Source organism: Nicotiana sylvestris, chromosome 2, assembly GCF_000393655.2.
Source record: "Nicotiana sylvestris chromosome 2, ASM39365v2, whole genome shotgun sequence".
Classification (NCBI taxonomy): domain Eukaryota; kingdom Viridiplantae; phylum Streptophyta; class Magnoliopsida; order Solanales; family Solanaceae; genus Nicotiana; species Nicotiana sylvestris.
The window spans coordinates 96847453-96919541 of record NC_091058.1 but is presented as its reverse complement, the minus strand read 5'-3'; the positions used below and the strand labels follow the sequence as shown (position 1 = coordinate 96919541).

Sequence of the window (72089 nt, the reverse complement as noted above, 5' to 3'; positions counted from 1 at the left end):
TAGGTCGCAAGCTATTGTATGGTGAAGCGACAAGGTTCTAGAAGATAGGCGTAAGGATAAGAACGAGCGAGTGAGGAGGTAACGAAAATGGATATGTCCTCAGGATTAAACCCATGAAAACAAAAAGAGCAGATGGTTTCTCTAAGTTATACAAAGCTCACTATAGCCTGAATGAACTCAAAGGAGTCTAAGACTAATAGCATTTGGAAGAGATAAAATGCTACTCTGGTAATAGAATAAGGGTGTAATTGTGATAGATAAAGGATGACGTTTGGGCCTTCGATTTAGTAATGATCTGACGAAGAAAAGAAAGGGATCTCATGAATTGGATAGGATTAAAATATCCACGCAAGGTGAATCATATTGGGATGCTGTGAGATATGGTTATGAAAGCATAGTATCGCCCCAGGTAGATCATACTAATCATTTCAGATGTTCCCCGATGAAACGTGAACCCTAGCGGCAGTGCATAAAAGGTTAAGTTATCAAGGGTAGATTATAGATCAATATTGGAGTATATCAATAATGGATGGATAAAAGTTATAAAGTATGAGATGAGATTAGGCCGTCATTCTTAAGATGAACAATAGTGTGGAAGCATTGCTTAATTGGATAAGCAATTAAAGTAACCTGGAATCTGGTAGCAGACCTCAGAAATGAGAAATCGAGGTAAGAGGTATGGTACAGTATGACCTACTTAGATGCAGTAAAGTCATATTAATGGATAACTGGGTCTATGAAATAAGATATAGCAACATTCGTAAGTTCTACAAAATACCGAGCGAAAAACTTCAGTAATGGCTAGAAATCAGAGGAAAAAGGAAAGTGCACTTACAAGGTTCGAGTCGTACATGATGCATGATAGAAGGTAGCAACAGTTATGAGACTGGAAGGACTCTGACCATAAATCGTGGTGTGAGAAAGAGGCCTATAGGGGAATACCTTGGCTTTTGAATTTATTCACAGAACAGTTGCTTAGATGGAAAGGAGAGCAATAAAGTATTCAGAAGACATAGACTATGAAAATGATAAGTACACCAGTCAACATTCAAGGACGAATGTTCCAAAAGGGAGGAATGATGTTACACTCCATGTTTTCGTACGTGAAAGTATGCCATAAGTAAATTGATGAAAGCTCGAAAATGAGATGTTACATCTCGCATTTTTCGTACATTAAAGTTTTGTCATAAGTTAATCGACGTAAGCTCGAGAATGATTTTTTTTTAAGATTATAAGCATTTTATGTTATTTCAAACAAGTAATGAGTAAATTCGTGAAGGTGAGAAGGTACGCAAATCAAAGAAAATGAGTTTCGTCAAAGTTTGACATTTTGGGATAAAATACGGTCCGAGCTATAATACCCGATATTTATGGATAGTACCATACAAGGTACCATATGACCGTGATAGTATAATGTATAAAGTATATTAAAAATGATTAATATTTTAGGTAATTTGAGATAATTCTTAATTATATGGGTAATTGGTCAATTATCGGATAATGGGACATTCCTAATTAATTAATAAATCATAAGATAAAATTAAACTCCCCTCGCTCCCAAACATGGCAGCAAGCCACTTTTCCAACAAATGACTCTTAGTCATTTTTGGATTAGATGGCAACCTAATTAATAATTAAAATCTCATTTTCACATTTTGAATAACAAAGACTTGTAAAAGTAATTTGAATACAAGGACTTCATATTAGAACTTAGCAACACTTAATTTTTTTGAATACAACACTTCATAAACAGAACAGTAGCAATTCTTACAATTCAAATTCCTACAAAACAGTAGCAATGTGATTCTTCAACCAATTACTACACCAAATAATTCCAACGAGAATTTTTAGCACATTAGCAACGTGAGATTTTGCGATTGTAATTGAGTACGGTGCAACCTTTTCCAGAAATATCATACGGATTTTCCCTACTCCAAGTATGTTAAGGCTATCCTTTATTTCTTTTAGCATGATCTATACGGCACAAACAAAACGAGCAAATGCGCAATTTCTATAAATGACTCTATTCATAGAAATACTAGAGATGCTTATGTTCTTGATTCCCCATGTGTCATATTATTCTATCATCTGTTCATGGATCTCAAAAATACGTAAGTTGGTAAAGTTTATTTCATGATATTAATCAGAAGCATAATGGTCTTATGACGTACCGAGAGATTTTATTAATGTATTTCATATGCATTTCATGCATTTATACATGCACATTGACCCATGACCAGATGACATTATATACGCGTATATATATGTATATGGGATATGGAAAAGGTTATGGCGTTATGTACGCACCACCACCTGATCAACTAGTATACGTTGATGATTTTTCCACAGTGGCCGAGATGATATGATGGGATGCCCTCAGAGGCTTGATGATATTATGAATGCATATACCCATGCATGGTATGAATTTTATACGCATATGCATGACATTTTAAATATTAAAAAATTCATAAAGTTGTTCAGACTTACATGTCGAGTCTTTTACTCGATGTTTCTCTCATGTCTATTATTTACTAATTTTCATTCCCTACATACTCAGTACACTATTCGTACTGATGCCCCTTTTGCTTGGGGACATTGCGTTCCATGCCCGTAGGTCCCGATAGATAGGTCGAGAGCCCTCCAAGTAGGCTATCAGCTCAGCGGAAGATGTTGGTGCGCTCCATTGGCTTCGGAGGTGCTTGTTTGGTTAGTGTGATTTAGACATGTATTGTTTGGTATGGCGGGACTCTGTCCCGACCTTTATGAAAATTATGTATTCTTAGAGGTTTGTAGACACATGTCATGTACGTAAATGATTGTATGGCCTAGTCGGCCTATGTTCAGTATACGAGTGGTTATTTTGGTTTTATAGGCCCATATGTCTTATGTATAAGTTGGTATCACATGTTGTATTCTACTTATCTCACGGCAGCCTTCCTGCTCAGTTATCTATGATAGTATGACATGAAAAGATACATTATGTTGGTACTCGGTGAGTACGGTACCGGATTCCCGTCGCGACCCATCGGTTTGGGTCATGATAGATTAATATATTATGTTTGTTTACCTCCAAAATTGGATAACAATTAAATTTGTATGGGATTTTAAGAATATATGATTTAATCCAACACGAACAATTACGAATAACAAATAAACGAGTTAGAAATGAAATAAAAGTTCAAACCAGTTTCAATGGTATGGCCAAGCCTAAAATTAGACTGATTAATGACCTCGTTCTCGGTTGGACCCTCGATTCAAACCCAGTCGTGAATGAAGAATAGAACAAATGAGCAAAACTTTAACAATAGCTAAAAGGTAAAAAATAAACTTGTATTGCTTTGATTTGCGTGTTACAATATGTCTTACAAAAGAAGAACTTCTCATTTAAGTTGGAGAGTTTCACCCCTAGTATAAGTTTAAAAAGGATAAAAATCTTTCTTTTCCGGTAATTACTGATCCATAATCGACATCAAGCGAGATCCGCGCCATGATATCCGGTTGAATGCGAATGTCATGGCCCTCTATCTGTTATGTGTAATTGTTTACCGTGTTTCCCCGGGTTTTAGAACTCATTCTTGGCCCAGGGCATACCACTTTACCATACCCAGTGACAAGCATATCGTTTACTCTTCCTGGATCTCGATATGAAGGGTTTCTAACCTCGATTACAATCTCGTGTATCCGTGCCCTTCCTCCATTTTCTCATTAGGAAATCGGGGTAAACATTACCCCTGATTTTACCCGTACATGAATAGTCCCTTCCTTTTCTGGAGAGTAGATTTACTGAAATGATGGGAAGCGATAGACGAACCCTGGTTCCTTCCTTCATACGTTACAACCGAGATGATAAGTCAATCAAAACGTCCCATCAGTCGCGTTGTTTTGACTTCGAACACGTGTCAGCCGTTGGTTGATTGTCCTTGAATGCAAAACGTTGCACATTGATTGTTCTTCCTCTATAAAAGCGCCGACCTTTTTTCACTTCTTCCACTTTTGGATTCCAGAATTTACCCTCGAACTCTGTAATTGCTTTTAACTCCTCCAAATCTTCATACATTGCTCCTTAAACCTTCATATCTTCATCTTCAATCCTCATACATTTTCTTTGGATCTTCAACCCAGAGCTTCATACATACCATCTTCAAATCTTCATATTTTTCTTCAAACCTTCATATTTCCCATATTACGATGGCAAAAACCTCCAAGTTAGTACCTCAACAGACTGCTCCTTCATAGCCATTCTCTAGGTGGCTTAGGAGCCCCTCAAGAAGAGCTTCGGACCTGGGGGCTGCTCTATCGGGAATGACTTCAAAGCCGAGAAGGCCTCTAGTCAATAGGACCAAGGCGAGGGAGTGTGGAGATACATATGCTCTGTTACTAAGGAAACACTACCAATAGTCCGAATGGACTATAACTGGGAGGGTAAGGAGGTGGTTGTCCCCGAGCCCAATGACGACATCAATACTCACATGGAGGGGTACTTAAGTGTTTACATTTACCCTTCACGCTCGCCCCGGCGGACCTCACAGTCTTTTCCTTCTGCAAAAGGTATGAGGTGTGTCTTGGGATAATCCACCTATCCCTTTGGAGGATCATGATCCTTTTACTACATTTCGTGAATAATACTGAAGCCCCTCTGTTCACCCTCGACCATCTACTTCACCTATACAGTCCCCGAATCATCCCGGGGGAGGGCTGATCAAGCTCGTTTTCCGAGCAAGCAAGGCTCTGTTCTCGAGCATCAATGAAGACCGAGATCGAGGATGGGAGGGAAGGTTCATTTGGGTGAAAACCTAAGACCTCATCCCTTTCGAGTTTCTACCATTCTCCGAGAAGTGGAACATATCCCATAAGTATTTTCCTTCTCGAATATTTGTCATTTCCTTTTGTTCTTTCTCTTGTTGCCTATGTTTGTCGCCGTGCAAATGTTGCCCAAGTTCCCAATGCAGTTCCCTGCTTCAAGGAGTGGATCGAGGGGATCTGCAAATAGATGCCATACTCCGAGCGCGCATGGCGCAAGCTCGCGAAGGGCAAATGGGAGGCTTGTTACCATGGTAAACTCCTTTCCCGAATATTTACTTTCGTACTCTTAGCTTACACATTGCTAAGTTTTCTTCCTTTCTTACAGGTTTTCCTAAAACCACCAAACTCAGACCGTTAGATGAGGACAAAGATCCCTCCTTGCTTACCGAACCCTCTACTTCGGGATAGCCCGGGGCCACCGTAAAGGAGGGGAAAAATAAGAAGAAAAGAAAGTCCTTGGCTCTCCGGATCCCGAGGTGAAGAAGAAGTCCGGAAGAGCAAAAAGAGTACCAAGTCTAGGGTACTGGACTCTGACTCCCTCTACCGGCTTAGGGATTATCCTGAGGAGTACGACCTTGCATTTGTTGCTCATGGGTCGACCCTCAATGAGGGGGAGCAAGCGACGACCGGGAAAGAGGACCATGAGGTCGATCCCCCTCTAGCTCGGGAACCATAGGGAGGGAGGGAGGCTGCGCCCCCTTGGGAAGCTGCTCCTATCCCAAAGGAGGCAAATAGTGTCATTGACATCGTGGAGACACCCTCCTATACTGAGTCCATGCTCGAAGAGGCCCAAGCGGGCAAGGTGAAATAAAGTGAAATGGTGTCGGGCCCAGATGATGCCCTCAACACATTCTTCATGGCATGGATATGATCGCGCTAGAGGACTTTTCCGGTCTTGGTCACGTGGAGGTCCCGAAAAAAGATGTGCCATTGGGAGTGGGTGAGTCGGGCTCGAGCGCGAAATTAGTTAAGCAATTCCCCACCCCGAGCATGGACCCCGAGTGCAAGAGAATGGTTGTTCTTACAATCTTGGTAGACGCTAGGGTCCTGTCTGCTCCAGAGGGCATAACTATCTACCTTTGATGCCTGGCGACCGAGGAGGACCAGGGAAAGATGAACAAAGTGGGCACATCGAGCCTCTTCAACGAGGCGCAATAGGCGCTGAACAGGTTAAGGCATCTGCCCTTTGCACCCCTTTGTGAATCTTACTTGGTTTATGATGTGCCCTAATGACTTCATCATTTTCTTAGGCTTCAGTGTTTCATCGTGAAAGCTTCCTCCGATCCTGCTTGGAGATCAACCAGCTCGAGCTCGAACTCAAAGAGTAGGTCCAGAAAAAGGACATGTACATGGTTCTTAGTGAGCAGTAGTAAGAGGCCTTCAAAGACCTCCCGATTCTTCGGGCTGAGCTAGAAAAAGCCCAGAAAGAGGCCTCGAACTTGAAACGGGAACACGCCGACCTAGCTAAGAAGGTAAAGATATTTGAGGAAAAAAACGAGCAGCTAGTCGTGGTGACTAACAACACTTCGCATGTCCAAGAGAAGATAGACTTGATCGACCAACTTCTCGCTGATATGGATGAGGTCAAGGCCACGACTGAGGCATGGAAGGGCGGGATGGACCTGCTAGCTTCGGAGAAAGAAGCTACAGAAGTGGAGCTGGCATCAGCTGAGAACCAACTCTGGGTGGCAAAGGACAAAGCCGATAAGTGGTCTCGGCTAAATGATGACCTCCAGGCATAGCTAAGCTCGACTGGCACGGAACAGGATGCCCTTGGACAAGAATATGCCGCTCTGAGGTCCAAACTAGATGTAACCTCTTCTGACATCGAGGAAATGTTGGCCCAGTATAAGGCTGATGTAGTGATAGTGGAGGCCCGCTTAAAGACAAAGACCGAGTACATAAAGCGGATGTCCCGGAGAGAAACCCTCGAAGAGATCCATGCCCGAGATTTTGATCTGTCGGCCGAGATTGAGGAAGCCAAGAAACTTGAGGCCGAGGCAAAGGAACTCTACAAGCCTAAGGGTCCCGAATGCTCCGAGGGTTCCGATGGTAAATGCCTTAGTTCTTTTTTCTTAGTTTTCCCTTATGTATTTTTTTTTATTTTGAGGTTGTTTTGTCGTGCCTTTTTAAATATTTTTTGGAATATATAAATTTTTCTTTTTCGGAAATACCTTGTCTTCACTTTTACATCATCTACTTGCAATTTTCTATTTGCGTATTATTTTTAATGCCTTAGCATAAAATCAGATTTAGTCTAAAGCATCCGTGTTTCGGAGGTCCGAACGGAGCCCTACTTTGATGCAACTTCGAATTACTTGTGGCTTCGAATCTTCGGTAAAAACGAAGTCCTTTAAGATGCTTAAGTGTCTTAGACGATGTTTTTGCCGAGGGTAACCTTTTAATAGGTTTTGATTTTTCGTAAGGGCCTTACTTTCTAAGTATGGATTTCGGACATATCTGAGCCGTTTTTAGGGTGGTTGTAGACTTTCGTGTTTGGGTCTGCCAAATAGGATTGGTGCCTCCAGGATTCGATAGCCCGAGTTGTCTGAATTTTTATCAGTTGACAGTCCCCGAGTAGGGGTAGCTCGTAGGCTTTAGGATCTAGGATCGAAGAAATAAAATGCGCAATAATAAAGTGTAAGGGAAGTAAAAATTTCTTTCATCACTTAATATGCAAGGTACATGATCGGTGGTGCATAGACCTTGTGCCGTTGCTAGAGTGGACTATGTGGGTATGGTTCGTATGACCGGTTTACCCTTACAATGAATCCTAACCACCAAGCCTTAGCTTTTGGCACATAAAATTTTCTTTTCCCTTGCTAAAGATATTAATCTAGGGGTGATGACCACTAGTATTCGAGGCCGAACTTGTGAGGGTTCGGATACTGTTGATCTGATGCAAACAGTCATCGCTTCCAGTTTAAGGCCGATCTTCAAGTTTAAGGTAGCACCTTTTACTATTGCCTCATAAAAACCTTGCCCAAAAATCCACTTTTGGACAAAACCGGTTCAAGGGAAAAAGAGTGCAACACGTGCTTTTGTACCTAATAGCCACATCCGCCTTGGGCCGGGTACCTGCATACGTTAGTCCGCAATATAACTAAAAGAAATTAAGTTCATACCTTAACAGTAGTACTGCTTTAAGTGTGCCACGTTCCAATTGTTTGGGAGTTGTACACTACTTAACGCTTCAAGTTTATATGAGCCGTTGCTGCATATTTCGATAATTTGATATGGTCCTTCCCAATTCGAGCCCAGTTTTCCTTCGTTTGGGTTCCTGGTGTGTAGCATTATTTTTCTCAATACCAAGTTCCTAACTTGAAAATGTCGGAGGCTGGCTCTTCGGTTGTAGTACCTCCTTACTCACTACTTCTAGGCGGCCAACCGGACCATGGCGGCTTCTCGCCTTTCGTCCAACAGTTCTAGGCTCGTGGTCATGGCCCTACTATTTGATTCTCGGTAGCATACTAGAACCTAAGGCTCGGTTCCCCCACCTCGATAGGTATTAAGGCTTTAGCTCCATAGGCCAAAGAAAATAAGGTGGCCTCGGTGCTAGATTTCGAAGTCGTGCGATATGCCCACAAGACTTCGGGTAAGATTTCCTTCCATTTTCCTTTCGAACTGGTCAACCTCTTTTTCAGGTTATGTAGTATAGTTTTGTTTGTTGATTCCGCCTGCCCATTCCCACTAGGGTTATAAGGCATTGATAGTATCTTTTTTATCTTGCGATCTTCGAAAAACTTACTCACCTTGCTACCGACGAATGCTTTCCTGTTATCGCAAAAAATCTTGGCTGGTATCCTGAATCGACATATTATGTGATCCAAGATGAAGTCAATGACTTCCTTATCTCGGACCTTATCGAACACCTGATCCTCGACATATTTGGAAAAATAATTGGTCATGAATAATATGAATTGAGCTTTAACAGGTGCCCATGGCAGGGACTGACGATGTTCATTCCTCACTTCATAAATAGCCACAGAGATAAGACCGAGTGGAGCATTTCTCCTGGTTGGTGGATCATCGGGGCATGTCGTTGGCACTCATCGCATTTTTGCACGAAGTCTTTCGCATCCTTTTTCCATTTTGGTCCAGTAGTAGCCGGCTCTGATTAGCTTCCGAACCAAGGATTCTTCCCCGGAATGGTTCCCGCAAGTGCCTTTGTGAACTTATCTCATGGCGTATTCGGTATCTCTCAGTCCTAAGCACCTGACTAATGGGCCAAAGAAAGACCTTCTAAATAATGCCCCTTCGACCAAGCTAAATCTGGCAGCTCTGGTGCGCAGGGCTCTCGATTCTTTGGGATCCGAAGGTAATTTTCCCGTCTTCAAGCTGTCTATGCATTTGTTTCTCCAATACCAAGTTAAACTTGTTGAGTTCACTTTGGCATGACCTACTTCTATCACCGAATTAATTAGTTGCTCCACTTCTCTTGAGCTGAATTCATCATATCGACCGACGACCCCAAGTTAGCCAGTGCATCGACCTCACTGTTTTGATCTGGGGGTACATGCTGCAAGGTCCATTCCTTGAAATAGTGCAGGGTTACCTGCTATTTTTCCAAGTACCTCTGCATCCATTCCTCTTTTACTTCGAACATTCCGTTGACTTTATTTACCACGAGGAGTGAGTCGTACTTGGCTTCGATCACTTTGGCCCGAGACTCTTAGCCAATTCTAGACCTACAATCATGTCCTCATACTAGGCCTCATTGTTAGTCAATTTCACAGTTCTAATAGACTGCCTAATTATATTTCCCGTAGGTGGGTTTAATACGATACCGATCCCGAACCCCTTCGTGTTGGAGGAACCATCCATAATGAGGGTCCAGATTTTTCAAGTAGTCCCCGAGGTGAGCGGTAGTTCCCTTTCGACTTCGGATATTAAGGTCCGCGTAAAGTCGGCCATGAAGTCTGCCAAAATATGAGATTTTATGTGGGTTGGGGTCGGCACTCGATATTGTACCCGCTAATTTCCACATCCCATTTGGCCAACTGGCCTGAGAGCTCGGGCTTATGCATGATATTCCTTAGCGGGTAAGAGGTTACGACATATATAGGGTGGCATTAAAAGTATGACTTTAGCTTCCTAGAAGCGCTTAGCAAAGTGAGCGCTAATTTTTCCAGGTGGGAATACCTTGATTCGGCCTCGCCTAGAGTTCTATTGAAATAGTAAATAGGAAATTACGTACCTTCTTCCTCCCGGACTAAGACGCCACTTACCGCCACCTTGAAAACTACCAAGTAGAGGTACATCTATTCGTCTGCCTTCAGAGTGTGCAGTAGGGGGGATCGATATGCACCATTTGAGTTCTTCCAAAGCTTGCTGGTATTCCGAGGTTCAAGAAAATTTATTCTTCTTCTTTAATAGTGAGAAGAATCGATGGCTCTTGTTTGAGGACCTCGAGATGAACCGATCCAAGACGGCTATACGCCCGGTCAGTCTTTGAAAGGCCTTGACATTTTCCACCATGGTGATGTCCTCTATGGCCTTTATTTTATCGGAGTTGATCTCGATCCCCCAATTGGATACCATGAACCCGAGGAATTTGCTCGATCCGACCCTGAATGCGTATTTCTCCGGGTTTAGCTTCATGTTGTATTTCTTTAATATGTCGAAGGTTTCCTGCAAATATTTCCAATGGTCCTCTGCTCGCTGGGACTTGACCAATATATCGTCAATATAAACTTCCATTGATTTTCATATTTGTTCTTCGAACATCCGACTTACTAGGCATTGGTAGGTGGCACTGGCATTCTTTAATCCAAATATCATTACGTTATAATAATAGGTACCGAATTTGGTAATGAAAGAAGTATTTTCTTGATCGTCCGGGTCCATCCGAATTTGGTTGTACCCGGAGTAGGCGTTGAGAAAGCTGAGTATCTTGTGCCCGGCCATTGCGTAGATCATTCGATCGATGTTAGGCAAAAGGAAAGAATACTTAGGGCATGCTTTTATTAGGTCTTTGTAATCCATATACATTCTTACTTTATTTCCTTTTTTAGGCACTACCACTATATTAGCTGGCAAGTCCGGGTATTTAACTTCCCGAATGGATCCTATTTTAAGAAGTTTAGATACCTTATTCGTGATGAACGCATTTTTACCTCAGACTGTGACCTCCTCTTCTATTTAACCGGATGGAGCTTCGGGTCCAAACTCAGCTTATGAGTGGATACCTCCGGTGGGATCCCTGTCATGTCAAGATGGGACCAAGTGAAATAATCGATGTTAGCTTTAAGAAAATCAATAAATTTTTTCTTGAGCTCAGGGGGTGAACCTTATGCCTTGGTATACCTTTCGATCCGACAGGTGTTCGATTAATATGACTTGCTCCAACTCTTCAACCGTCGATTTGGTGGTGTCGGTGTAATTAGGAGTTATGAATAATCTCGGGACACCGTAATCGTCCTCCTCATCTGCTCCTCGTTCCTCTTGTTTCTCCAGTTCGGCCAAGGCCAGTATTAATGATTGCTATTTAATCTCTTACTTTCTGGTCGGTTTCGCATTCCTTGGTGTTGATATTGCGGGCATCATGGTTACCTCGTCGACAATGAACATCTCCTTTATGGTCGGCTATTCTTCATAGACCATTTAACTCCCCCCAGTGTGGGAAATTTCAACGCCTGGTATAAGGTCGAGGGTGTTTCCCTCATGTTGTGAACCCATGACCTTCCGGATAGAGCGTTATACCTCATGTCCCCCTCGATCACGTAGAACTTTGTTTCTTGGATTGTCCCGGTAGTGTTTCCTAGTAAGGTTATCTCTTTTTTAGTGGTCTCACATGCCATGTTAAACCCGTTCAATACTCGAACTGCTGGCACGATTTGGTCCTGTAACCCCAATTGCTCTATGACCCTTCATATGATGATGTTGGCTGAGCTACTGGATCAATCAACACACATTTAACTCGATATTTATTGATAAATACATATATTACCAGTGCATCATATCGAGGTTGTACAATGCCTTTGGCATCTTCTTCGCTGAAAGAAATGGCTCCCTCCGGAACATAATCCCAGTTGCGTTTTTCCCTCGTGGTAGATACTTTAGTGCATTTAATCATTGGTCTTTGGGGGACATCGACTCCTCCAATGATCATGTTGATCACGTGCTGAGGCTCCTCCTTTTCGACCTGTTTGTTGGCATCCCTATTCCTGAAGTGGTTTTTGGTCGATCACTCTCGGAGGTGCCCGTTGTTGAATAACTGGGCAAATTCTTCTCTTAACTGTAGGCAATCTTCGGTCTTGTGACCATGAGTGCCGTGATATTTACACATCAAATTGGGTTCTCTCTGGGTAGGATCAAACTGCAAAGGTCGGGGCCACCTGGTCTCTTTAATGCGTCCTACGGCTGACACGATGTTGGAGACGTCCATGTTGAAGTTGTATTCTGACAATCTCGGTGCTTCCTTGCTCTCAAGTGGCCTATTGAACCAATTTTTACTCATCAGGCCATGGCCACCAGGCCCTCGATCGCTTCTCTTCTCGTTCCTTGCGGGATGATGCCCGGACCTGTTTCCTATTCGATCTGTACTGTATGGTTGATAACGATCTCGGACCGGTCTTGTCTCTTGGTCAATGGCCCTTTTAGATCTATCATCGGCCCTAATAGGGTAAACAGATCCAGAAGGGGCCCCGAGTTGGTCTTCCTTGACCCAGATTTTTGACTGGTACCTATTGTGGACGTCATCCCAAGTTACTGCTGGGTACTCCACCAAATTTTGTTTTAGCTGCTGAGAGGCCAAGGAACTTCGGGGGTTGAGCCCCTGAGTGAATGCCTGAACGACCCATGCAACCATAGGTAGGTCCATCCATTCCATCTGGAACCTTGACACGAACTCCCTGAGCATCTCGTTGTACTTCGTTTGACCTTGAAAAGGTCTGACTTTCTGGTCTCAACCTTGATGGCCTCGGCATAGGACTTTACGAAAGCATCTGCAAGCATATCAAACGAATCAATGTAATTTGGGGGCAAGTTGTGATACCATATCATTGCTCTCTTGGACAAAGTCTCCCCAAACTTCTTCAGTAACACCGACTTATTCTCATCGTCTTCCAGATCGTTCCCCTTGATTGCGCATGTGTAGGAGGTCATATGATCATTTGGATCCGTGGTCCCATTGTGTTTGGGGGTGTCGGGCATATCAAACCTCTTTGGGATCAGCTTTGGTGCCGCCCTTGAAGGAAAAGGTTTCTGGATAAATTTTTTGGAGTCCAGTTCTTTTAGTATCAGGGGTGCACCCCCGATCTGATTGACCCTGGAGTTGTATGTTTCCATCTTCTTGTCATTAGCCTCATTCTTTTTCTCACCCGACTCCACTCGTTTTGTCAACTCTTCGAGCAGCTTCATCACCTCGGGATTTATCCCGAGCTCGGCTTCACCCGGTCTCTCGATAATTTGTTCATCTTTTCGAGTGCTTTCCCGGGATCGTTTGGGCTCGACCCTATTAGGGGCGTGACTTTGATTCTACAGATGCGCTATTGTCGCCAATTGAGCCTGCAACATTTTGAAAATTAGTCGCAGGCTCACCACATTATCTTCGCCTTCATGTGCTTCTCGAGCTATTGGTCGGGGTTATCCGCGAACACTATTTTTGGGATCAGTTGGCAAATTCATGTTGATGGACACCTGCGAGTTAGCATCGACCGGATCGGCAGCTAGGACATTGTTGGGATCTGTAGGAGGCATATTGTTACTGGGCACCAAATTATTATTTTCGTCATGATGGCCCGACTCAGTGTCAATGTTTAAGTAAGCAAACTGAGAGTTTGACAATTTTGGGCTGACTTAAAATTAAGACTTCAAAGAACAAGCGTAAAATAGGGTGTATTATGGAGATTCATATCAAATCACCACTATTATCTTCAGCCCCACGATGGGCGCCAAGCTGTTTACACCCAAAATTGGTTAATAATTAAATTTGTATGCGATTTTAAGGATATGTGATTTAATCCAATACGAACAATTATGGATATCAAATAAACGAGTTAGAAATGAAATAAACGTTCAAACCAGTTGAAATGTTATGGCCAAACCTGAAATTAGACTGATTAATGACCTCGTCCTCGGTTGGACCCTCAATTCATACCCAGTCGTGAATGAAGAACAGAACAAATGAGCAAAACTTTAACAATAGCTAAAAGGCAGAAAACAAAAATTGCTTTGATTTGCGTGTTACGATGTGTCTTACAAAAGAAGAACTTCCCCTTTATATAGTAGGAGAGTTTCACCCCAAGTATAAATCTAAAAAAGGTAAAAATCTTCCTTTTCTGGTAATTACTGATCCATAATCGACATCGAGCGAGATCCATGCCATGATATCCGGTTGAGTGCGAATGTTATGGCCCTCTATCTGTCATATATAACCGTTTACCATATTTCCCGAGGTTTTAGAGCTCATTCTTGGCCCGGGGCGCGTCGTTTTACCATACCCGATGACAAGCACATCGTTTACTCTTCCTAGATCTCGATACGAAGGGTCTCTAACCTCGATTACAATCTCGTGCATCCGTGCCCTTCCTCCATTTTCTCATCAGAAAATCGGGGTAAACATTACCCCCGATTTTACTCGTACACAATGTCCTTAATTTATCACTTGACGATGATAAATCATTGCAATTTATTATTAAAAAAATATTGATTGAGTAAGTATTTTCCAGTACAACCACTGGCTCCCAGATAGTTGTGCGTTGAGCATTTGTGCCTCGGATATTTAATTAAAAAAATAGAAGATGATCTATCTCTGCTATTAACACAACAAAGAAACAAATTAGTTTTCGAATTTACTTATGGAATGAATCTAGACATTTATTAGTAATTTAAAAAATGAAACTATAAATCTCAATGACATAGCAAACAAAAACGAATTACCATGCAGTATTTTCAAAGTATAGAAGCCTAAGAGTGTGTTTGGTATGAAGGATAATGTTTTCCTAGAAAATATTTTCATAGAAAATGAGTGATTTTATCGCTTAATTTTTCTCGTTTGGTTGGTGAGCGGAAAATTTTTTCTGGAAAATATTTTCTAGTGTTTGGCTAGAGAGTAGAAAATATTTTTTTATGCTACTCTCCTCCCTCACCCCCCCTCCTCCACAAATAGCCAACATTTTCAGGACTCTATTTCCTTCAAGAATTTAATCATTCTTTTAAAAATTCACACAAACCCAAAGGAACTAATGTACTACTTTACTTTTTTACGCAAAAATAACATTGAAATTTGTGCTCCATAACTAAAAAGAAAATACTCTTTTTTTGGTTGAAAAAGAAAGTACTCTTTCTACAACATGAAAATAAAGTACTCATTTTATTGAAATAAAAGAAAATGCTCATTTTGTTGAAATGAAAAAAAATGCTCATTTTGTTGAAATGAAAAAAAAAAAAATTTATATCATGAAAAGAAAGTGCTTTTTTGTTGAAATGAAAGTAAATATTTTTTCTACATGAAAAGAAAATATTTTTTTGTTAAAATGAAAAAAGTACTTTTTTATATCATGAAAAAAAACTTATTTGTTGAAATGAAAAAAAAATCTATCTTTAACATGAAAAGAAAGTACTATTAATAATATTTTTATTTAGAGTATGGGTGGGGTGGGGTGGGGGTTGGGGTGTGAGTGGGTTGGTGGGGATGGGAAATATGGTGGGGAAGGTTGAAGGAGAGACTAGAAAATAAGGAAAAAACAAACTTATCCTGGTAGAATATTTACTTAGAAAATTTATAGATTCTTTAAGGTTGTTTGTATATGGGACAAAATCTAACCAAGCAAGAATCTGCGTGAAGAGAGACGGCAGTGTCATTTGGGCCGAAGCCGTATTCGTACCATGCTATAGCGACGAGCACCTTGGCTAAGGCCGAGGTCGCGTACTCAGAATACTTGTACAGTGAATTGGATATTACGGCGTTTCAGGGGGTCAATCTGTCAAACAGTTAAATGACTTAGGTACTCTGGCTAATGGCCGGTGTGTAAAAGAGAATACCTAGTATATATACTAGGTGAGAGAACGAAAGAAGGAGGGGGACACATACAGACATTTTTCTCAGAAAGAAAGGAGGATCTTCATCACTTTCTCCTTGCTAAGGAGAAAGGAGAAAGGAAGCTCAAAATCTCAACATACATCTTTAGTCTCATCATATCAAATGTACGGGAGTCAACCTCGTTCAAGAATGGTGACCCTTTTAATCTATGTATTCTTTATTATCATTCGATGTTATGAAAATCACCATCCTTTTCTTGCATTACGGGATTCAATTATTGCTATGGTTAAAATTCATGTTTAGCTATGGTTGTTTGTTCTTATCTCATATATCAGATCTAGGATAAATTTTCTTTGGCTAGGATTACCTCAAATCTTCCTATTTAATTAGTTTATAAAAAAAATTAACACTTTTTTAGTCAAACAATTTGGCGCGGTCTGTGGGGATTTTCTAGCCAAAATTTTAGTTTCCTCTAGATCTGAAGTCAGCCAGAGTTTCACTTCCCGGTTGTCGTAGCCTCACCCTCTCAATATAAACACCAACTTGAGAAAGTTGTAGGAAAGCTTTTGAAATAACCAAACCAACTAGGGTCATGTCTTTGCATGAAATCAAAATTATCTGATATCTATACAAAATCCACGTCTTGCTGTAGCGATGGGTTTGGTACGTCGTGAGTATGAGTTGTCAAAGTGGGATTACGGCCACTGTGCACTAAGCATGTCCGCAATCCTGTTTTCTATATTAATGTTAGACACCGATCTATACTTCCATCTCTTAGGAAGGGACGATAGCCTATTGTGTAATTCTTTGAAATAACTAGGTTTCCTGCCTTATTTTTGTACCCGTACATACAGAGTATAACTTATGTTTCCCTTATTTTTGTGCACATCGGACGGGATCGGACTGGGACTCGAGCTCGAGATCCTAACGAGAAAAATAAATTGTCAGCCCATAAGAATCCCAGACATGACTAACGGCGAAGCTAAACATGAGGCTACCAAATCTGAAGCCGTCATTCGAGTACGGGATAAAATGAGTCATCCTACAGCGCCCCTCTCCCCTCGCCAACCTATCAGGTCAAGGTAACACACGATTTCGTTTGGGTTTAACTTGTTATTTTTCTTTTTTGGATTGGGATAGGAACACGAACATTATTCCTGGTGCACAAACAAGGAACAAACGCCACAAAAACGACACACCAGGAATACGTTTCGCACTATATCATCTCGCAGGCGACGGTCAAGCAAAAACCTCCACACCGTACCATATTACAAATAACATACAAATGGCTCAAAACAAGCCGACATTATTAAGAAACAATCTCCATAACCTGGGACTGAGTGGTGAGCCCATGGAACGTACAGTCTCTCCAACACAGGCAGAACATGAACTAGAAAAGCTTCCACATATGCTCACCATGACAGTCCTACGCCAATTCAGCCGACTAAATATTATGAATCACGTCCGAACTTCGTCTGAATTAATCAAGTCCCGGGGTGCCCAGAAGCCCAAGCAATAAGTTCATCGCCCGTCCCGTCAACGGCCTCTCCAGGCCGAGAAATGAAAGGACTAGATAAATTGGGACTCCACCAACGCATACAAACTATGCAACAATGCATAATATTCTCCAATGAAAGCAAGAGTAAATAAATTGGGACTCATCTCGACGCATGCATAAACGATACAACAATGAGTAATATTCTCCAATAAAAGCAACGTTGCCTGCGACATTCTTACCACTTCACCGAACCAGCACATCGCCAAGTGAAAGTAAAATTCGACCTCATTCGAACTCATCAAAGGTGACAATTCAACCTCGTTCAAATTTAAACCCTTACGGCCCCCGACTGTCACTAAGTGAAAGTCAAATTCGACCTCGTTCGAATTTACACCCTTACGGCCCCCCGTTGTCGCTAAGTGAAAGTAAAATTCTACCTCGTTCGAATTCATCATGGGTCACAATTTGACCTCGTTCGAATTTATGACCTTACGACCCTCGGTCGTCGCCAAGTGAAGGTAAAGTTTGACCTCGCTCGGACCCATCACGGGTCACAATTCGACCTCGTTTGAATTTACACCCTTACGGCCCCCAGTCGTCGCCAAGTGAAGGTAAAGTTCGACCTCGCTCGAACTCATCACAGGTCACAATTCGACCTCGTTCGAATTTACAACCTTACGGTCCCCAACCATCGCCAAGCGAAAGTAAAATTCGACCTCATTCGAATCAACAAGCCAAAATTTGACCTCACTCAAATGAATAACAGGTTACAATTTGACCTCGCTCGAATTTACACCCACACGGTCCCCGACCATCGCCAAAGAACAAAATTTGACTTTCATTCAAGTTATCAAAGTTCAACCTCGCTCAAACTAACAAAGTACAGTTCGACCCCGTTCAAACAAACAAGATGAAATCCTGCCTCATTCGAATCAGCGAACTAAATTCGACCTCATTCAAATTCCCAATTAAAAATCAGGGACTCATCACGGGGAAATCTGAAAAAAAAAATTCAAAAAAAAAGAGAAGAGAAAGAAAATAAAAAGATATGCAACCAAAAGCAAAACAACTGTCTTATTCAGAAGATGTGCATATGCAACAACGCCTTACAAAAGGCCAAAAAGGTCCCCGAAAAAAGTAAAAACAAGCAACAACAAAAGAACAAAAAAAAAGCTAAGTACAAAAAGCTACAAAAACTCCATTCAGCCCCATCTCCACCATCGTCATTTCAAGCATTGTCATTATCAGAAGGAAGCCCATCCTCAATTTCAGCACCCCTAGCGGCCTCCGATGTTGCAGGGTCATAATCGCATGCAAGATGAGCCTCGCGTGTCTTCACCCGAGCATCTTCAAAAGTGGCCTCAGGAATGCTCCCCCCTCTCACAAACCCTTATATATATCTCGTTGGGCCGTAGCATGGACCCATAACTCGTACTAATGGTAGGGGATAACAGCTGAGGCAGATTCTTGAGGGGGGGCCTGAGCCAACAGCTGCGCCTTCTCGGTCTCAAGAGCCACAACTTGATCTCCCAGGTTCGATTCATCCCGCTCGAGCTCACTGATCTGCTCCTCGAGCCTTGCCTCTTTTAGTGTGGTCGTTGCCCTCTCAACTTCCCGCTTAGACCTAAGGATGCAGATAGTGTATTCCAGCACCGCTGCCCTTGCCAAAGCCGCTACTCGGGCTCCCTCGGCCCTCTACAACTCGGCCACCTTCCTTTCCAGCTCAGTCACCTTCTTCGTCCACTCTGCACTCAGATCGGCAACTCTAGTGGTATTCTGCTCAAGCTCGGCCGCAAAGACAATACCTTTGCTTGAATATCCTCGCATTCCACCGCAACCCCTTTGCCCAACTCGAGCTACTCATGTTTGTCCCTAAGAAACCTCTCAAGCTCACTACATCTGCGGATAGACGACATCAGATCCTCGTCCATCTTCTCCAATTCCTCCTTGAAGTGATTAGGAGCTACCGCCCGCCCTAAGCTGCGTGTGCATCTCACGACACCTGTAGTTATATCGAAGATATTTTGTGGCCATTTTCAGAAAAACATCGGCCCGTGTCTCAGCCCGATGAGCACTCTCGATTTCCAGCATGTAAGTCTAAAAAAGAAGAGGAAGGATCAGCGAAAGCAAATGGAACAAAACAATGATAATAGCAAAAGGAAACTCACCCTTAAGGCCATCCCAGCCACGCCGTGTGACAGATTAGAATCACTATTCTCCCGAAGAGACCTGCTTTTGGCAACAGAGCACAGAAGGTCAAATTGGGGCACCAAGTCCACCGTGTCCTCCAACAGGTTAAAGTTTGATAGAATTTCGAGCACACAGGAAGGACCTTCTGCCCTCACATCGACCCTGGTAAAACCTTCCTGGAACATCCTCATATCCTCAGGATCAATCTCGGAATCAGATTCGTAATCATCTACCACCACGCCTTTCAACCTCTCATTAGCCGAAGAGGGGGCGCGGCCCTGTCGAGATGATGATGGGCGGGCTCAAAACAATCGCAGCGGCCTCTAAACTCTACCCCCTGCCATAGAGACCTCTTCCATGACCAAAATAGGTGTCGCCTCCACACCCAGGCCAATATCACCACCAGCTTTAGATACCGCCAAAGTAGGGTCGCCCCTCGAGGATGTTTCAACCAAAGATGCCCCCTCTGACAACCTCCGCCACTTTGACGGTGCCTCTTCACCACTGTAATGAGAAGGTTCATCCGTTGAATGGACTATGGGAACTGAAGTGTCCGGTCGAGGAGCAACCTCTGAACGAACAGGTTCAGTCGGGGATGCGGTCCGCCAAGCAACCAAACTTTGGATGCCCTCCTCCACAGTTGTCCTTGGAACAGGCCGGGTAGAGGAAGCCGGTTGACGAAAAGCAAGAGCAGGAGCCCTCTCCCTTCTCACTCTCATACGACCTGCCAATGAGATAAATTTGACCAAACAGAGATATAAGGTAAAGGAAAATACGGAGCAAAGAACAAACCGACTAAGACCAAAATGAGCTGACTCACCAGCGGGAGGTTTGTGCCCAAACCTCCCATAGAAAGGTGCCTATTCACGAATCCCCATCGTGTGGGACAAAATCGAGCTCACCCACTCGCGAATATTAGAAACTTGCGGAAAAGGTACTCTCTCGGTTGCAAAAACAAAAACAAACACTCGAAGGTCACTAAAGGGAGACGACCAACAACCATGTTACAAAAATATATAATATAATAAAAGGAAAGGGAGACCTATGGGCGAAATTCCACATCTCGGGAAACCCCGCAAGGTTCGATACCATGTGCTCTATTCGGACGTAGAAGAAGTTCTCCCAAAAGCGGTGATTGGCCTTGCCATCCATCTTTACTACTAAACCCTTGGTTCCTCGGTGACGCATGTGAATCATCGTGCCCTTATGAAAAAGGGGGGCGAAGAGGTGAAGCATATGTTGCAGAGAAATTTCGCGATCGACCAACTCCGTGTATTTGATAAGCATAAGGAAGAGTTTGTATACATACGGAAAGAGTTAAGCTGGACACACCTCGTAGAAGCGGCATAAGTCCACCGCCAAGGAGGGAAGGGGAAGCATGTATCCAATGACAAATGGATATGCGTAAAACGCGCAGTAGCCCTGGCGGTGTATGTGCACTATGTCTTGACCTGCCGTAACTAGTTCAATGTGATCAGGGATTCCCCATTTGGCTTTGAACACCGTGAGTGTCGCAACATCCATCATAGAAAAAATATGTTTCGGCTCATCCCCAGCAGGGCTATTGAAGTCCGTCCTCGCCTTCCCTGGGCGGGTAACCACCTCACTTATCGTCCTCGCCAAATCCACTCCCTCTTCGAGTAGGGGTGTATCTTTTTCTGGCATAGTGGCACCAATGACTCTCTCAAGGTTGGAGGATGCACTAGCCATCTCTTTTTGATTGCGAGAATCGGGAATAATAAGGGAAAATGGTAGAGGCCACAAGAATTTTTAACAGAAAGGGAAATGTGAGAAACTGAAGGAGAAGAAGAAATGCTTCGAAAATCTCTCTTGAGAGATTGGGAAACACAACATTCAAATGTAAGATTTTCCCCTACTTATAGGGATATAAGTACCTTGAGCGGGAAAACCAAATGCCGCCATTTTTGAAAATGGAAAGGGCACGGGAAACGATGCAATGCATAGGAAACATGCGCCATAATGACGCATGAGGAGTTTTAATGACATTCTGAACTAACGTAACGATTTGATGCAGCTCTCGAAATGTCACGTCGTTACCTGCCAATGAGGTACTCGCCCATCGCCCAAAGTGTTCAGATTTCTCACAACTTTCGAATCGACAGAGTCCGCCCATCGAGCTCGCCAAAAGATGACCCCAATAGGCTGAGGGATTAACTTTATGGGTCAAAATCTATCCAAGCAAGAATCTATGTGAAGAGGGACGTCAGTGTCATTTTGGCGGAAGCCGTATTTGTACCACGCTATAGCGACGAGCACCTCGGCTAAGGCCGAGGTCGCATACTCATAATACTTGTACAATGAATTGGATATTACGACGTTTTAGGGGGTCAAGCTATCAAACAGTCAAATAACTTAGGTACTCTGGCTAATGACCGGTGTGTAAATGAGAATACTTAGTATATATACTAGGTGAGAGAACGAAAGAAGGGGGGACACATACAAACATTTTTCTCAGAAAGAAAGGAGGATCTTCATCTTTTTCTCCTTGCTAAGGAGAAAGGAGAAAGTAAGCTCAGAACCTCAACATAAATCTTTAGTCTCATCATATCAAATGTACGGGGGTCAACCACATTCAAGAATGGTGACCCTTTTTATCTATGTATTTTTTATTATCATTCAATGTTATGAAAATCACCATCCTTTTCTTGCATTGCGGGATTCAATTATTGCTATGGTTAAAATTCATGTTTAGCTATGCTTGTTTGTTCTTATCTTTTATCTCAGATCTAGGATAAATTATCTTTGGCTAGGATTTACCTCAACTCTTCTTATTTAATAAATTATAAAAAAACTTAACACTTCTTTAGTCAAACAGTTTGTGTCACTTATATTTTGCCTGTTCGATCGCCAATTTTTTTTAATAATTACTTATATATGGACGATGCATGACTAATTTTATTGAAAAATGGAAGGGTAATCACGTACATTCTTGCTTAGGCAGCAAGTTAAGTGACATGTTACAAAATTTTGTTTTCTGTTATGAATAAAATTGTACTTAGAGTGAATGTCTATCTTTTAGAGAGTTTATTACTTTGTGGCTAAGTCATTTTCTCCTATAAATAGAGGGGTCTTACCCTGATAGGTTTTCAATATCTTTGCCTTATGTTTTGATGATCTAATAAACTTAATGTCAAGAACCAGATAGGGAACCTGACTCACTTGGATTACACTGCATCTAACGGATTCCAGCCAAATATGAACTTGCTATAGCTTCAGGAGGTAGGAACCCAAACAAGGACCTGATCTTGTAGGTTCCTCATGGCAGTACAAAGTCAATTGGACACAGCTGGAAACGAAGATTCTACCGCACTACACTGTTTCCAGCGCCCACTCACTCTCTGACCAACTAAAGTGATCATATCACTTCAAGTGATGTGATCAAGGTGTACCTACAATGAGTTTGTACAAAACATCATTCAGTGGACTCAACTCAAGACAATCTGGGGAGTGTGCACAAGAACCAGATTAGGAACCTGATCCCTGGGTGCTCCCCTGACAGAAGTACAAGTCAACTATACAGCTGGAACGCAACTGCAGAAAGTGACGGTCCGCAACTGTACAAAGAGGAACACAACAGAGACCTGGTCCCTTAGGGTTCTCTAACAGAAGTACAAGTCAACTACAGCTGGAAAGCAACTACAAAAAGTGACTGCCTGCAACTAAGGGTGTTCATCAGTCGGTACGGTACGGTATTTAGACATTTTAGTTCGGTATTCGGTTTCTTAAAATCCTATACCAATACCGTACCTAATTAAATTCGGTATGGTTCGATTTTTATCCTTTCGGTTTATTCGGTTTGAATACTAACTAGTGCATAGAGCCATACACTCTAATATTCTTAATTAAAGTACTCAAAAATACAAAACTGAAAATGTTTGTTAACAAAACCTTTGTCCAAAACTAGCAAATATTGACCCAAATCGAGAAAATTATATACAAAAGAATATTTGATCATGAGAAATGTCTTGTTACTTGTTTAGAGTTAATTGATAAACTTTGAGAATAAAGGAAAGTAAAATTTTAGATATTTTTTATTTATGTTATAATTGATAATATGTATTTTGTGCAATATAATATATATTTTGGTATGGTATCGATATTTCGGTATTTAATTTTAAAATACCATACCTAATACCAATTTTTTTAAAAACTTAAACAAAATACCATACCAAATACCAAAATACCGTATACCAAATACCAAAATTTTCGATTTCAGTACGGTAATTCGATATTTACCAAATTATGCCCAACCCTACCTGTAATAGTGCAGCAGACAGTGCAGCAGTCACTTTCCATTGAGATTGTACATCACAATTGTGAATTGACATCATTAAGGTAATGTCTTGTGTAGTATAAACCTCATGCAATGCACAAGATTCAGGTTCAACACTTGCAAATACAAAAAACGAAAATTCTCTCAAGTGCTCAAGAGCCTCTCTCAAGAACAAAGCTGATGCAACCTCAAGGACCTGATCCAAGATTGATGATATCTTAAGTCCTTAGAGTTGTTGAGTCTTTGTTATGTGTTCTTCATTGTAACTCCTATCCGGCTTTCTTAGAAGCGTTGATTAGGAAACCTTTGTAAATCCGTAAACTCCCTGAGTTTATGTTGTGGCTAGGTTTAGTGATAAGCAAAAGCCTCTGTAATCGTAGTGTGACAAAGTGGCTTGTGGTGGAAACATTACAAGTTAGTCAAAGCCTTTGTAACTAGGATATTTATAGAGTGGCTTGTGATGAGAGCATCACAAGTTAGTTGAAGTCTTTGCAATAGGGTTATTGTAAAGTGGCTTGTAATTGAGAGATTGCAAGTTAGTGAAGTTAAAGTCTAAAGGTGTAGGTCGTGGATTTTTTATCCCCTTGTGTGGGATTTTTCCACGTAAAAATCCTCTGCCTTATTTACATACAACTTTACTAGCATTCACAACAGAACCCCATATAGGACCAGGTGCTCTCTTATTCGGTGGACTCATACAAACATAGCACTGTACCAAACTGATATAAGACCAGATCGCTATACAGTTTTGTTCATCAGTATTTTCAGAGGAAATGCATAGAGAACCCGGTTCTCTATACAGTCTATTGGACGCACAGTCTTTAATAATTGGTCTCAGAGTGGGTTCCTCCTATCAAACCAACACCTAGGAAGGATCCTCATGGCTGCTCCACCAACTTATGAAAGAAGAAAACCAAAGAAGGAAAAGTACCTGGTACTTAAAGCTGATAACAATTATTCGAGTGAGGAAGACACTGACATGACCTACTTAACCAAAAGGTTTTAGAAGATGGTTAGAAGAAATGGAGAAGTGCTAAAAAGGGACAGCTCTAACAGATCAAAGAACAATGATCTTTGTTACAAATGTGTAAAGGATGGACACTTCATGAAAAGTTGTCCTCTCTTGAAGCAAGAGTTCTCTAAGAATAAGTCTGAAAAATAGTTGAGAGGAACCTGATGCCCTTCAAGGACTTCAAGAAAAAGAGACATGCTTGCAACGTGGTGAAACAGGCTCTTGTATTTGGTGAGTCTAAAGATGAAACTGATGCTGGTGATAGCTCCATGATGACAAGTGGAGGCAAGGAAAATGAATATGACTCTACCTTTGCGTTGATGGCACAACCAGATGATGATGAAGATGATGATAATAAGGAGGTAAATTTTCAGGTATGTTCAAACAAATCTAAAATCCTACTCTCCTAAGAAACTCATGTCTTTAGCTAGTGTATTGATCGATGCCTATCATAGTCTTGTGGAGGATAGGGATTCCGTGATCTTAGAACTAAGAGAAGCTGAACAAACCAGAGATGACTTAGTGGCTGTAGTTATCGACCATAAGGAAACCATTAAAAACCTCAAAGAAGAAAGAAATGATCTCTTGATAGTAATTGCAGACCTAAGGGAAACAATAGATAGACCGGAGATTAAGTCAAAACCTGAAAATTCTGGAAAAGGAAAGGAGATAGCCAGTGAGGAACAATTAGGCTTGAAAATGAGTTAAAAGCTGCTAGAACTAGGATATGTGGTGAACTCGAGAAAAATAGGCAGCTTCAAGCTAAATTGAAGAAAGTAAGAAGTGATCTTGAGAAATCTCTCAAGTGGACCTGGTCCTCAGATGCTGCCACTTCCGTGTACTTCAACAATAGTGGAAACAGGCAGGGAATCGGGTTCCAAAAGGAGAAAACTCCTTACAACCCTCACAGCAAGTATGTCACAGTTCCTGATAACTGGTTGTGTACCCACTGTAGGAACAATGGGCACTTCAAAGAAAATTGCCACGCTAGGGCTAATCTGTTCAGAAAAATAAAGTGTTTACTAACAAAGTGACTAGTAACAGGGGACCAGATACCGCTCGCAAGAAACCAATGTTGCCTGCATGGACTAGAAAAGCCCTTATCCATCCCTTTTATCATAACAATGGACCCAAACTAGTTTGGATTCCTAAATCTAACCCATAATTTAGATGTGCAGGGAACAGTAGGAGGAAGCGGACTGTAATGGACCATGAACAGTGGATGCTCAAAACACATGACTGGAAGCACCATGGACTCTCTCTCATTGAAAGACTTGTAAGAAGGTAATGTATCCTTTAGAAAAAAGGGTACATTCTCGGTGCTGGAAAAGTTGGAAAATCGCTTTGACACTCAGTTGAATGTGTCTATGTGGATGGCCTGAAGTACAGTTTCCTGAGTATCTCTCAAATCTATGATAAAGGGATCAATGTAGAGTTCTTATCAAAAGTGTGCACAGTTACCAATCTGGTAACTGGCGAAGTGGTCTTAGTAGCCAAAAGACACAAGAACATCTATGTTGCTAACTTTTGAATCTCTACAAGCTGGTGATATGAGATGTTTGAAGTCAGTTGATGATGACGCAGAACTTTGGCATAGAAGATTGGGGCATGCAAGCTTCTCACTTCTAAATAAATTGATTCAAAAGGACCTGGTTCGTGATCTTCCGCATTCAAGATTCACCTGAAACACTGTTCTTAGAAAAAAGGATGAGACTTACGAGGTATTTTTGGCCTTTGTCAAGAAGATCCAAGTTAAGATGGAATTGAAGGTAGCATGCATCAGATCTGACCATGGGATAGAATTTGACAATGCCAAATTTGATGAGTTTGCAATGAAAATGGGATCACTCACAACTTCTCAACACCAAGGACTCCACAACAAAATGGTGTTGTTGAAAGAAAGAACAGAACTCTAGAAGACATGGCACGGACAATGTTCATTGACAGTGGAATCGCCAAAAATTTCTGAGTAGAGGCAACAAACACTGCTTGCTACTTGGTGAACATGTGTATGATCAGGTACCTCCTAAACAAAACCCCTTATGAGCTGCTCAATGGAAGAAAACCAAAGATAACTTATCTGAGAACCTTTGGATGAAAATGTTATGTTCTCAACAACAGGAAGGACCAGTTTGGGAAGTTTGATGCTAAAAGCGATGAAGGAATCCTTCTGGGATACTCCCCTCAAAGCAAAGCCCACAAAATATACAACAAAATGGCATACTGTGTGGAAAGAAGTGTTCATGTGTTATTCAACGAGACATCCTCCTCAAAAAAAGGGAGGAAACAATGATGATTAAGATAATGAACCACTTTTGGTCCCTGGGAAATATTTGGGGTTTCAAATGGGAAGGCTGATTTGATGAGTAAGATAAAGGAGTCAGGTGAGAGATAATGCAACATCCTCTTCTACTTCTCAAGAGGAATCTGGTACTTCCATTACTACCTCTGAAGCAGAAGAAAGAGTTGGAGATGCAGTACAAGGCACTCCCTAAGTAATAGAACAAGGAGTGCAGGGAAATCCATTTAACTTACCCAGTTTCTCTACCAATCAAACTTCAATCCCAAATTGGAAACACAAAAGCTCTCATCCACTTGATAATATAATCACCCCTTGATTCTGGAGTTCAGACAAGATCAAAAACCAGAAATTCCCTAGCCTTGTCCGCATTTCTATCCCAAATAGAACCCAAAAATATCAAGGAAGCCTTGAAGGATGCAGACTGGGCTACTGAAATGCAAGAGGAACTACATTAATTTGAAAGAAACAAGGTATGGAACCTGGTACCTAGACCCTCAGACAGAACCATCATAGGGACCAGGTGGGTATTCAGGAATGAGCTGGATGAACATGAAAATGCTACAAGGAACAAAGCAAGGCTTGCTGTCCAAGGATACAATCAGGAGGAAGGGATCGATTATGATGAGACTTTTGCCCCAGTAGCTCGCATGGAAGCTATTAGGATCCATATTGCCTTTGATTCACATATGGAATTCACCCTATTCCAAATGGATGTGAAGAGTGACTTCCTGAATGGTTTTCTCAAGGAATAAGTCTATATCAAGCTACCTCCAGGTTTTTGAATGGCATGTACATCCTGAACATGTATTCAAATTGGATAAGGCATTGTACGTATTGAAGAAGGCCCCTAGAGCCTGATACGAGAGACTGTCCAAGTTTCTCTTGGATTCACAAGAGGAAAGATTGACAATACATTGTCTTTGAAGAAACGAGGAAGGAACCTGCTCGTTGATTAGATTTATGTGGATGACATCATATTTGGAGCAACAACTAACTCATAGTGTGAAGAATTTGCTAAACTCATGAGAAGTGAGTTTGAAATGAGTATGATGGGGGAACTGAATGTCTTCCTAGGTCTTTAAGTGAAGCAGTCTATAAAGGGAATGTGTATCAGTTAGCAGAAATGCATCAAAGAACTCTTGAAAAGGTTTGACATGGAAGCATGGGAATCATTGGATCTCTACTCTACCTTACGCCAGCAGGCCAGACATTGTATTTGGTGTGAGATTATGTGCAAGGTTCCAATCAAATTCTAAGGAATCTCATCTGAATTCTGCTAAGAGAATTCTGAGATATTTTAAGGGCACACAGAACCTGGTTCTGTACTATCCTTCAGGTGATAATTTCAACCTTATTGTTTATGATGACGCTGATTATGCAGGTTATCTGGTAGACAGAAAAAATAGATCTAGGATGGCTTAGATCATGCTTTATCTCATGGGGTATAAGGAAACAAAACTCAGTAGCTCTCTCAATAGCTGAAGCAAAATATGCTGCAGCTGCCTCGTGATGTGCTCATTCACTGTGGATCAAGCAACAATTGGAAGATTTTGGTGTATACATTGATTGTGTACCACTTCTATATGTCAAAACTAGTGCTCCAAACATGGGAAAAAACCCGGTTCAACATAAGAAAACCAAGCGCATTGATGTCAGACACCATTTTCTCAGGGACAATGTGGAAAATGGTCTTATTTGTATAAGATTTTGTTGCACAAAAGATCAAATTGCAGATATCTTCACCAAAGCTCTGAGTAGGGAACACTTTGAGAAATAAGATGGCACTGGGATTACTTAAACCTAATTGAGAACCTGGTTCTGCTGACATGACTATGATAGTCACACTAAGGTAAAATTGGCTAAAGTATTTTCTGACTAAGCCTAACTCACATCTATACCATTGCAGGTAAACACGCATGATGATCATAGAAGCTAAAGGTACAATGTTGAACTTCGGAGGAGAGCTGCAAAAACCCTTTTACAAAAACAGGTCAGGAACCTGAGTCCTGCACCACAGGTTAGTAGTAATGTATTTTTCGCATGCTTGTTCAAAAAAAAGATAGCAAAATTAATTCAACTGCCATATCATCCGACTTTTCAGACCAGCAGCTCTAAACCATTGTCTCCCTTTGCATCTAATTAATTTTTTCCTTCAGAACTCTCTACCACTTCTCTCACCATGGCCAACGAATAATCGTCTTTTTCTATTGCCATCAACATCACTCCCACATCTCCTCCTCCCTTAACACCATCACCAGAAACCCACTTCTTCACTATCCCTAATACTACTGTACCCATACCTATTTCCTCCTCATCCCTAGTCACCTCTACTCATCCATCAAACCCTGTCTCACTTCCATGTGTTGCAAACCCTACTTCTCCTCTACTCTTGAATCTCAGGGGGAAGAAACTTCATTCTTAGGGGATGAAAGGACTATAGTGCTTTTTGAGTCTCTGGTTTATGACACTATCACAGAAGAACCTGTTGAAGAACCTGATTCTCTTTTAGCTGAAACAAACTAGGTGGTTGTAGAAGAAAGAGGCTTTTGAGTCTGCCTTGCAGAAAAGTAAGCAGAGTATTAAGAAAAAGAAGAAGAGGTTGATGAAATAGGGGGAAGTTGTGGCTGATAAACACATTCCAGTGGTTGAGGTTGATCAAGATGCTGTGGAGGAACCTAGTTCTTTAATAAAAAGATATACAAAAGTTTATGGTTGAGAAAGATTTGTTTCGAAAAGTGCTATTATGGCTGTTGCAAGTAGGAACGGGAAGTTTGTTGAAATGTCTAGAAACAAAAGTGGGAAACTGTGGGAGGACCTGATTTAATAAAGACCATTCCAAGTGATAGTGTCCTTGGGCAGGAGAGTCTGAGCACTCAGAAAAGTCTTGTGGGGTTGCACGCTTGCCCGACAATCTAGGAGATGGCAGGTATGAGATAAGTTCTGGACTTAGGCAACTAGTGGAGAACCTGTGGGAGAAACTGCTTGACTAGCAGTTGTCTACAACTACCTGCATGGACCTAACTATCAAAACTATTGTTGTCTCCTCTTCCAAGCCTCCCTCTTCTAATACCCCCTAGGATCCTCTCAATGGCCAGTTATCTTTTGCTCTGATGATTTTGTGGCTATTGTTTTTCTTTTAGTTTGTCTTTTTATGATGGCATGTTGGATTTCACCGTTGCTGCTCCTGTTGAAACAATCAAGTTTCTTATCAATAAAATAACTCTTCTTTTGCTTGTAAAATGCTTGTTTTCCCTTTTTCTTCTCTTTTCTATCATGATTGTGTGCACATATGTGGCATGAGTTAGCTTTGTTGGACTTCTTTATGCCTTTTGGTCTGACTGTGTCTTTTTGTTGATGCCAAAAGGGGAAATAATAGAGTCAGGGGGAACATATGTAGACATATGTCAGGGGGAAGAGTAGTGTCAGGGGGAACATATGCAGTTGTTGATACCTTATCTGGTTAAGTCAAATAGTCATCAATGTTAAAAGTTTGTCATCATCAAAAAGGTGAAAATTGATGGGCTTAAGGTCTTTTAATCTATGTTTTGATGATCTAACAAACTTTTTGTATGGAACTAGATAAAAGACCAAGAATGATAGTAAAATGTCAGGGGGAACATATGGGGAAACATGTGTAAGTAAGGGCATAAAGTCAGGGGGAACCTGTGGTTTCCTGTTATTCAATCTGGTTCTCTGAACTCTAACTCCTCGTTTTCAATGCTAAGTTTTTCATCATCAAAAAGGGGGAAATTGATAGGTTTTCAATAATTTTGCCTTGTGTTTTGATGATCTAACAAACTTAATGTCAAGAACTAGATAGGGAATCTGACTCACTTGGATTACACTGCATCTAACGGATTCTAGCCAAATGTGTCAATTGGACACAACTGAAAACGAAAATTCTGCTGCACTGCACTATTTCCAGCGCCCACTCACTCTCTGACTAACTAAAGTGCTCATATCACTTCAAGTGATGTGATAAAGGTGTACCTACAATGAGTTTGTACAAAATATCATTCAGTGGACTCAACTCAAGACAATTTGGGGAGTGTGCATAAGAACCAAATTAGGAACCTGATCCCTTGGTGCTCCCTTAACAGAAGTACAAGTCAACTATACAGTTGGAACACAACTACAGAAAGTGACTGCTCGCAATTGTACAAAGAGGAACACAACAGAGACCTGGTCCCTTAGGGTTCTCTGACAGAAGTACAAGTCAACTACAGCTGGAAAGCAACTGCAGAAAGTAACTGCCTGCAACAATGTAGTAGATAGTGCAACAGTCACTTTCCACTGAGATTGGACATCACCATTGTGAATTGATATCACTAAGGTAATGTCTTGTGTAGTATAAACCTCATGCAAGGAACAAAATTCAGGTTCAACACTTGTAAATACAAAAAACGAAAATTCTCTCAAGTGCTCAAGAACCTCTCTCAAGAATAAAGCTGCTGCAACCTCAAGGACCTGATCCAAGATTGATGATATCTTAAGTCCTTAGAGTTGTTGAGTCTTTGTTATGTGTTCTTCATTGTAACTCCTATCCGGCTTTCTTAGAAGCGTTGATTAGGAAACCTTTGTAAATCCGTACACTCCCTGAGTTTATGTTGTTGCTAGGTTTAGTCATAAGCAAAAACCTTTGTAACCGTAGTGTGACAAAGTAGCTTGTGGTGGAAACATCATAAGTTAGTCAAAGCCTTTTTAACTAGGATAGTTATAGAGTGGCTTGTGATGAGAGCATCACAAGTTAGTTGAAGTCTTTGTAATAAAGTTATTGTAAAGTGGCTTGTAATAGGGAGATTGCAAGTTAGTGAAGTTAAAAGCCTACAAGTGTAGGTCATGGTTTTTTGATCCCCTTGTATGAGATTTTTCCACGTAAAAATCCTCTGCCTTATTTACAAACAGCTTTACTAGCATTCACAGCAGAACCCCATAAAGGACCAGGTACTCTCCTATTCGGTAGACTCACACAAACTTAGAACTGTACCAAACTGATATAGGACCAAATCGCTATACAGTTTTGTTCATCAGTATTTTCAGCGGAAACGCATAGAGAACCCGGATCTCTATTCTAGTCTGGTAGACGCACAGTCTTTAACATACCCCATTGTCATTCATTCCAAAATTCAATAAGAATTACCGCTCTCTTTTCCTTGCAATATTATTCCTTTCTTTATTGTTTTATTTCACGTTATCAGCACGAGACTCTACTGTCTCAAGAAGCTCTTTGAGAAGATTAAGGTTACAAAAACATGCATTGTTACAATTGTTTCCTCAAAGCACTGTTCGTAAATCCAATTCCTTCTGTGTGTTTTTTTACTATGCAAGACTATTAAGGAATTCAATGTAATGTATAATTACATTATTTTTAGCTACATAATTGTTCGTATTATAATCAGAGTTTGCTCGAAATTGCATTAAAATGTCATTATTGAATCATTGATTTAACTTTGTTTCTTTTTCCTTTTATCTGAAAATACTAATGTTTATTCGTATATTTCTTTTGTATGTCAAACAATGGGAAGCAAATATGGATATCTCACAAAACAAACTTGGATCAAAGTTTAATTGTAAAAATATTTGTTTAGTTGATTCATGTACGACACATACAATATTCAAAGAGAAGAAATATTTCTCTCATTTAAGTATGTATAAGGCAGAAGTTACTACAATTTCTGGTAGTAGTAATATAATTGAAGGCTCTGGAAGAGCTACTATAACTCTGCCTAAGGGAACAATACTTATCATAGAGTATGGAATGTTCTCCTCCAAGTCCAAGAGGGACTTGTTGAGATTTAAAGATATCTGCCGAAATGGATATTATATTGAGACAATAGATGAGAATAATCTTGAATATCTCATCATTAGCAAGAATGTCTCTGGCCAGAAAAAGGTTATTGAGAAATTCTCATCTTTATCTTGTGACCTATATTGGACAAGAATTAGTGCAATTGAGGCACATTCTATCTTAAACCAAAAGGTTACTGATTTCAACACTTTTGTATTTTGGCATGATCGATTAGGACATCCTGAATCAATTATGATGAGACGAATTATAGAAAACTCAAATGGGCATCCATTAAAGAATTTAAAGATTCTTTTAAATAATGAATTTTCTTGCACTTCTTGTTATCAAGGAAAGTTAATTATTAGACTATCACTAACAAAAGTTGGGATTGACTCCCCTGTATTTTTGGAATGTATAAACGGGGACATTTGTGGACTATTCACCCACCTAGTGGGTCATTTAGATATTTTATGGTCTTAATAGATGCATTTTCTAGATGGTCTCATGTGTGCCTATTATTATCTCGCAACCTCGCGTTTGAAAAATTAATGGCACAAATAATCCGATTACGGGCACAATTTTCCGATTATTCAATTAAGTGTATTTGACTTGATAATGCTGTTGAGTTTTCATACCTAGCATTTAATGATTATTACTTATCAATTGGGATAAAGTGGGACATCTTGTAGCTCATGTTCATACTTAAAATGGCCTTGCAGAGTCTTTAGTTGAACGTCTGCAATTGATAACAAGGCAGCTACTCCTGAAAACGAGGTTTCCCACTTCTGTTTGGGGTCACTCCTGTATGCAGCAATGCTAGTTCGTCTCAAACCGATAAATTATCATAAATATTCCAGGTTACAATTAGTTTTGGGTCATGAACATAATATATCCCATTTAAGAATTTTTTGATGCGTAGTATATGTGCCTGCAACACTGCTATATCGCACTAAAATGGGTCCTTAAAGAAGGTTATGAATATATGTTGGGTTTAAATCGCCCTCCATTATTCGCTACCTCAAAACATTAACGAGAGATTTATTCACTGCACAATTTATAGACTGTTGATTCGATGAAACACTTTTCCTAAAATTAGGGGGAGAAATAGGTGAAACCAAACGGGAAATTTTGTGAAAAAATTCATCATTGTCTCATCTTGATCCACGTGCCTCTATTTGTGAAAAAGAGGTACAAAAGATCATTCACTTGCAGAAAATAGCAAATCAAATGCCAGATGTATTTACGGATTTGAAAAGGATAACAAAATCACATATCACTGCATAGAATGTTCCAATCCGTATTGATATCCTTGTTGGACAATCTTCTAGTATCATAACCAATGAGTCAAAAGTACGCCTAAAACATGGCAAACCATTGGGTTCTAATGATCGAAATCCTAGAAAAAGAAAAATAAATCCTCAAGATGACACTACGAAAGAGCCTCATGAAGAAATCCACGATTTAACCAATTCTGAGATTTATGAGGAAATCAATGAGCCTGAGACTCATGAAAATAAGGAACTATCAATAAACCCAATCGATATTGAGACAAATTTGAATCGTGTGGATATAATAGTGGATTATGTCTTTGTATATAATGTTGCATCTAGCATTATGCAAGATAGTGAGGATCTTGAACCTCAATCAGTTGGAGAATGCCGGCAAAGACGTGATTGGCCAAAATGGCAAGAAGCAATCTAATCAGAGTTAAATTCACTTGCAAAGCGTGAAGTTTTTGGGCCTGTAGTCCAAACGCCTAATGGTGTTAAGTCTGTTGGCTATAAATGAGTCTTTGTACGTAAGAGAAATGAGAAAAATAAGGTACAAAGATATAAGGCACGCCTTGTTGCACAAGAATTTTCACAAAGGCCTGGTGTCGATTATGAAGAGATATATTCACCTGTTATGGATGCAATAACATTTTGTTATCTTATTAGTTTTGTTGTCCATGAAAAACTTGATATGCATTTAATGGATGTGGTTACAACTTACCTTTATGGCTCACTTGATAATGAGATATACATAAAAATTCCCGAGGGATTTAAAATGCTCGGCGCACATAATTCAAAGTCTCGGAAAATATTTTCAATCAAATTGCAAAGATCTTTGTATGGTCTAAAGCAATCAGGACGAATGTGGTATAACCGTCTTAGTGAGTATTTATTAAAGGAAGGTTATATAAATTATGCCATTTGTCCATGTGTTTTTATAAAGAAAACAACACTGGAATTTGTTGTACTTGCCTTATATATTAATGACATAAAACTTATTGGAACTCCTATAGAACTCCAAAAGGCAATTGATTATTTAAAGAAATAATTTGAGATGAAAGATCTCGGAAGATAAAATTATGTTTCGGTTTGCAAATTGAACATTTGGCAAATGAGATTTTTGTTTATCAATCCGCCTACACAGAAAAGGTATTAAAATAGTTTTACATTGATGGAGCACATCCATCAAGTACTCCGATGATTGTTCGATCACTTGATATGAATAAGGATCCGCTCCGACCTCAAGAAAAGAATGAAGAGTTACTTGGTCCTAAAGTACCATATCTTAGTGCAATTGGTGCACTCATGTATCTTGCTAATACAACAAGGCCTGCCATATCTTTTTCAGTTAATTTTTAGCTAGATATAGCTTTGCTCCTACAAGGAGACATTGGAATGGAATCAAACACATATTGCGGTATCTAAAATGGACTACTGATATGAGCTTATTTTATGGTAATAATTGCAGTCTCGATCTTGTTGGTTATGCCGATGTTGGTTATTTATCTGACCCACACAAGGCTCGATCTCAAACAAGTTATGTGTTTACATGTGGAGGCACTGCCATATCTTGGCGATCGACTAAGCAATCAATCATGGCTACTTCATCTAATCATGCTAAGATAATTGCTATTCATGAAGCAAGTCAAGAATGTGTGTGGTTAAGGTCTATAATACATCTTATTCGAGACAAATGTGAATTGAAATGTGACAAAATACCCACAATTTTGTACGAAGACAATGCAGCATACATAGCCCAATTGAAGAGAGGATTCATAAAAAGAGATAGAACAAAACACATTTCACCGAAGTTATTTTTCACACATTAGCTTCAAAAGAATGGTGATATCAATGTGCAACAGATTCGTTCAAGTGATAATATGGCTGATTTGTTCACCAAATCTCTACTGACATCAACCTTCAAGAAGTTGGTGTACAAGATTGGGATGCGAAGGCTCAAAGATGTGAATTGATGCACTTATCAGGGGAGTTAATACGTGTTGTACTCTTTTTCCCTTACAAGGTTTTGTCCCATCGGGTTTTCCTTGCAAGGTTTTTAACAAAGCAACTAAAAGATATTTTTCTAAACATGTGTACTCTTTTTCCTTCACTGGAATTTTTTTCCACTGAATTTTATTTTAGTTAAGGTTTTAACAAGGCACATTATTTATTGGATAGACATTCAAGGGGTAGTGTTATGAATAGAATTGTACTTAGAGTGAATGCCTATCTTTTAGAGAGTTTGTTACTTTGTGACTAAGTCATTTTTCCCTATAAATAAAGGGGTCTCATACCATTATAATTTATCCCAAAATTCAATAAGAATTACCTCTCTATTTTCCTTGCAATATTATTCCTTTCTTTATTGTTTTATTTCATTTTCTCCTTTATAAGAAATTTCACAAGTAAAACAATGCGGATTAGTAATTTGATACAGTATTTAGTTTCCATTTAAAAACTTACAAATTTCATTTTAAGTAATCATTCCAAAAGTCATAAATATAATTAAGTAATCATTCCAAAAGTTGATTATTTGCATTAACGAAAATACAAATAAAAAAGAAATAAAAAATTAAAAATAAAGGGCCTTAAAAGGCAAAGAAAACACCAAAGGGGTTTTAGATGGGTTTTAGCAAGTGCAAGGTAATACGGCGTCGCAGAAGCATGACTTATCTAGTCTAGAGACAAGAAAGGGAAATCAGAAACCAGGAATTAGCCATTGTTGGAGTTTTGTCTCAGCTCCCAATAGTGAAGCATGACCCATTTTCTCAGCTTGGATACATCAATTTCCGCCACCACAAATCTCTCAATCTTTCACACCCCCTTTTCACCTTCCAATGCAGTAATATTACCCTTAGTTTCTCCCAAATCTCTGGCTTTGCCCTCAGAGAATTCCAAGAAATCAGCATCAAGAACACCAACTAGAACTAGTACCAAAACCCCATTAACCAGTAACTACTTTTTCATCTTTTCTTTTATTGTTATCTTTTTTTTTTTTTTCACTTTTCTTGATTTATAATTTTTTTATGATTCCTTTTTAGAGGTATTGGCCAGTGGTGTAGCTGCTACTTCAGTGGAGGGAGAAGCTGAGGTTGAAGTTGCTCAGGGATATACAATTACTCAGTTTTGTGATAAAATGATTGATTTATTCCTAAATGAAAAACCCAAGTCAAAAGAATGGAGAAAGTACTTGGTTTTCAGAGAAGAATGGAAAAATTACAGGGATAGATTTTACAGTAGGTGTCAAACTCGAACTGATGCAGAAGCTGATTCTCAAATGAAGGATAAATTAATTAGCTTGGCTAGAAAAGTTAGGAAGGTATGTTGAATTTCTTCTAATGGATAGTTCATTTGATGGTTGAAAATGAGAAGTCAGTGTTTTACTTTGAATAGGCTTTGGCTTTGGATATTTATGTGGATTTAGTTCGGTAAAGGCTTTAGCTTTGGATACTCTGAAATTGTCCTTGATCAGGAATGTGGCATTGCAGATTGATGATGAACTGGAGAGGCATTCTGAACTTCTCAAAGAGATACAAGATAACCCGAGGGATTTGAATGCAATCGTTACTAAGAGGCGCAAGGACTTCACTGGTGAATTCTTTCGTCATTTGACTCTGCTTTCAGAAGTTTATGATAGCTTGGAGGAGCGGGATGGTAAAGTGTCTTTCACTTAAGGCATTAATTTTATTTTAGATTTCTTGTCTTAGTTATAGGTTGTTGTTGGCAATTCAAGGTAACCAAAATCATTTGGCAGCATGCTGTAATCTGAACTTTTCTGCTGGAAAATGAAATTGGACTATTTTTTTTATGGCATGTGATTTCAAGCTAAAGCAGCCAGGCTTGCAAAGAATTATTTTCAGGGGTGCTTAAGCCCTGAAGCTTAGTGCAGCACTGGCTGTTCATTCACCTAACTGGTGCTTTAGTGCACAGTTGCACACACTAAGTTATTAAGATGTGCCTTTATGCGGACAGGATTTGTTCTAAAGAGGGTAAAGACTAAAGATAAGTATAGCTACCGAAATGAAATATCAATTGTTAAGAAAATATTATGGACGAATATGTCAGTGAATACGAACTGAGATAGGAAGTTAGAAAGTTAGAATAAGATAGACATTCACTGATCTAAATTATAAACCTAAACTTTATTCTTTGCATTAGAGTTATAAATTAAGACAGGTTTTGAATTTGATTAAATCATATTTACTTTATGTAGGTCACTTAATTGCAGATTCTTACTTCGCTTTCTTGGATTCTGCATAACATTAATTTTTTCCCCTCATTTGCGCCTTTCTTCACTAAAGAGCTCGTTTTAATTCACTTTGGGCTTAAAGCCCCAATAGGCACTTGGAGTTGACAAAACTGATCAGCCTGTATAAGTTCTTTTTCCCTTTCCTCTTACGTTGAAGTTTGTCTGTTCTAGGAGGTATCTTATGAGCATGTCATTTGTTTAGTGGTTATTTCACGTTGTCATATTTTGTGAATTTTTGGTTGAGCAGCAATTGCCAGACTTGGGACTAGATGCTTGTCTGCAGTCAGTGCTTATGATAACACATTGGAGATTGTGGGAACACTAGATACCGCCCAAGCCAAATTTGATGACATCTTGAACTCTCCATCAATTGATGCAGCATGTGAGAAGATTAAAAGCCTTGCCAAGTCTAAAGAACTTGACTCTTCTTTGGTCCTTCTGATAAACGGTGCTTGGGCTTCAGCAAAAGAATCCTCTACCATGAGAAATGAGGTATGGGCTTTTGTAGTCTACTCCATTTTATTCACAAACACAGAGATTTCTTTGTTGATCTATTTTTTTGAAGAGAAATGCTGAATTTCATCATATGTTCAGGAACTTATAATTAGTCCAAACAATGTTCTGGATTAGACATTATTGTGATGTTGATGATGTTCCATAAACTGTTCTTGATTTGCATCATGTCTTAAACTTGTCAAGAAGATGGACTCTTTCATATTGTACGTGTATAAAAGATTTTCGTACTTCATTTTTTCTCACATCCATTAATGTGTCGCACTTGTCAATTTTGGATGTGCACTGTTAAGTTGTAACTAATTTAACTGCCCTAACCATATTACAGTATAGTCGTTCTAAGCAGATTGAGATTGTTTTTCCCGTTATTGTGATGTTGAAATAGCTTTACATCATTGTTTGTGATGTTGGAATCTATGGAGTGGAGTATACCCTTCTGGACTAGGGTGTTCAAACTTAAGTTGGGCCATGTTACGTTTGTCGACTCAACTCGTTTTAACTCCAAATCTGACGAGATCCAAACTATGTTTGATTCATGAATTGTGACAATCCAAAAGTTGAGCAGGACAAGCTAGATTATGATTAGTTTCTTAACCCATTTTGATCCAAGCAAACATTGGGTGTGTTGGTCATGACCTGATTATTAACTCTACCCTTTTTAATGCGCCCTAACTTTAGCCAATCCATCTATTTGACACCCCTATTTTGGATCTTTCAATTAGTAGTTCTCCTTTTCCCTTTTTTCCTTAAAAAACAAAATTAAAATATGACTGCTTTTCTTTTATGGAGACTTGAGGATTGATGGAATGAATGTACGGTTGTAGATGTTCTTTTATGTTGAATAGTAATACTCCTATTCTGATTTATGATTTATGACACACTTCCAATGTACTATATTCTAAAACATTGACACCAATATGATGTACATGTCAAAACTTTGTGCCAGTGAAATTGTCACGTGACATGCTGCGTGGGGATTAGATGGTTTATTAGAACTTGTAGCTCATCTACAAGAAAAACATTAGTAGCATGTCAACAGCAACGACGAATACTACTAAACAGTTTAGAAAGTTTAGAACTTCATCCCTGAAGCTACTCATAATTCCAGGGCCATTTGATGCCATTGGTTCCAATTAAGTAAAATTAACTGTGTTTCAATTGTCTTAAATTAAATTCCGAGTCCTGATGCTTTCTTCTTATTCTTTTTGGAGGGTGTGAAAGGGAGGACTTCAATAAAAAGGACAACCCGGTGCACTAAGCTCTCGCTATGCGTGGGGTCCAGGGAAGGGCCAGACCGCAAGGATCTATTGTACACAGCCTTACCCTGCATTTATGCAAGAGGTTGTTTCCACAACTCGAACCCGTGATCTCCTGGTCACATGACAGCAACTTTACCAGTTGCGCCAAGGCTCCCCTTCAATATAATTATAAAATATGGAAGTCTCTTATTTTGTAATGAGACAGAGATTCAGATGAAAATAGGTTTCAACTAACATCTGTTGGTCGTGTTTGCACAAGTAATTTGCAGAGTCATCTTATCCATTTAGCCTGGAAATGTTAGCAGTAGCCTTATCCTAGATGGTCTTCTGGTTTCCTCTTCTTTATAGGCCATTTCGACTTCAGTAATGTAAACCATATCTGTCCCAAATGTTTATTATGTTCCATGTTTTACTCGAGTTTCCCTCTGATGGCAATCTTTTATTCAATTGAAGTCCCATATAATTTTATTAGAGCTGATGCTGATGTATGGGTGTAGGTAAAGGAGATAATGCACCGTGTATACAAGGCTACACAGAGTAGTCTAAGGAGTATGGCGCCGAAAGAAATAAATCTGCTTAAGTACTTACTGAACATCACAGATCCTGAAGAGCGATTCTCAGCTTTGGCGACAGCTTTCAGTCCTGGTCATGAACATGATGCTAAGGATCCTAATGCTATTTACACGTAAGATCTTAGTGCTTTCCTGTCCTGAAGAATTCATGATATTCTTTTAGATAATCTAGGAAGTAGTTGGTACTTGCATGGGTTATGACAGACCTCAAATCTTATTTCCTTTGTTGTGTGGAGCAGAACTCCAAAAGAGCTACACAAGTGGATTAAGATCATGCTTGACGCGTACAACCTGAATAAAGAAGAGACTGAAATTAGGGAAGCAAAGCAGATAAATCAACCTGTTGTTATTCAGAGACTTTTCATTCTGAAGGAGACAATTGAAGCAGAATATTTGGAAAAAGAAGCTACTAAAGAAAAAGATTCAAATACAGAAGTAGTGATATGAGTAACTAGTCCACCAATATATCTGTTGCTTACGACCATTTATTGTTATTGCTAGCTGCTAGTTCCACTGCTTCAAAATTTGTAATAATAGGCAATGTCTTTGGTGATTTATGTATCTTCTTCAGCATGCAGATTTGCATGTGGTGCAATAGTGAAGGCATTATATATAGTTGGTTTTGTAGAAATAGCAAAAAGTTGTTTGCTCCCCTATATGTTACTGATCGCTTGTTGGAATTTTCTCTCTTCTGAAAGACTGAGAGAGAGCTTTATATACTTAAACTTGCCCCTAGTTCTGCGATTTGGTTTCAAAGATATAGAGGATTCATGTTCCTATGATATCGAGATTCTTGCAAGTTGCATGGCCTCAAGGACACAAGGAGAAAAGGTGCTTTTGAGTAGAAATAGAAACAATTTTTAAGTAGTAGAAAAAGAGGTTCTCGCCAAAAGTACTTTTGAGAAAAATACACTTAGAAATACTTTTTAAAAGTTTGGCCAAACATTAATTATTGCTCAAAAGTGCTTTTCATATCAAGTAGCTAAACATAAAATGCTTCTCACCAAAAAGTATTTTTTTTGAAAAGTACTTCTCAAAATAAGTTGAGTTTTAGAAGCTTGGCCTAACATGCTAGAAAATTGATTATTCATGAATCAAGGATACAATTTATTGTTAGTAAATCGTCTCGTATTTTTACAGTCATTAAAAAAACTCTAGCGTGAAATGGATGGATTTCATATGTCAAAATATTTGAGGAAAGAAGGTCTAAATTTTCTTTCCTATCTTTGATTATAGTTTAAAATTACAGAGATTTTTTTCCTAAACATGGTTAATATTAGACCCAAAGTATATATTAGCAATAAAAAAAAAAAGATCCAAAGTATATCCTTATCAAAATAAAATAAAGTAAAAAGTAGTTCCAAAGTATATGGTGGGTAAATTTGACCCTTTTCCGAAATAAAAAAAAAACATGTTATCAGTGGGTAGTTTTGTCATAAGAAAAGCACGGCGGACTTGATGATCAAGTCTCTAACTCGTCGTATGATAGTACTACTCTTATACTCGGCTTCGTCTAATCTATAAATATTGATTGATGTTCAAACTCGAAGCTTTCGTTGAAATTACTCGGCAAAATCTACTTATATTTGGAGTCAGGAAGACTGAAAACCTCAAACTCCTACACTATATAAAAAAGAGTCGCTATCTCCATAGAGTTCTCCTGCGATCATCGTTTCTTTCGTTTTCACTGTAAGTTGAACAAGCAAATTACTAATTGTGCATTTTTCCTTCTGTGCGATTCTCAATTAACTTTCTCCAAAGTGTTGATTTGCCTTGACTTTTCTATACCCAATCTAGTTAAAATATATAGAATATCATTCTGCAATTTACCAATTGTGTTGTCAACCCAATAGCTTGTGGTCGAAGAAGGCATGGAGATGGAGCTGCAGTTGGAGTGGAATGAAGCACAGAAGATTGTGATAAACGTAGACCTTGTGTCTGCAGCCAAACTGCATCTTGAGTTTCTTGCTACCCTTGACAGGAACCGTTGGCTCTATGAGGGCCCTGGTCTGGATATGGCGATTTATAGGTAATCCCCAATTTTGAAATGGTCAGTCTGTTGCAATTGTTCACTAAGCTATGGTATTTTTTATTATAATGATGGTGTCCCGTCAGCTTGCACGCACCTTGACTATTCTGTTGGATACCTGCTACATCCTACCCCACACAAGTTTTCTGTTCACCAATAGTCCGTGCTAGATACTGATTTAGATTTTATGTTCTTTCGCTTCTGGCTCATGTTTTGTATTATAACTATTATGTTTTGTGATCCTTGAAAAGGACTTGACGTCTGTTTCTGTTATCTAGGGAATTTGATTTTGATTCATGTATTTCAGTTTTCTTTATTTGGAAAACTTGCTAATGCAAATCCCCATTTCAGGTACTATTCGTGTTGGTTACCGTTATTGGCAAAACTCTCTGAGTCCCCCTTCTTTGAAGGACCTTTGGTTGTTCCCCTTGATTGTGAATGGGTTTGGCATTGTCACAGGCTCAATCCTGTAATCTTCTGAACAGTTGAAACATTTGTTTTTCAATTATACCTTTGTGACTGATTGCTTTTATTGACACGTAAAATGGTTATTCTGCCTTTCCAGGTTAGATACAAGACTGACTGCGAGCAATTATATGGGAGGCTTCTTGACAACCATAATGTTGTATCTTCTCTGAAAGGAATATCAGAAATGGAAACGGAAGTGATATGGAAACGCTTGTATCCAAATGAACCCTATGACTTGGAGTCAGCAAGAGCTCTTTCAGATAATATCCATGTACAAATTCTAGAATCTGAAAACTGCAGTAACTATGATCTAGTCTCTGCTGTTAAAAGGCAAAGCCCTTTCTTCTATCAGGTGAGCAAGAGGATGCTAAGACTTCATTTTAAGTAAAGCACAGGCCAAACAATTAGCAAAATTCAGTTTTATAAAAATCACAAACTTTAATTTTTGTTGTAGTCTTATTTGAATTTAAAGCTTGAGTCCTTGACAATCAATGCTACGTGGCAAACTTCAGAAACAGAATGATATAAGACAATTCCGCAAGGGATAAATAAGGAAAAACCTGAAATGGGAGGTAGAGGGATCATTTCTCCTGCCTGCCTGTTCATCCTTGTCATATATAAAGGAGATAGAGAAGTGAAGTAGCAAAGTTCAACTATCTAGGACAATTGAGGAAAAACCTGAAATGTGAGGTAGAGGGATCGTTTCTACTACCTGCCTGCTCATCCTTGTCATATATAAAGGAGGTAGAGAGTTGAAGTAGCAAACTTCAACTATCTAGGACAATTCTGAAACAGATAAATAAGGAAAAACCTGAAATGTGAGATAGAGGGATCATTTCTCCTGCCTGCCTGCTCATCCTTGTCATATATAAAGGAGGTAGAGAAGCGAAGTAGCAAACTTCAACTATATCTTACAAATTATTGTGGATGGTGATGTGGCTATTTGGTCTTTATATCTTTTGCATTATCAGAACTGGCATATAAGTTAGCACGTTTTCTTATAACTTTTTATTAATACCACATTGTTCAGACATGCTAGTATAGTAAGTATCATTTGCTGTCTTATATCATGTCTTTCTCCCAGGTGTCTAGACCCCACATGAACAACGAACTCTATCTTGAAGGAGCTGTGGCTCGATACAAGGGTTTCTTACACTTAATCCGGAGAAACAGAGAAAGATCAATCAGGAGCTTCTCTGTTCCAACTTATGACATTGACCTTATCTGGCACACTCACCAGTTACATCCTATTTCTTATTGTAAAGACCTTGTTGATATTATGGGTAAGGTGTTAGATCATGACGATACTGATTCAGACAGAACAAAAGGGATGAAGCTGGATACTGGGTTTTCTGGAACTACAAAGCTATGGGAGGAAATGTATGGTTTAAGATACTGGAGGGCAGGTGCAATGTATAGAGGAAATGCACCATCTCCTCTTAGAATTTGTCCTTATCCCTCCAATCCTGCGAGCAAGAAGGCAGACACATTCCATATGGATCAGAAGATAATTCATCTTCCAGAGACGAAAGTTTTGGAAGTAATTTTCCCAATCTTTTCTAGTGTTTCTAAAGTTTGTTCTGCTTTTGCTTTTATTTTGGGATTGTTGATATAATTTTATATATAAATTCAAAAATTCATTACCAGCTTATGTCTTAAAAAATACTGCAAAGAGGGGATCTGGAGTAGGTGATGACCATATAAAATAGATTTGTTTTCTTCAATCAGTGTGCAGAGAGAGTTAGAGATCATAGGAGAACCACTACTTCTAAGCCACTTTAATCGGGCATAGATTATTTGCTTAAAACTTTAACCTTTTTTAGGAAATTTAAGCCTGCTGTCCTCTATCGTATTTTGTTAGCTTGGATTTGAGTCAATGCATTTTTGTGTAACCTAGACTGCTTGATCGCCAACAATAGAACAGAAGCCACCTTTTCTTCTGTTCAATCTTCGACACCTTCAATAGAACTATTGCCGTTTCTTAGGTTCTTCATCATCCATGCCTTATCTAGTTATCATCTGTTAATCTGATTTTAGCTTTGGACTATGTGATGTTCAAAAGTTGTAACTTCTAGCAACTTCTTTTGCAGGTCATGTTGGAGATTATAGGCATAAGAAACTTACCTGAAGCTCACAAGGGAGGCTTCTTTGTTTCTTTTAGCAAGACACATCCTGATAGGATCTTCAATGCAAAAAAGAAACTTACTATTTTCTCTGAAAGTGGGGAAAAGCAGGTTGCTTACTTCCAATGTGAACCTAGTGGCCATCTTCTATTAGAACTCATCTCCCAATCATCTCATGGTTTGCCGATTTCAAAATCTGTTGAAGTTCTGGGTTCTACTGCCTTCTCTTTAGAAGATTTGGTTTGCCCAGCTTCGAAACTCACAATGGAAAAATGGTTGGAAGTTGTGCCAAGCACTAAAATAAAAGTACTGGAACCAATCTGTATACGAGTAGCTGTATCAGTTACAACACCTACTGCAGCACCATATGTTTTTCACATGGTTCGCTCCCGAGCATTCTCCAAAATTTCTTGTTTTTTTCCACTACCTGGAAGGAATCAGTATGCAAAGAATTGGACGTATGTCATTGATGATGATGGTGATGAGGTCATTAGCCTGCAAATGAGGTATGTAGTTTTTGGTATTCTTTGTTGTTAGTGCTGTTCTAGTTTTTGGCTTTCTCATAAATATGTCTATTTTACTTTACTTTTCCCTCTGATTCAAGATTAACATTTTAATCGATCGTAATATCTTGTGTGGTCATATAGTTAACACATCGGTAACCTTTAACATCACCATCAAAATATTGAGAAAGTTATTGTTCCTTTAAAACAAACTTGGAGTAAATCCTTTTCATGTTTTTAATTAAGCCTAACTGTTTGATTTGGTGGAAGGGTACCATATGATATTTGAATGTGCGTAGAAGGATGTGCTTGTTTTGACTTAAGTGAGAGTTCTAACCACTTCTACAATTCCAGTGAACACTTTAAATTAAAACAGTTAAAAAACTATTGTCACCTTTACTTCTTGCTTTTTGAAACTGTCAGCTGTATTGAACTTGAGCTATTCTCATGAAATTCATGTTTTGACTGCAGGAACTCCAAGAAATCAAAGAGAATGAGCAACTCTACATTGCAAAAGGAGGTGATTGGGATCAGCAAGTCTGGTGAGACGCATTCTCTTGCGGAGTTAGTCGGGAAAGAGTGGTTGCTGTTAGATTCCTACTGGTCCCTCCAGCTTCAAACTTGCAGTGGTGATGAAGGTTACCTTTTGGAGTTGGTTGGTGGTTCCAGGATTGTGAGTGTTCATCCACTACACCTTACAATTTTTTTCCTTAAAACAGGATAGATTGATAAACATGTTCATTAAATGCCTATGATTGTCACTCGTCACTCTTTCATTTCACTGATCGATGGAGTGATTGATATTTTCCATCAGATTTTTGGAATACTGCTTGCGCATAAGCACTATATGTTGTTTATTATACATTCATTCGAAACATTTCTCATTGACTTTCATGGGAATAAGTTTTGCTGCATCTGAGTTCTTCTGTGTAGAATTGCTTCTTTGACATATAGAAGTGGGTCAGTGGTTCTTAACATAAAGAAAGAGAAGAGATGCAATTAAGGTTTAGAGAGAAAGAAGTGGATCCAGTAGGCAGCTGGAAGTTGGCGAAGAGGGGAGGCAGGTGTTCAATGGTTTTCTGCTATGTAGGACTAACAAAAAGAGAGGATAGGAAGATGAATAATGCCTGGCTTCTCATTGTTTCTTTTGATTGTAATTTTGAGGATTTCACAAGTTTATGTTGTCTTTGCTCTCCGTGAATTACAGTTTCCATATTCATTTCACAGGTAAAATTCTTCCCTGGGCAGAGATTGGATTATGAGCACAAGCATTGTGCAAAGCGAAGAAATCAAGATGATTTTATGACAGCAATTGAATTCTCTTCAGAGCACCCATATGGAAGGGCATTGGCATTGCTCGACTTAAAATGCGGTGTTATCAATGTAAAGTCATTATATTTATTTACAATATATTACTTGTTTCAATTTCAAAACATGGGGTTACATCTGCCTGAATGCACGTTGTATTTGAAAATCAGGTGAAAGAGGAGTGGTTACTTTTGCCTGGCACGATAACTGCTTTTATACTAGGTGATATTTTGAGAAAGGAAGGGTATAGTAGCTTGCTGAGCAGTGGCAACAATTTGAAAGATAAGAATACTTCAACTGAAGAAGCTAATGCATGCAATGAATAAGGCAACAAAAGTAATCTGCAACTATTGATGCTGAGAAGACAATGCATGTGGATGTAGAGACTGCACAAGTAAACAAGTAGATAAGGAGGAGCAACCAGCTGAGCCGGTGGCACTGACAGCGGCTGTGGACCTGTGATTGTGTCATAAATAGTGTGGTTCTCGCAATGGTGGTTATGGTGGGGGTTGTGGGGGGGGGGGATTGTACGAGTAGGTTAACGAATAGTGGTTGTGATGGCTGTGGAAGCAGGGATGTGGCAGTAAGTGGCTGTGCTGATTGTTTTATGTCTGGAGCAAGGTCTGGCCCAAAGTACTAGTTGAGCTAATTTGGTCATGATTGGTTTGATGCTTGTATGTTTGTGGAAGTAGAATCACTCCCAATGTGTACATTTAAGTGCTTCTGGTTCTTGATGTTAGAGTGTCTTAATCATGATTCTGGCTGTTTGGAAATGTGTTTATATAGTCATATGCTCTTCTGTATAAAGCTGAATAAGTTTCTGTGTTCTTAGTTATTTACTTGCTCTAGTGAGAGTGTTACAGTCAAATATATGAAAGCCAGGTAGTAACAATAATCATTTGAGGAAGACTAACTAAATTGACAGATTCTCATGGCATTAGGAGAAAAGCATACCGATGACCTCTTGACCGCACATCACGACTTAATGATGCATAATTTATTTTAACGGTTTGACTCTTATTCTTTACCCAAGTATAATTTTACTTTGAGAAGCTCGATATATATCAAAGGTCAAAAAGATTCATAACGTGGCAAAGTGGAATCATTGTCATTCAGCACAACGTGGTCCTACACACTTTACAAAGTGGGAATTGGGATGTTGTAAGCATTTGCTAACTTTGTCACACAGCCGATTGGTATAGTAAAACTTGCTATTCATTTCCTGATGTATATTAAAAATAGCAAAATTTTATCCACTCATTTTAGCTGGAATTATGTATACATTGTTAAAAATTGAAAACATTATATGGGTGGTTCTCTATGTTCGAACCATTGACCTAAATCCTAAATCTACATGTCTATGAAAGAGAGTAAAAACGCAGACAAAGGATAAAGCATAAGGCATCCAAGGAGTTAGTTCAGACAACTGTATTTGACTATTCCAAATGAGTATTTTCCGCAAAGAAAAATATGTTTCATGAGTTAGTTGAGGTATCATTTCCCAATTTCCAAAATATTCTGTCATCTCTTCTATTCCAAATTATATGCTTCTCCTTAATTTTGCCGTCAGCACAAAGAACAAGAGGCAAGAGAGAACAAAAAAAAACCACTCAAAAATTTATCTAAGAATGGCCCTTACCTAAAAGTTGATACGACTTTAATACTGATCACACAAAGTGGTGCTCCCTCAAAAGAATCAGGTCTCAAGTCTGAACATGTTCCTGCTCTGTTCCTATGGCTTTTGAATTCCTTGGAATTGAAAAACCTGTCTCTTTTTTGTTCTAAATTTATATGGATTTGCTAATTTACTAAATGAAAATCATAGTGAGTTGATCTCCAAAAAGAAAAAACAACTTGTGTGTGAGCTGGGTATAGCTTTTATTAACCAATTAAAGTTCTGTTAGTCATTTGAATTCAGATTGTGTAAAGTAAATCCAACTCTGAGTTCTTCTGAAGGTTGATTTTCGTATGGATTTTTCTCTCCAGAAACTTGCTGCGTCAAATTGAAGGTATGTTTTCCTGCATCTACTCCTTTTGAGGATTTACCTTGCGATCTGCATTTTTTTCCTTTTGTGCTTTATTGGTGTTAAGAGTATGAATTTAGTCCTTTGATTCAGTCACGATCTATCGTGACGTGATCTACTGTGATGTGATGTTCATCAATGCACTGTGATCCACTCTGCAGGAGTTTCTCATGACTCTACTTTTCTATAACTTAAGGCCCATAAGCTTCTAGTATTATCTTACATAATATTACTACTTGATCCCTCCTCCCCAAAAAGATGGGGGTATTTGCTCAGAGAAGGGTTAACTTCAGTGAATCAGGACATGGAATTCTTCATTTTTTAAAAATAAAATTTATGCAATTAGGATTTAAATAAAAATAATATGAGTTACAATTTATAGTTAAAATTGTTATAGAAGGGGAAAAAATGTCAAACAAATTGAGATAAGGAGTATTTATCATCAGCTTGGAGTTAGAGGTGTTATAGATGAAAGAAGTGTTTCCATCTGATTTAGCAATGACAGCATATATATCTAAACACGTTCAGAAATTCTCAACATTCTAGATTTTGAAGGATTGAAGTATCACAGGTTTCATAGAAGGAGATAACTAGTTAGATTGTTTTATGGTCAGCACCCGTGAAAATAAGTGGAAGATCTGATGGATTGAAAAGGATCCCACTCCCTTCTTGGGTACATGGTTTGCGAAAGAGGTACTTGTGATGCTACTGAAGCGTCTTGTTACCATCCAATAAGTGTCACAACTCACAACCTTTCTGTAGATCGGCTATGTAAACAATTTCCACAATGTTGTGACATGTGTGATTTGTCTCTCCTCATTCAAATAAATCAGAGATTCTTAGTTGTAGTTGAGGGAATAGAAACCTTTATATTTGTGCATCCAGAATCTAACCTTTCCCAGTTAATTCTATAAGCCAGTTCTTTTGGGATTGAGTAATTCCACAGCTTTAACATTGTCTTTCTGAAAGCTAAGAGGGAATCAGTTTTAGATGGAGCTTGTATGAGTAAATCTTCTGTGAGCCTTATCTGTGGGTCGTCATAGTGGTCTTTATTGTAGATGTTGGAGTAGATGATTAAAAGACGGAAGGATCGTGGAGTTTTTTTCCAGAAATTCTGTAGCCTAATCTGCCAAAAGCTGGTTTTTGTTTATATAGAAGAAAACATCCTTCCTGAATTTGATCTTTTTGTCCTTCAGCTTAGAGAATATGAAATCATGAAATCTCTCTAAGCTATTTTATGATTCTGTTCCCAAGAGAAGACATTATTGATTGACAAATTCAACTATGACTCTTTTTCTCGGGAATCAGCTATTAGTGTAGAAGATTTTTGAGGCAAACATGTAACAGGTTTTGTTTCATGTCTTTTGTAACAAAGCTATCACAATTCTCTGGCAAATGGATGTGGATTTTGAGAGGTTTCATAAGAACCGGAATTAAAAAAAACTGACTCTTTTGCCATTACATATTCACAAGATAACTTGGGAGATCTATTTGAACGCTAGACATATATTAATCCTTGTTCCATCCCCGACTTTTGAGCAGGTCAACATTTTGCCATCTATACATGGTAATATTCATTAAGCGTATATATACTTGACTCTACATAACCATAACTGCAGTCAGTCTAAATCTTACTTCCACGGACACTGATTAAGTGATTATTCTTTCCACTAGCATCATTTACTTTAATGTACAATTAGATATTTCAGAAGAAATTTCTGGGTTCAACTTATGAATCTCCCCTTATGTTGACTATAACAAAGTCGCAACCTTAGTAGAATCGAATAGTAAGCACGCAAAGTGTTTTTTCACAATGGCCATAAACAATTGCTTCTGAGGATGGCAAAAAAACACTTAGCTGATCAGATTTACTATATTTTCAACAACCTGGATTGGCAGAATGATCTGCGTCATTTCCCGACTTTGTTTTTATTAATATTATAACTCCTAGTTTGTTGGTAGCAGACTTGTTTGATAGCTAGACCACTATCTCCCGTCTAACTCACCTTCAGCAACTCAAATTTTTTATATTTCTTATTTCTGATCAAAGGATTGGCATCTTTTACTGTAAATCCTAGCTATTTTAGCACGATATTGGAAATCTTATTGCTATTACTCAAACAAGCATGAAACTTCTGGGGGTTTCAACAGATGAACGGCTAACTAGATCTGATTTGTCAGATCAACATGAAAGGCATTTGCAGTGGCAGCATCTGTTGTAACTTTCGGGTTTGGTAAGGGGAGCAGTTCATAGAGCTTATAGATGCTTATTTGACTGTACTGATACTGCAGACTCTTCCATTGTTCTTTCTTGCTGCAAGCCTTGGCTAGATAACATCATTGTGATTCACGATATACAGAACTTTAGTGTTAGTAATGTTTTATCAGGATATTCAGATCTCTAGTTTTAGTAATGTTTTATCTGGATATTCAGAACTCTACTTGTTGCCAACAATGTTATCCATTTTGTCACTTACTCATTCAGAAGGAAATAACTGTTGAGACTCTTCATAAAATACACTCTCCATAAGACAAGCAGCTAATCTTCTCGACTCTCAAATTGGTTCTTTACAAAATGTGATCGTCATTGTAGGAGAAAATAGTTGATGGATAATTAGATAACAGTTAATGCCCTTGTTTTTAGGCATATTCTAATGCTTTTGTTAGGTACTTGATGCTATCAGTTGCTACCAACTAGCTGTTGCAAGATCTCTAGTGTATAATAATCTTTGTTGAGATAGGCAGCCACTCAATCGACGCCTAATCTTCCATAAGGGCATCAGACATTTGTATTTACAGTGTTGCCTATGGGGATGACATCTCTTTCTGTAAATCCTAGCAGTTTTAGCGCTTCCCCTCTTTCTGAACGATTAAATATCACTATGAAAGAGTCAAGAGTTGCAAATTTCTGATGCAAGAATATCGCAACAGGATCCTTTTGCATAGGCATAGCAAGCTTCATATTATCTGTTTCCCTTGAGAAGAACTTATTGAATCTTCGTTAGTGATGTTTTACCAGCGTGCCTCGTAATTTTGAGTTTTAATTTATCAGTTGGATCTTGTGGCCTTTGAATCAGTTCCTGGAGCTGTCACCTCATCCTCTAATATTGTCAATTACTTGGTTCATGAGGTGAAAAGCATTTGCCTTCTCTTTGATTGATTCATTTGAGGTCGCTATCCGCTTTAATGAAATATTTGATTGATTTGGCTGTTTCAAATTTGTGCTAATTTTTTTTCCATGTGGCCCAATTAAGGTAGAAATGGTATTCCTTTCAGCAGAGATAGGATAGGGAACAATCTCAAAGCAAAAGCTGTAGAGAAATAACAAGCTTTCAAATAGAAGAGCCAAACGAGAGATTTCTTCATCTTTGGGTCAATAGAGACTACAACTTTTTTTCGCAAACTCAGTCATGTCTTCACTGTACAAGTTACTCCTATCCTCCCTAACCACTGAAAATCAGCAGGTGGTTTTCTGTATACAAGCAAAAAATAAACCCGAATATTTGTTGTCAGTCCCCATTTGTAACATCCTACCACTACTCTGTAGTTAACTAAAACCTCTCAATTCCTAATCTTGAGCTAGTCATACTTCCAAAAAGCCAAACCCAGCCAAACTATGATCATCTTCTGAGCTGCTGCAAAAACAGATGTACAAAAACCAGCCAAAGTAAAAACCTAATACAAAACACCATATTCACTATTCAATTGACCTAAAACCCTGCAGCACCGAGATTTCTTTCTCAAACCCATAAATGGCTTATATCTCTTTTGTTTCAACATAAGGTGACTGTACACTATCCTCATCAGACTCACTCTCAGACGAACTTCCTGAATCTGAATCTGCAAATTACCATGGCAAGAGTAAATAATACATCAAACTAATTTACCAAAATGAATGAAAAAGAAAGAATATCAGAATTTTACCACTGGAAGAAGAATCACTGCCAGAACTTGAGCTACTAGCACTGCTTGACCCACTACTTGCACATGGGGCATCCTTCTCGATCTGCACAGGAGGAAAGTTTTCAACTGGTATTTCCTCACCGATATCAACATCCTCTTCCCCAATGTCCCCCTTCTTGTTTTTCAGCATTGCATGCTCTGGTGTTGGTGCCTTCTCAGGCGACTTAAATCACAGAACCAACAGGGTGATCAGAAAATGAGGCATCATAATATAGATTAGTTAACAAATGTATTAAAACTCCAAATGCTATGCTTACCTTGTTGAGCTGTGTGGCAACAACATCTTCAGTGATTTCTTGTCTCTGCATTGCGCTCAGAGCCTTCTTATGGTAACTTACAAATCTATCCAGTTCCCATAGCGTTTCATTGTCAAGGACCTCGAAGTCAAGCTCAATCTCGTCATCTTCCTGTGCCACATTAGGGTTCCTCCTCTTCACAATTTGCACCACATGACCCATCTTCTCTGGTGGAAGATTCTGCAAGTTAACCCCTAACTTTGCCTTCTCCTCAAAGGTCATCTGCCTTTTGTTTGGATCCTTGGCCTTAGGTTTGGGCAATTTAGCTGGGCGAGGCATAATGACAGGCTGCACTGCAGGGGGTACAAAAAATGGTGCAGGTGGTGTTCTCAAATTCTGTTCTTGAAATTGGTGTTGATTCAACAATGTGGAATGCAAGCACTCAGGGTCTGATCTTTTTGTAACCGGCAATGGTTCACATAACACATTTGGTGGCAGAATTAGTGCAGGCTGGGACAGATTCTTCTGGCGATTTACCTGCATAATAGTTGCAACCTTCTGATGCTCAGCTTCATACTTTTTGTAAGCTGGTTTAAACATCTCTTCAAAATCAACTAGGAACCTTTCAGCCATAGCATGGACATCCTGGCCTTTAGGGTTATAAGTCATGGCATTGTTGAAAGTCAGTCTCACATCAGCCGCAAAATCTTGTGGGGTTCTGTACTCATTCCTGTCCAGCCTTAATTTCACAGTTCCGAGATCCATAGGGTGCTTTATGATATCAAAATAATCATTAAGTCCCAGGCTCTTAACATCCACTGGTGTATTAAACACCCAGCCATTCTTATGCTTCATTAATTTCGTCAATATCTGCCGGCACTTCCTCATCATAGTTACAAAAAACTTATCCCCTTCGACCACTGGTTGCCGCTTAGGTTCTTTCCCCGATGCTAACGCCGCTAAAGCTCGCTTTTGTCCAGAGAGCTTCTTACTTTTGCTCTTTCCACCAGGTTTCTGATGATGCGGGAGCAATGCCGGTTGGTTCTGCTGAAGCTCTGGCGCTGCCGTCGGCTGTACGACTTCTCTGGACGTCCTGGAGACGAAATCATGGGATTCAATCCTGTTCAGAACGCCCCGGACCCGATTTAGATCAGAGATTAGCCGCTTCTTGAGGTCCTTCAACTCTCTTCTCGAATAAGAAGCCAAATTGAAAGTCACGTACCCTCTGTGAAACGAGTCGTTAAGATCATGAACAGCATTTGGTTTCCAACTGAACGGCGGCACATTAGTGTTAGCCGTTTCCACCGCCAGCGACGGAACAGTCCTAGGCGATGGCTCATTGCTTTGCCGGAGGTGAGGTAAGGCTGAAACATTTTGGACTTGTCTTCTAAGGTTAAAATTGGGGTTAGGGTTAGGGTTAGGGTTGAACCGGCTGTTGAGCTGAGAATGAGCAGTGGAATTACTTGTATATTTCCTCATATAAACATCCCAGTGCGCTTCATTTCTGCTGGGTAAAACGGCCGATGCCATAGAAGTTTACAGGTTTCATATAAGGATTTTCGAAACTCCGACGACTAATCCCCGGCGAGGAAGTGGCGGGAGCCCATCATTTCACCGGGAAATTCAATTGCCGCCGGCCGGAAGATTAAAAGTGAGAAACTATAGGGAATTATTCCCCCCCCCCCCCCCCCCACACACACACACACAGCGGAATGAAGTGGAGAAGAAGCAAAGAAAAGGCGAGGGTTTCGAAGACCCTCTCTTTAACCTGAACGAGTAAAAATGTTAAGGCCACGATCTCCTCTTAAAGGCAACAAAATCTGCCCCCTTTCTGTTTAGGGCAGTTTTTGCGCCCTCGATTCTCAATCAGACGGTTGAGAATTTTATATATATGCTGCCCGGCGTACTAACCTTGCCATCTGTCACGGACGGCTTAGATTTACGTTACGTACACGTGGAGAGAGATAAAGGCTATTGAGGGAACTGTGTTTTCCTTCTGGTGGGAAAAGTAAATTTTGGTTCGGGAATTTGGTTTCAATATTTCTGAAGATTGGCAAAAAATGGAGCCTTACAAGTCGGACGTGATGACGTATTATTGTGGGACCTATTGGACCATCGAAAATATCTATTGGGATGTGCGGTGATGTAGCGGAATTTTCTACCTGCCTCGACTAGAATCAGAGGATTATCTTTTCTTTCTTTCGTTGCCAGGTCACCACCGTTATTGATGCTAAAAGTTTAGTTCACATGTGCATTTTCATGATTATATACTCCTTTTGTGAAAGGAAGAAGAAGGAAAGACTATTAGATGGTTGCTCGGCTGACTATATTGGCAAATATGAGCATAGAACTTTCCTAGAAAATTAGTTGTTTACAAAAGTGTGCTCCATATATTTTAGCTTTAAGAGATGCTAAGGATAATTTTATCTTTAATTATGTAATATATGCATTAATAAAAAGATATAGATGCCATTAAAATAAGGCTAAATACATAAGTTACCCCCTGAATTATGAACCAAATCCCCTAGACACACTTTTTGCGGGCGAAAATTATTTTACACACTTAATCTTTTCAAAGTTTAGCGAATACACACCACTTTTATTTTGACCACTTTTTTTTAAGGTGCATATCACGCACCAATAAGATTGCAACACGTGTAATTATTTTTCTTAAAAATTAAAAATGCTTAAAAGTACAATTCTACCCCCTAATTACCAAAAATATCCAATTTCTCCATCTTCATCATCTCTCTGGACCATGGGTGACTCCGCCACCAACACCACCAAGACCTTTAAAAACACTAATTTATCCTAGCAATTCATCTCTGTACCAAATACAAGTTGATCTCCATTAGCCAAAACTGCAATGAAGACCCCTTGAACCACCACAAAAAGCTATGAACAAAAACTCATAAAAATACGGAGAAAATAACCCAGAAATTGACACAACTCATAAGGGGTATAACAGGACTATATGATAGAGCAATAAACAAACACACAACAACAATTTTTGTAAAAAATAGAAACGTTATCACAAAGATGTGAAAATCACAATTCAAAATTCAAGAATTTTAGCTAATTGCCAAAACCACAAACAAAATCAACAAAATCATTATTCAACTTCTGCCACCCCCTGATTACGATTCCATTTTAACTAATAAAATCATTGTTAACGTCTGATTTAAGAAAAATTTAGTGAGGAGTAGGTGGTAACAGTGGAATCACTGGTGTAGAATGTGGCTATGGAGTAGCTATTGGGAAAAATGAAAAGGAAAGGGATTTGAGTGAAAGACTAGGGGAGGTAAAAGAAGAGAAAATTAAGTAAGGAAGAGTAAGACATGAAAGTTGTGGCAGAGGCCGACTGGGAAGGATAGTTTTTCGGTGAGGGACATGATGACAGGGTTTCTTTCTCTTTTCTTTTTATTTATTAAAAAATAAGAAATAAAAAGAAAAATAGAATAACATCTTGACATGTCAGCTTACATAAGGAATTGGACAGAATATACATAGGTTTTACGCGCTCAATCTTTTTTGTTTAACACGCGCGGGCCATTTGGCAAAAGTGGTGTGTCTTAGACACACTTTGAAAAGGTTGGGCGTGTAAAGTAATTTTTGTTCGCAAAAAGTGTGTAATAGAGATTTGGTCTATAGATCCAAGGGTAAACTATGTATTTTGCCTTAAAATAATAGGCAATTCTTGCGTGATATTCTTTGTATTATCATTCGTAACAATCTATAATTATTCAGAACATAATTTATTTTGATTATGCTAGCGACTGAGATTTAGAACTACACCCAAATTTAGAGTTAAGCTATGATCTCTACTAGAACTGTAACTAGATTAATCTAAGTCATGGACTCATGAGATAACCCTCGAGATGTTTTACTTCTTTCTTATTTTTTTAATGCCATTAAAAATAATAAAACATATATTAACACAAATATATTCCAACAACGTTCCTTTATTTTAAATTGGGCAGCAAGATTATGCATGTATACGTACATATGCCTTGAAAGCAAGTTTTCTTTTTGTATTTTATTTTCATAATTCAGCAGATGTTATTCAGGTTCATATCTTAGACACATGTTTAGGGTTGTTTGACAGGTAGGATTTAGACACCCATCGCGGCCCATCGGTTTGAGTCATGACAAAAGTGGTATCCAAGCAGTTCTGTCCTAAGGTTGTCTACAGACCGTGTCTAGTAGAGTCTTGTTTACGGGTGTGTTGTGCACCACACTTATAGACAGGAGGCTACAGGACATATAGGATGTTATCCTCTCTTTTTATCTCAGATCGTGCGATACAAGAATTCATGTTCCTAACAATATGCTATATTTTCAGCGATGCCTCCAAAGAGTACGGCCACCCAGAAGGGAAAGTCCGTGGCTGGTGAGACTACTAGTCGAGCGCCACGAGTTACCAAGGCTCGGGGAGAGTCTCATGGTGAGGCTCCATCTCAAACTTTACATACCCTTCCCTTTCCAAAAGAGCTCCGAGGGGCACCGGCTCCAGTGCCGCCCTTGTACACTCAGCACCTCAGCCGGATGCACCGGGTCAGGAGATGAAAGATGTTATTCAGTTATTAACCCGATTAGTAGCCGCACAGGCTCGGCGTCAAAAAGTAGGTATTGGTCACGCAGATAGGTTCGTGAGTGCGAGGGTTCGTGACTTTATTAATTTAGACCCTATGGTATTCACTGGAGCGGATCCAAATGAGGACCCTCAGGTATTTATTGATAGAGTGCAGAAGACGTTACGGGTAATGAAGGCCATTGTGACTGAGTCAGTTGAGCTAGCTTCCTACAGATTCCGAGATGTTGTAGTTGTTGATACCCAATTTTTCTATATATATTTTTAATATATATAAATACTTTCAAAATAGCATATATGCATATATAAGCATGCATAAGCATTTTTATAATTTTTTCTATACTTTTAAAGGCTTCAAATTGATTTATTTCCTCCCTTTTTACTCATAAAATCTCCAATAATTATCCTTCAAATTATTTTGGGGTGATTTAGCCATCTAAATTCTGTATTTATGCCAAAATATTGTTAAAATATTTTTAATGCATTTTTTTTATAATTGCATTTGCATTTTTAAGCTAATTTGCATATATTTGCAATACTAGCCTTATTAATGCATAATTACATTTATATGCATAAAATGATCTTCTATATTTTTAAAATGTTAAATAGCTATTTTAAATCATTTTAGTACATGAAATTATTATTTTTTAGAAATTATTGGTTATTTATTATAAATTATATAGGGTTAAATTGGCTATTTAAAACTTAACCAAATTGTATTTCAATTTCAGCCTCAATTCAACCCAATACCCCAACCCAATTTCAGATCAAATTACCCGACCCAGGCCCTAAATACACCTACCCGACCCAAGACCCCATCAGATCATGGCCGTTGATCTAAACGATCAACGACCCTCGTTAAAACTTACCTTTTTTTTAATTCCAAATGACCCCCAACCCTAATCATTTTCTATGCACCCGCCGCCCTAAAATCCTTTCTGCTCTTAAAATACTCTCAACTTAACCCTAATCTTGAAACGCCGACCTCCCATCTCCGGTGACCTGTCATCGTCTCTTACGCCTCCAATGGCTTCTCTCATGCCATTCTTGCCTTCTCTAAGGTCCTCAAGGGCCCAGGGCCATGTCGACTTGCATCTAGGGTTCATCTCCTACCTATTCCTGGCTATTCCAGTGTGATTTCAAGCGAAATCATTCTATATTTGCTACGATCCTTGGGATTCTAAACAAGTTTCTTCATCTCTATATGGGTTTCTTTCGAAACCCTAATTTCTTTTCTACACGTCCTAGATCTGTACAGATCTAGGATGATTTGAGTTTGTTAATTGAATGTTTTACACTGTCCTTGAGGTTTTTTACAAGAATCATGTGATTTCAAGTGTTTTTCGTCTTCTTCTAAAACCAGGGTTTTCGGAACTTCTTTTTAAAACCTTGTCTAACTGATTCTTTGTGTTTAAACTTCTATTTATTACATATTTTGACTAATTCTATGAGTCCACTATATCTTAACTCGTCTATGCTGAAAGACCTAATTTTTAGGGTTCTTCATTTGGTTCTGTGTATTAGCATGACTGACCGGTTCTCGCTTTGAGTTTCTGTGATTTCTCATGACTATCTTGCCTTGATATGTTTCTACTGAGTTTCTTAGCCTAAACTTACACTGATTCTATGTGCTTGTGTTCATCTTGACTGTTCAAGACTTGCCTCTTTCTTATTGAATCAGTATTGTTTAACTTTCATGTTTGCTAGAGTTGTATGTCAACTCTTGACTATCCATGTCTTACCTTATTTATATGCTAAACGCTAACTCTTTTCATGACTTTTTCTTTGATTGATTCTGAATTCCCTGTTTCTTGGTTTAATTTGAAATCTTTCCTTTAAACCTTCGATTCTTGCCTTCCTACTCAATATGATTGATTTGCTTGCCTAAACTAACTTTCACTTACCTTGTCTGCGTGGTTACTTGATTCTTAACAACTATCTCCTTAATTAGAATTTTTTGAACCTAGCTCTAATTGTTTACTTTGTGCCTACTATGTTTGAATTATTTCCTTGTCTGTTATAATCCAGGTACACATTGATTTCTTTCCTTTTTTGCTACCTGTTCTTACCGTTTGAACTGATTCCCTTAATTAAGGAAGTACTTGTATTGATTTTGCTCTAATTGGTTCTGAGTTCCATAATTACTATACAATTGCGATTCTTGTCTTATTTTACCTAGTTTCGAACTAATATATATATATATGCTCTCTCATTAACAGTCAGGACACACGAACACATTAGTTCAAACTCTCTCACACTCAAAACTTTTCTGCTCTCTTTCTTTGGTTACTTGCTATTATTCTGAGTTAGCCAGCTGCAAGCCAAGGCTAATTATTGTGCTCTTCTATTCTTCACTTTGTGTTTATTATCTCTTTACTGGTATGTTCTGATTTCAATTCAAGTCCCAAAATCAATATGTTGCTTTTACTGCTTCAGTTTATCATGTTTCTAATTTGTTTCTATCTATGGTTCCGTTGTTCAACATGTAATTGATATATTTACATTACTGCTTCATCTAGAGTGCTAGTCTAACCCTCTTAGGGCATTTTAAAACATGTTCTACTCCCCTGGTAGTCTGTCTCGATGTAACTCTACCCTGTTTTGAATGCTTGTCTACTTGTTTTCCAGTTTTGATATGCATTTACTTTGCAAATTGATTTGTCACTTTAAATGGTTGATTCTATGATCGTTTCTGAAATTGATACTGTGTTGGTACCACTATCTATTCCCTAATCTCTTAAACCCCCACAAGAACTACTATGCTCCTGTATACTATGTGCTCTATGTGTCCCCGAATCCCATTACCCCTATTTGTGGTTGCTGAACCTGCCTTGGTTCTATGTTCTTTGATTATGTATGGACCTGTTTTGGGTGCTGTGTTTGAACTATTGCTTATTACTCTACTCTCTTTTCGAAACTGTCTTATTGAATAACTCCCTCTGTTGTTTTTACAAAACTATTTCAAACAAGTCTCTTTTCAAACTGTTTTCCTGCTTAAATCTTTCCAAAACTATGTCAAACACTCTCACATCTACTCTTAGGTTTTAAGTTCTACCCCTCTAATATGTGACTGCTTAGGGATCCCTATGAGATCCCTCTGAACTTTGATGTATTAGAGCTGGCCCTTCCATACTGCACTACTCAACTATGATTATGAAATCTGGGTGTGAGCACTGCCCAGGATCCCTTGAGGTCCTTAGGTAACTTTGACACACCCGACCTATGTGAAAGGCTGTGAGGCAATTTGGCATTGGAAATTCTGGAAATCAGAGCCTATTTGTAGGCTCCCTATAGTGTAACTTCTTATTTTTCTTATCTACTTATGTAATTCATTCGATATTGGCCTGTAATAATTTGTTGTAAACGAATATTGGGGTTGGCTAGTAAAACGAGGAAGGTAGTCATATATGTTATCAATATCAATGGGTAGAAAACATGCTTTAGGTTTATATTTTTCTGTATGTCCATTAGAATTCATGTTTGGGACCAATACATGCAAAGCATATCATGCATTAGATACCATGCTCCTAGGTTTCATGTATACTATTTTCAGCATCTCATTTTGACATCCTTATTATCACTTAGAAATCCTATTTCTAGGATAAATGACAACATTAAAATAAATTGTTACTTATGCATATTTTGAAATCATGTTGTAACTTGCTGTGCATTTAGAAATCCTGCTTTAGGAATTCTGCATATATACCATTCTGAACATTATATGTGCATATTAGATACCATGTTCAGGATCTCGTTCATACTCGCTCAGGCACACCTAGTTAAACTACTGATGCATGAAAAAGGGTATAAAACAGTCTCACGACTAATTATCCTATTTAAGTAAAACTGGTAATAATTATGTACCTTGTAAAAACTCAGAACATCATGCTTTAAGTAAAATATCCCCTACCCTGTTTTAATAGTTCTGGTAATAATTGTGCATTATCCCACGCCTAGGCAAGCCTTAGGTAATCAACCTCTATAAAACTAGAAACTGTTCTTTGTGTTTACTGCTTAATGGTTAACGGGCTTAAAATCAGTAGACAAACTGATTAGGGCCCCTACTTCCGAGTTATAAAATAAAATTGCTTATCTTCTGTGTCTTGATATTCACTTAGACATCATGTCTTAGGATCCTGTTTAATAATACTGCCCTTGTTTGTGTTTGAGTCGTTCTGTTTACATGCATTATCCGTGGAGGTAAACTTGAGCCTCTAATTGCTTCTTTCTTGCCTTTGTTTGCTAAAATCCTATTTGTTCTTGCCCGTCGCCTAGTATTTTCTCCTTTTAAACCTTAGGGGGTCTGTCTAGAACTGCCTATAGGTAGAGGTCCTAATTTCCTCCATGACCATTAAGAAGGGACGGGTAGCAACATGCATAGAGATCGTTAAACAACACTCGCTTAAATAGCCGCTAAGAGGTGGGAATAGGTAGATATGGATATGATGACTACGCGCTAATGTCACGTGTAGCCCCTCATTGAGGAGTGTTTACCGGACATTACGTGGGGTGATCCTGTAGGCTAACCAGCCTAGGACCCCTCCTTTCCCAAATTCCTTTTGCTTAAAACTTCATTTTTTATGTACACAACTTGTTCAAATCCTTTGTCTTATTATCTAAGTCATACAATGTCCAACATGCTTTATTTGCAATTATTTGTTTCAACTACTTATTTGTTAAAGGACTAATTCATAAGTATAAGTTCGGCCGGGACCCACCTTTGTGGACCAAGAGGGGTTCCTAACACCTTCCCATCAAGGTTATTTCGAGCCCTTACCCTAAATCTCTGGTAATGCAAACCAATCCAAGAGTTAACCGCTCTGGGTGCCCTAACGCACCATAATCCGTTAGGTGGCGGCTCTTCAAATACTCAATTCCCAAAAGGAAATGAGTTATTACCCCATGTAATGTCGAAACCCGGACTTCTCTCCGCGGAGGGAAAAAAAGGGGCGCGACAGCGTGGAGACTCTGCTGGGGATACCTTTAGGTTCTTACCATAACGAACTTATCTTTGATGAATTAGTCCAGACATGCTTTATCCCGTTCCTTTTCCCCTTATTTGAATTTAATTACCTATTTCCTTTTAAGCCTTTATGATCCTTTATTCCTGAAACTGACTTGTCTCTTTGTTTTCCTTTTCCGTAACTGTATTTCAATTATTTAAATACTGTATTTATTTTTCCTATGTGCAAATACCTGACTACATGCTATTAATTGCTGCATAAATCATGCTCTATATCATATTCCACTCGTGCGTACCAAATCCTATAGCAACACTTAATGAGTGGTTGCGCTCTTCCTATTTATTACACTTAAATTCGAAAAGGCTTATTTGCAGTAAAACCAGTCGATCAGCGGTGCAATCGACGGTTCCGTTCCTTTTCCCCTCAAGTTGTCCACTTGAGGGTACCAGTCTAAAAACCCATAGTAACCTTACTCTGATCAAAATTGTGCATGCATCATGGTCAAACCTAGTCGAATCAGTTATTTTGTTCACATAATGATCCTTTAAGATAAGACTTATCCAAAGTCCACCGGGGTTTCCATAATCCCAACGGACACAACCACGTTCTGTGCATTAATTTGGAGAACTAAATGCCAATATGCTAATCATGAATGTATAAATAGTCGAGTCTGGTGGGGGGAAAAGGCCTAACCCTTTTGTTTTGCAGAAAATGAGGCACGAGGTCCCCATATTCGGTATGGTTAGCAACATTCCACCATTGCTGCTAGATTGGTGGGAGGGACTTTCCTCAAGTGACAAGAAACATGTAAGGAAGTACCTGGGTGACTTGCCTTCCCTGCTAGACATTGAGCCAAACAACAAGTTGATCGAGGCTGCCACTTTGTTCTGGGACAGTGAGAGGTCTGTGTTCCGTTTTGGCGACATAGAAATGACATCACTTCTAGAAGAAATTAGAGGGCTTGCGGGATTGACTTGGGATAGTCACGGGTTATTGGTGCCGGAAAATCGTACCGGTAAAGGGTTCTTAAAGATGATGGGATTGAAGAAGAATGCTGACCTGGTATGCCTGAAGGAATCTTACATACCCTTCGAATATCTGTATGAGAGGTATGACCATAGCAAGTCCTACTGTACTTACCATGATGAGATCTCTCTCACTTCTTTGGGTCAAATCCACCACAGAGTATTCGTGTTCATTGTATGCTTCTTGGGCCTGATAGTGTTCCCAATGAAAAGGGAAAGAATCCATACTAGGTTGGCCATGGTCGCCAAGACTTTGATGGAAGGTATCAATGGAAAGACATACACTATAGTCCCCATGATCATAGCCGACATCTATAGGGCTCTGGAGCGCTGCCAAAGAGGGGTCAAGCATTTCGAGGGTTGTAACTTGTTGCTGCAATTGTGGTTGTTAGAACATTTTCAAAAGGGTCATTACCGCCAAGAATTTCTGCGAAGGGCTTGGAACGACCATATTGCCTTCCATCACCCCAAGCGGATGACGTACATTCCAGACAGATTTGCTCAGCTAGAAAGTGCCAAAGAATGGGTAGAGTTCTTCGACAATCTGACCGATGAACAAGTGCAATGGATGTTTGAATGGTTCCTGACAAATGAATTCATCATCAAATCCAGAGACGCTCCACACTTGTTGTTGATTGGGTTGAGAGGGATATACCCTTATGTCCCTATCCGAGTTATGAGGCAAGCAGGTAGGAAATAGGTTGTACCCAGGGTTGATAAGATGAGCCATTTCAGGGCGGACTTTTAGACGAGGACGTCCCTTACAAGTGCCAAGCCCAGCACATGTGGCACTGCAAAATCACTATGGAAAAGAATACCGTCGAGCCAAACAGGTATCATGCAGGGTATGAGCCTCTCTACCTAGCATGGTTGGAGGATAATCTGAAAAGGATGGTGATGCCAGGAACTGGTCGAGGGAATAGGATCATAGACGAGGAAACTGAGGCTCAAGTCAAATACAATAGGCTGCGTAAGAGGGTCCACGACTTTGAGAATGAGCATCGGGAAATACATAAAAGGAATGTGAGGTTGATTGAAGAATGGAAAGAGATATCAGTCACTTCCAACAGGAAACTGGAGTATCTGGAGCGAGGAATAGTGGAACTGGAAGGTAAAGTCATAAAGAGGATCGAGGATTGCCAGAACACTGAAGGAGCTGAAGGAGGGCATCTGGCCAAGGAAAAGTTGCTGCTGGGTCTGCGCGAGCTGGGGGACCTATATGATGGAGTTAGGAAGATCGAATATGGGGAAGGTCCTTCTGGGACCAAATAGGCTAGATTTATTTACTTTCCTAAATGTAATAAGTCCAAGTGCCAGTAGTGACTTATTTTTATTATTTTAGTGACGTTTTGGGATTCGTCTATTTTTATATTATGAAATGAATCATTTATTGGCATTTAAAGTTCTCCAAATTTATTTGTCACTAGGCCTACCCCGGGCACAACGAGGTTCCCAAAGTAGGACATGAATTTACATTTCCACAATATGTGTTTAAATACTGCAAACATTTCAGGATCCTTACTGACCTGTTACCTTTTTTGTTTTTTCTTTATTTTGATTATTCCCATCTCCTTAGGTTGGTTTACTCATACTAGCCTCATCAGCGTATCATACTCTATCTAGAGGCCCTCCTCCTCCTTCTCCAAGCAATGCAAAAGGCAGAGGAAAAGTAAAAATGGACGACTTAAGTGATATCCGAAAGGAGAATGTTGCGAACGCAGAAACCTCAGATGGGCGTAGTACTCCGGCCCCAAATGATCTAATCCTGAGATTAGAACAAAAGATATTGGAAGTGCAAGGAGAACTTGAGCAGGTTCGTAACTTGGCAAACTTGTCACTCACCCTAAATGTCCCCGACATCCACCAACAAAACACAAAGAACCCAGCACCTCCCTAGAAACAAAACCAACATCCACAAAATCCTACCGCACCAAATCAATATGCAACCCCAAAATCTCAATCCATTGCCAATATCGACTCCACCACAACATCACCATCAACCAATTCAGTACCCACCAACCACCACTTACCACACTCCCCAAAACATACCACAACCCATTCTCGATCCCCAAAACTCCACCAATGACCATCACTACACTCAAGTCCCTGGCACCCATCAAAGCAACCATATATACGTAGAAACTGTACCCCACTCTACCCAACCAATCTCCTATACACCAAAATCCTCCAAAAAGGACCTGCTCATTAAAAATATGGCTGAAGAGCTCAAGAAATTAACAAGCTGAGTTCAGGGTGTTGAAGGCGACAGAGGAATAGAAGTTTTGAACTATGAAGACCTATGCATACAACCAGATGTGGAACTGCCAGAAAGGTACAAACCTCCCAAGTTCGAGATGTTCGATGGCACAGGTGATCCCAGGGTTCATCTAAGGACCTATTGTGACAAGCTTGTCAGGGTTGGGAAAGATGAAAAGATCCGGATGAAGCTCTTTATGAGGAGTCTTATTGGGGATGCTTTGTCCTGGTATATCAGCCAAGATCCCAATAAATGGTCCAATTGGGTAGGTATGGCATTAGATTTTATGGACCGTTTCAAGTTCAATACAGAGAACGCACCGGATGTTTTCTACATCCGGAATCTTAAGAAGAGACATACTGAGACTTTCTGTGAGTATGCTACTCGTTGGAGGTCGGAAGCGGCTATGGTCAGACCATCTTTGGACGAAAAACAAATGAACAAATTCTTTGTCAGAGCATAGGATCCACAATATTATGAAAGGTTGATGGTTATCTAAAACCACAAATTCTCTGATATCATCAAACTTGGAGAAAGAATCAAAGAAGAAATCAAGAGCGGGATGGTAACAAATTTTGAGGCACTACATGCCACAAATAAGGCGTTACAATCAGGTGGCATATCGAAGAATAGAGATGTTGGGGCAATAATGGTGGCCCAGGGTCTGAAATCTCCACTTATCTATCAAAACCCTCCACTCACATATCAAACACCTCTACCCACATATAAAATACCTCCGCCCACATACCAAGCATCACCGCCTACATATCAACCCTCATCTCCCAAATACTCTCAAACAACCACTGTCCATCACACCTATAACTCCCAACCATCCCACTTCCAATCACTACCAACTCACCAAAATTATCCAAGACCAAGACCCAACTTCGACCGCAAGCCGCCCAGACAATACACTGCCATTGCTGAGCCCATCGACCAGTTGTATGAAAAGTTGAAAGTCGCATGTTACGTCACTCCTGTTCCTGCTATGGCATTAGAAAACCTATCCCAATGGGTCAATCCGAACAAGACTTGTGTGTACCATTCCGGTATGAAGGGGCACACCACTATTGAGTGCCAAACATTAAAGGATAAGATCTAGATGCTAATTGACAACAAGGTTATATAGGCAAATGAAGCCACACCTAATGTCCACGACAACCCCCTCCCTGATCATAGAGGTGGTGGAGTACATGTGATAGACACGAATGAGGAATGGGACCCCAAGGGGTCGATTGGGCTTATTCGAGAAGGTGATGACTTTAAAGTTGCAGCCACACTTACCACTATCGTGGTATAGACTCAGTCACCAATCGAGTTTAAGGTAACTGCATCAGTTCCATTCGAGGTAGATGTGGCTCCGCCTGCGGCCACCCTCGCTCCATTTGAAGTAGAAGTGGTCACACCTTTTACTGTGACTTTATCAACCACACCTCCATTCAACTCAAAAGCGATACTTGGGATTATGTTACCGAGGCTCGGGGAAAAGGGAAGGCCAAGGTAGAAGAATTTGATGCTGCACAAGGGATGACTAGGACTGGAAGAGTCTATACACCTGAACACTTGGGAGGATCAAGCAAGGATGATACTACCAGGCAACCCATCATTGAGATAGGGCCAAATGACCTATGGAGGAAAGTATAAGCAAATGAGTATTCTGTCATTGATCATCTGAACAAAACCCCAGCTCAGATATCTATCCTGTCACTGTTGCAAAATTAAGAGGCACATAAGAACGCTTTAATAAAAATGCTGAGTGAGGCTTATGTACCCAATAACATCATTGGCAGAGAAATGGCTACTATGATAGGGCAAGTCCTGGAAAGTCATAAGATCATTTTCCATGAAGATGAGCTACCGCCTGAAGGGTTGAATCACAATCGAGCATTGCATATTACAATGAAATTTGAAGACAAATTCATTGCCAGGGTCTTGGTTGATGGAGGTTCGAGCTTAAATATTTGTCCATTGGACACTCTAAAAAGGTTTGACAAGGGTTTCCATGAGATACGGGTAGGAAGAATGAATGTGAAGGCTTTCGATGGGTCCTAGAGAGCCATGATCGAGGAAATCAACCTTTGTTTATAGATGGGCCAACTTGGTTTGACGTCGAATTTTAGGTACTCGACATACCAGCCTCATATAACATTTTGTTGGACCGACCATGGATCCATGCCGATGGGGTCGTGCCTTCCACACTACATCAAGCCATGAAATTCAAATGGAATTGTCAGGAGATGATCATTCACAGAGATGGGAGTAACCCCATTTACACTAGTCAAACCATCCCGGCCATTGGATATAGAAGAAGGACAAGAGGGGAAACCTATCATCACATTGAACGGGTCAATGCCATCGAGAAGGATAAGTGGTGGAGTAACAAAATAGAAAGCATACTAGCATGGTCTGGATATGAACCCGACAAAGGGTTGGTAAAGAACCTCCAAGGTATCACTAAACAGATACAGTTGAAAAATCATGGTACCACCTTTGGGCTCGGATACCAGTACACATGGCAAGAGTATAGAAATTGGTCGCTTCCATGGCATGGACCGTACTACCCTCTCAAGCAACCAGTGCCATATTTGGAACAAGCTTTTCACCAAGCTGATACGATATGGGGGACTGCAGAAGAGGAAGCACTAGATGGGTTGAAGAATTTGTTCTTGGAGGATGAGGACATGGGCTGCAGTGCCATAATTGAGGAGGAGGAGGAAAAAGGCCTCACTATTCAGACCATAAAAAAGGGAGCCATTCTCAGGAACTGGACAACCACACCATCCCGAGCCCGCCGAATCCCTGGGTAACTTGGCAGAATTTACTTCTATAGCCATTCTAGGCATGTAAGATTTCCCGCAATTTTGTTTTAAGATTCACTTGTTTTAAAATAAATGCTCGATTCATCGAGCCGTACTTTGTTTGGATGATTTTTCAGTTTTAATCAAATGCATTTGCTCTTTATTATTCACTACTATCTTTACACTTTTTCTTTCTACAATGTTATTATTACTTTTCCTGATGAACCAGTGAATGTGACATGTAATGAGGCAATGCAACATGAGAATAGTGATTCAGATAAAGAAGATGAGATACCCGAGGAAATTGTCAGGGAGGTTGAAAATTTTGAGAATAAGCCTAAGTCCAATCTGGACGAGACCAAGGTAGTAAATTTGGGAGACGCCGAGGCCGTCAAGGAGACTTGCATCAACATTCACTTGTCACCAACAGATAAGGAAGAGTACATTCGCTTTCTAAAAGAGTATGAGGATATTTTTGCATGGTCATATGATGACATGACCAACTTGAGCACATCTATAGTGGCTCACAAGTTGCCTACTAATCCCATGTGTCCGCTAGTCAAATAGAAACTCTGAAAGTTTAAACCATACATAAGCCTGAAAATCAAGGAAGAAGTTACGAAGCAGATCAAAGCCAAAGTTCTCAGGGTGGTTGAGTACCCAACCTGGTTAACTAACATCATGCTAGTTCCGAAGAAGGATGGGAAGGTTAGAGTATGTGTTGACTATCGGGATTTAAACAAAGCAAGTCCCAAGGACGACTTCCCACTGCCAAATATACACATCCTGATCGATAATTGCACCAAGCATGAACTCCAATCCTTTGTAGATTGCTTCACGGGTTATTACCAGATTTGGATGGATGAAAAAGATGCAGAAAAGACAGCTTTCATCACACCATGGGGTGTGTACTATTACAAGATGATGCCATTCGGTCTAAAGAATGCTGGGGCCACTTACATGAGAGCCATGACAACTATCTTCCATGACATGATCCATAAAGAAATAGAGGTGTATGTGGACGACGTCATTATCAAATCCAAAAGGGCCGCAGATCACATAGCGGACCTGAGAAAGTTCTTTGACAGGCTAAGGAGGTACAATTTGAAACTAAATCCCGCAAAGTGTGCCTTCGGAGTTCCTGCAGGAAGTTATTGGGATTCATCGTTAGCCATTGAGGGATCGAGTTAGATCTGTCCAAAGTCAAGGCTATTCAGGAGTTACCGCCACCTAGGAGCAAAAAGGACGTGATGAGCTTCCTAGGATATCTCAACTATATCAGCCGCTTCATAGCACAGTCCACAGTCATATGTGAACCCATCTTCAAGATACTGAGGAAAGATGCAAGTTGGACAGAGGATTGTCAGAAAGCTTTTGACAAATCAAGGAGTATATGTCTTCCATACCACCAGTTCTGGTCCCATCAGAACCAGGACGACCTTTGCTACTCTACCTATCTGTGTTGGATGGAGCTTTCGGATGTGCTTTGGGAAAACATGACGAGACAGGGAGAAAGGAGCAAGCCATATATTACTTGAGCAAGAAGTTCACACCTTACGAAGCACGGTACTCTCTGCTGGAACGCACTTGTTGTGCTTTGACCTAGACAAAAATTGAGGCATTACTTCTGTGCCTATACTACATACCCTCATATCCAGGATGGACCCTCTGAAGTACATATTCGAGAAACCCATGCTGACTGGAAAGTTGGCCAAGTGGCAGATACTGTTAACTGAGTTCAATATCGTCTATGTAACCCAAAAGGTGGTTAAGGACAAGCATTGGCAGATCACCTTGCTAAAAACCCGGTGGGAGGAGAATACGAACCTTTGAAAACATATTTTCCTGATGAAGAAGTGTCATTCGTAGGGGGAGACATTACCAAAGCATATGACGGTTGGAGGATGTTCTTTGACGAAGCTGCAAATTTCAAAGGAGTAGGATTGGAGCAGTTTTGGTATCAGAAATGGGTCAGCATTATCCGGTATCTGCTAAACTCAGATTTCCCTGCACCAACAACATAGCAGAGTATGAAGCCTGCATACTAGGGCTCAACATGGTAGTCGACATGAACATTCAGGAGCTATTGGTGATCGACGATTCAGATTTGCTTGTGCACCAGGTACAAGGAGAGTGGATCTACACCATGTGCAGGAATTGAGAAAGAGGTTCACAAAGATGGAATTCCGATATGTGCCTAGAATTCAGAATGAGTTTGACGATGCATTGGCCACCTTGTCATCTATGATACAACATCCAGATAAGAATTATATTGATCCCATTCCGGTGGGGATCCATAATCAACCGGCATATTGTGCTCATATTGATGAAGAAACGGATGGAAAGCCTTGGTTCCATGACATCAAGGAGTATTTGTCAAAGGGAGAATATCTGGAGCATGCAAACCACACTCAGAAATGCACACTCCGGAGATTGTCCAATCACTTCTTCCACAACGGAGGAAACTTGTACAGGAGAACTCCTGATTTGGGTTTGCTAAGATGTGTCGATGCAAAAGAAGCTTCAAAACTGCTTGAGGACATACATACTGGGACCTGTGGCCTGCACATGAATGGTTTTGTCTTGGCTAAGAAGATACTTAGGGCCGGTTACTTTTGGATGACCATGGAAACAGATTGCATCTAGTATGTCCGCAAATGCTTTCAATGCCAGGTGCATGCCGATATGATAAAAGTGCCGCCAAACAAGTTCAATGCTTCAAGCTCACCTTGGCCATTCACCGCTTAGGGAATGGATTTTATTGGTCTGATTGAGCCCACTACTTCAAACAGATACAGGTTTATTCTGGTAGCCATTGATTACTTCACAAAATGGGTAGAGGCTGCGTCCTACAAGGCTATAACCAAGAAAGTCATTTGTCAAGGATTGAATTGTTTGCCGATTCGGTGTTCTCGAATCCATTGTCGCTGATAATGCTGCCAATCTCAACTGTGATTTGATGAAAGTTGTGTGAAACTTTCAAAATCAAGCACAAGAATTCTACAGCCTACATACCTCAGATGAATGGAGCCGTAGAAGCCGCCAACAAAAACATCAAGAAGATA

The 72089-nt window shown here is 39.6% G+C and overlaps 4 protein-coding genes across 4 annotated transcripts; 2 read left to right on the top strand and 2 right to left on the bottom strand.

The window, feature by feature from the left end:
* Nucleotides 1–11989: 11989 nt before the first annotated feature.
* Nucleotides 11990–13164, bottom strand: LOC104232601 (uncharacterized). The gene is made up of 2 exons (XM_009785848.1): nt 12685–13164; nt 11990–12592 (listed from the first exon to the last, which is right to left on the bottom strand). Exons 1-2 carry the CDS (start codon nt 13162–13164, stop codon nt 11990–11992), a joined length of 1083 nt encoding a protein of 360 aa, XP_009784150.1.
* A 23668-nt stretch (nt 13165–36832) lies between these two features.
* Nucleotides 36833–41350, top strand: LOC104232591 (uncharacterized protein At4g37920). The gene is made up of 6 exons (XM_009785836.2): nt 36833–37093; nt 37184–37461; nt 37631–37796; nt 38639–38883; nt 40661–40848; nt 40975–41350. The coding sequence occupies exons 1-6, from the start codon at nt 36898–36900 to the stop codon at nt 41180–41182; spliced, it is 1281 nt and encodes a 426-aa protein (XP_009784138.1). The 5' UTR covers nt 36833–36897; the 3' UTR covers nt 41183–41350.
* Nucleotides 41351–42186: 836 nt separating this feature from the next.
* On the top strand, nt 42187–48014 carry LOC104232584 (glycine-rich domain-containing protein 2-like). The gene is made up of 9 exons (XM_009785823.2): nt 42187–42424; nt 42589–42764; nt 43116–43233; nt 43330–43584; nt 44317–44772; nt 45323–45861; nt 46330–46531; nt 47086–47241; nt 47337–48014. Exons 2-9 carry the CDS (start codon nt 42607–42609, stop codon nt 47490–47492), a joined length of 2040 nt encoding a protein of 679 aa, XP_009784125.1. The 5' UTR covers nt 42187–42424; nt 42589–42606; the 3' UTR covers nt 47493–48014.
* Nucleotides 48015–52527: 4513 nt separating this feature from the next.
* LOC104232575 (transcription factor GTE7-like) lies at nt 52528–55430 on the bottom strand. The gene is made up of 3 exons (XM_009785813.2): nt 53411–55430; nt 53115–53316; nt 52528–53030 (listed from the first exon to the last, which is right to left on the bottom strand). The coding sequence occupies exons 1-3, from the start codon at nt 54917–54919 to the stop codon at nt 52948–52950; spliced, it is 1794 nt and encodes a 597-aa protein (XP_009784115.1). The 5' UTR covers nt 54920–55430; the 3' UTR covers nt 52528–52947.
* Between the last annotated feature and the right edge of the window lie 16659 nt (nt 55431–72089).

Bases quoted from the DNA above. Each gene is read 5' to 3' on its own strand.
- LOC104232601 (XM_009785848.1), bottom strand. From the start codon at position 13,164: ATGAAGCTGCTCGAAGAGTTGACAAAACGAGTGGAGTCGGGTGAGAAA. The intron at 12,593-12,684 runs GTCAAACGAAGT...TGGGTCGTTCAG, and splicing joins GAAAGTCAGACCTTTTCAAG to GCATTCACTCAGGGGCTCAA.
- LOC104232591 (XM_009785836.2), top strand. From the start codon at position 36,898: ATGACCCATTTTCTCAGCTTGGATACATCAATTTCCGCCACCACAAAT. The intron at 37,797-38,638 runs GTAAAGTGTCTT...TTGGTTGAGCAG, and splicing joins TAGCTTGGAGGAGCGGGATG to CAATTGCCAGACTTGGGACT. The intron at 38,884-40,660 runs GTATGGGCTTTT...GTATGGGTGTAG, and splicing joins CCTCTACCATGAGAAATGAG to GTAAAGGAGATAATGCACCG.
- LOC104232584 (XM_009785823.2), top strand. From the start codon at position 42,607: ATGGAGATGGAGCTGCAGTTGGAGTGGAATGAAGCACAGAAGATTGTG. The intron at 44,773-45,322 runs GTAATTTTCCCA...CTTCTTTTGCAG, and splicing joins CAGAGACGAAAGTTTTGGAA to GTCATGTTGGAGATTATAGG. The intron at 47,242-47,336 runs GTAAAGTCATTA...TTTGAAAATCAG, and splicing joins TAAAATGCGGTGTTATCAAT to GTGAAAGAGGAGTGGTTACT.
- LOC104232575 (XM_009785813.2), bottom strand. From the start codon at position 54,919: ATGGCATCGGCCGTTTTACCCAGCAGAAATGAAGCGCACTGGGATGTT. The intron at 53,317-53,410 runs GTAAGCATAGCA...CTGTGATTTAAG, and splicing joins TTGCCACACAGCTCAACAAG to TCGCCTGAGAAGGCACCAAC. The intron at 53,031-53,114 runs GTAAAATTCTGA...GGTAATTTGCAG, and splicing joins CAGTGATTCTTCTTCCAGTG to ATTCAGATTCAGGAAGTTCG.